The sequence below is a fragment of the Protopterus annectens genome, chromosome 9.part0 (assembly GCF_019279795.1).
Source record: "Protopterus annectens isolate FY-2018-M chromosome 9.part0, PAN1.0, whole genome shotgun sequence".
NCBI lineage: Eukaryota > Metazoa > Chordata > Ceratodontiformes > Protopteridae > Protopterus > Protopterus annectens.
Window position 1 is genome coordinate 523,660,811 of NC_056743.1, and position 72,089 is coordinate 523,732,899.

A 72,089-nucleotide genomic window follows, 5' to 3' on the forward strand; every position below is an offset into this window, starting at 1 on the left:
GATGACAGGTTCAGCGCAAACTTCTCTCCCCCTTCCCCACCAAAAGGGAAAATATCTATCCCAGCAGAGTGCTGCCCCCCCTGACATCTCAGATGCTCATGTAAGAGCCGCCCTCTCCAAAGCAAAAAGCACAGCATCAGTGGGACCAGACGGTGTCCCGGGCTGCGTCCTACATGAACTCCAAGAAGAACTAAACCCAAACATAAAACTACTGTTCAATCTCAGCCTTACTACAGGATATGTACCCAAAGAGTGGCGTACAGCAACAGTGGTCCATTTCCACAAAGGTGGTGCCTCAATGGATCCTGGAAACTATCACCCCATAAGCTTGACTAGCTTGGTCTGCAAAGCTATGGAAAGGATCATCATGGACCTCATAAATAAAGATATTGGGGACCCACAGACACTGGATCCTACCCAGTTCAGCTTTGTTAAGGGCAGATCCTGCCTCTTAAACCTGGTCAATTTCTTTGAAACAGTCACCAAGGCCATTAACGAGGGGAAGGTGGTCCACACAGCCTACCTGGACCTCGCAAAAGCCTTCGATACAATACCCCACTCGGGCATTATAGATAAGCTCACCAGCTTAAATATAAACCCCTATGTCACTAGATGGGTTGCAAACTGGCTCAAGGACAGAACCCACATGGTTAGAATTGCTAGAGCCATGTCAGATTCCAAACCAGTTACAAGTGGCATCCCACAAGACTCAGTCCTGGGACCTCTCTTGTTCGGTATATATTTCTCGGAGGTACAGGCTAACATGGAAGGACTGTGGCTGACCAAGTTCACAGATGACTGCAAACTGGGCACCATAATCGACTCTCCAGCTGACACAAGCATCCTACAAAAGGGCCTCATAGAAACAGACAACTGGTGCCAGAGCCATGGCCTCAAGCTAAACACCAAAAAGTGTATAGTCATCCCCTTTGGCAAAAACAAAGTGCCCACAAATTACCACATAGGTGGTAATCCATTAAGTACGGAAGAAGTAATTAGGGACCTGGGGACCCAAGTTGATAGCAATCTCTCATTTGACAACCACGTGGCCAAAGTGGTTAGAAAAGCATTTTATATAGCCCACCTAATCATGAAGGGATTCACATCTAGATCAGGGGAGGTCATCGTGCCTCTTTACTCATCCCTCATCAGGCCCATAATTGAGTACAATGCCCCTTTTGGGATGTACCTTACCAGACACCTGCAGCAACTGGAAAGACCCCAAAAGTACCTCACCAAGAGGATCAAAGGGCTCAAACAGATGCCATATGCTGCCCGGTTAAAGAAACTCCAGCGCTACTCAATGGCATACCACCTGCTCAGAGGCGATCTGTGCCTGACGTATAAAGCCATGTCCAACCCGGAATTAATGGACATGCTGCACCTCAGAAAATCCAAATCCCATCAAGTTACATGCTCGAGAGACTTGAACCTCAGCACTGAAATAAATAGGACATGCTGGAGGGACAGATTCATAACCCAGAGGCTCCCTTCACTCTGGAATAAAATCCCAGTCCAGGTTAGGCAGAGTCCCTCATTGACTCTCTTCAAGAGGAATCTTGATGAGTGGATGGGAGATAGTAGGTTTACCCCGGGTATCACTTCTGTGTCACTGTTAGACAGAGGCACAGTATACTAACTCCGAAAAAGGGCATAGCAAAATTCATTTAAAATGGGTGGCAAAAGCCAAACGCACTCTGGCTAGGCTTATAAATGCCCTAGGGCAGATAGCCTAGTATGAACCTATGAACCTATGTGGTGAATGGCTCTTCTAGTTGTTGTCAGGTCCAAGGCAGAATGCTCTGTCTCACTAAGAGACTTCTCAAATTAATATGTAAAATATTACTTCTGGGATAGCCTGCAGAATGACATAATTTCTTGTCATCTGACTGCTAGTTACCAGGCCAAACAACCACTGATGAAGCTGGCAGTATTTAGCATCTAGCTGTGAAAATATACAGACAAGGGCTTCTCCTCAGATCTCTGGCAGATGCTGGAAGTCGTAAAACAATTGCATTCCTTTATGCTTTCACAACTAGCAATTAATTCACCCTAAAGACAATACAGAAAGTTTTCTAGTACAAGCATTGTGTCTCTTGCTGTACTGAAAACTGAAAGATACAATTTCTTACGGCCTAGCCGTAAAGTAATTTAATTTCAATTTTTTTTCTAAAATTTACTAGACTGAAGTTAACCTCCTGTATTCCAGTTTCCACTGTTAATATATACACTTAAACAGTTACAAAAGTGCATGTACATTTCTGTTCTCTTCCAGTAGAGCTGTGGTCTCAAACCTTTTTTGAACCAAGGACCAGTATCAATGGAAGACAATTTTCCATGGACTGGCCATCTCGCTGTGCACATAATAAAGTAGATATTTATTTGACATTTGTTTAATGAGGAGGCTAGACCCAGGGAGAAAAGCTCCAAAGTACAATAAAAAGACAGTTGGCAATAATTACCAAAAAAAATGTACATTCTGCTTAACAGCATAACATTGATCATCTATGGTTGAGAGGTACGAAAACCTAATGGCAACCTTACTGATTTTATAAGAGCAATATTTAAAATCTGTCCATATTATTTGGCTCTGTCCAGCATACCTCTCAACTGTACAGATTTCACAGAATGGCCAGATTTTTGCCTCAATTTTGGTCTTTCTCATAAAATTGTTTCTGGCAGATCATTGAGGCTGAAGTCAGAAAATGACACAGTTGAGTTTCATATATCGTACCCTTAAGAAAATTCATGCTAATGCAAAACCTGTATTTCTATCAACTTTTGAAGTTTGTAAGCGCAGTACTTAAAAGGTTTTCTATTTTGGGCCTTTGTCCAGATATTTTGATCCAAGTAAGAGGCTGAGAGGTAGACTCATACCCTCTCAACTGTACAGATTTTTGCAGATTGTCCGGATTTTTCCCTCTGTGTTTTGGTCTGTTCCTCATAAACTTTGTGATTTTTTGGCAAATCACTGGAATGATGTGAGGACTGAAGGCATTTGTATTTCAGACGTAGTATCCTTCAAAAAAATGCATAAGACAAATCCTGTTGTTCTAGCAACTTTCTATGGTTATAAGAGCAATATTTCAAATCTGTCTCTATTTGTCCCCCCATTCTGTTAGGCTTTGTCCAGATTTTTTGCACTATTAAGAGGTTGAGAGGTGTGTGTGTGTGACAGAGAAGGAGAGGGTGGGACTGAAGAGTGAGAGTGATCGCTGGAGGCAGCAGCAATGAGGTTTGTGTACCTTTCGTCCATACCACAGAGTTTCTCTTTTGCATTCATGCACGCATTCACTCACATACATCGCGCTCACTCTTTTGTTTTTCTCCAATCTCTCACACAGTCACTCCCTCATTCATACCTGCATTCACTCACACATCACTCTTACTCTCTCCTGATCAAACACACAGTCGCATCCTCCTTTACACACCACTCTCACTCATACACTTCCTCATTCATACCTGCATTCATTCACACATCGCTCGCACTCATATATATATATATATATATATATATATATATATCTATATATATATATATATATATATATATATATATATATATATATACACACACACACACACACATATATATATATATATATATATATATATATATATATATATATATATACACACACAGACACAGAGATTCTTTTGCTTTCATGCACGCATTTGCTCACACATGCAGACACACACAAACACACTCATACAGGCATTCACTTACCTGACGGCCTGGTACCAAGTGCTCCATGGCCCAGTACTGGTCCATGACCCGGTGGTTGGGGACTGCTGCAGTAGAGCACACTGTGCTTATATTTTAAATACAAGCATTTTGCAAATACCCTTTTCAACACACACGTCTGCACAAGCAGTTTGATGTACACAACATACAGTTGTAGTACACTTGTAACACAAGCATATTGCACAAATCATTTCAATATTCACCAATGACATATAATTATTTACAAAATTCCAGCTAGCTGAGCTGGCAGTATCTCCTTTCTTTACAGTAACTTACAGGGTTATCAATATTTTCCATAACTGTCTTCTGGTTGCACTGTAGCAAATTGGCAATAATTTGCTTAATCTCTTAGGATATGCTGTTTAACTATATAATTTAGTTTACTTTGTTCTGTATAGCAGAGAAACCCATTTAAAGCCTATCCTTTCTTGACGGGTACAGATATCTGTGCATACTGCTACAATACTTTATTCCTTTTCAGTATAATACATGTTGCCACAAAATTATGTAATAGTTGTTGCTATATACTATTCATATTTTCTGCTTGCCTGCTTTTGGCTCAGTTTGTGTGCAAAAATGGTCCTTGAATCAGTTGTAAATAAGTCAGTCACCTTTAGATTATTTTGAAACAGTATATCCAGGTGTGTGCCTACACAGAAAGTTTGCTAGTGCTTTTTCTACAGCACTATACCTGCACAACGTACTTTTTGACAAATTACACAATGCAAGAAATTTGTACATCATAGTTTACATTATTGAAAGTATACATTTAGTGATGAATCTTAAGCAACACATTTAAATAAGAATTAAGAAAACTTGCAAAGGCATTGGCATTAGTTCTTTTAATCACCTTAAGTTAGGTTAAAAGTCTTATTCATTTATGTTTCACAAGCTATATTTATTCCCTTTCAATTACATTGAGTGCTACGCATAGGAAAGAAAAAAAGTGAAGAATCCTCATGAATCCACAAGAAAACCTCTTTACCACAAAGATTACCATTTGTCTTTCACTGGCCTGACTGAAGAAAGGGTAAGAGGATAAATTAGAGAGGGAGGGAAGGAGAGAGCAACAGTTCTTGACCCCACGACCTCCTGTGCTGGTGTCTGTAGTATGAAGTACTTAATAACGAACATATTTCTTTCTGTGATAAAGGTCAATGCAGTAGAAATAGTTTTGTCCCTATTGTCTGGTTGTTTTATTGCAACACCAGGATGACATGGTGCTGAGTTTTAACTTTTTAAACCCTAGTGACACCTCCAGGTACCTCTTAAGGATCAACCTAGTATTGCCTCTAGGCCTCTCTGCAAATGCCAGGCCATTATTTGCATTAATAACTGTGATACCATGTTACACTCAGCTAATGAAACATGCCATTTTAAACCTCATGATGAGCAAAACAACTACAATGATACCTGACCACTGGCATAATTTTAATTTCTATAAATACAACAACCAAGCAAAATAGAACAAATTTTACACCCTCCTATGAAATCACATAGCAGGATGAACAAAATCACTGTTAGTTTTGTGCAGTCTGAGCAGTTATTTCCTTACTGTAATTTGCTTACAGAACATAGAGAGGATTATGATTGGGTCACTGATCTTAACCTGCTTATAATGTCTTTGAGACATGGATGCCAACAAATTCACCTCTAGAATGAAGCTGGAGAGGTGAATCTTGGCATCCATGTCAAGAACTCATAATAATAGGTTATGATCACAGACTTGATCATAATTCTTTTTAGTTCATGCATCTTTATGTGCTCCATGTACTAGTAGTTATGGAAAAAAGAAGCACCAAGTGTTTGGCTGGCTTTCAAAGCCATAAAGCACTTTGCGAATGCTGTCACTTATGTTTCAGTGATGAAACAGCTACACTCTCCTCGTTATTCCTCTGAAGTGAGCAGGTATTCGCTGTGTGCCCAGAATTTTTGCTCATATATTTGGTCTGTTCCTCAAAAAATCTATGGTTTTCTGACAAATCACTGAGGACTGAAGTTGCTAAATAGTGGCATGCATTTAAGCTTAAGACTGCATATCCTTCAGAAAATGCAGACTAACAAATTCTGCTATTCTAGCAACTTTCTAAGTTTAATGAGTCTCTGACCTGCCTTTTTATCAGCAAAGACAGCAGGCAAAAACAAATTTGTTTTTAATTCTGCTGTTGCTGTTTGCTGGTCGGCATGGCAAATTTGACTGTTTGGCATATGAGACCCAACCTTAACAAAAATAAGCAGGGGGTGCTTAACATTTGTTAAGATTAGGTCTAGCACTATAGAAGTGCTTAAATTATTTGTATTTTTCTGGATATCTGGGCATAAATCAACATGTTCCATGTACTGCATAGCTATTTATTGTCAATAACAAAATCCATTTTAAGGCATGAAATACAATGAAAGCTACTGCTTGCAAATTTGATGCTGTACTGAACAGTTTGCTGTTTGTTCTTATTTAGTAACACTTTTGTAGTTCTAGAGATTATGAATGTATACAGTAAATTTGTAACTTAATTTTGTCAAAATGCTCAAAGTTGCAGTAAAAGTTTTCCAGAGCTACAATAAGAATATTCATAAGGTCATACTTTGAATTAAAAAATGTATTTTTATTTTTACAATATTTTATATTCAGTTAATACAGTTATGTTTACTTACATTTTCAAGAAATATTGATCATGGTGTCTGATCTGTATGCTAATATACACAAAAATGATGTTCTTTTCTTAGCTGGATATAGACAGCCATTTCTTAGATGACCTAAAAAATTGCTAATAAACATGTTAAGGGGAAGTAAGATAATTAATGTATTCAAAGAAAGAATTATGCATAAAAAGAGAATTTTAACACAGCTTTCCCAACTGGTCTTGTAGCTTTATTGCTAAGGTTCATAGGTAGGTACTAGGCTATCTGCCTGAAGGTATTTATAAGCTTAGCCAGAATGTGTTGTCTTTCGCCGCCTCCTTTGATTAGTTCCCTGTGCCTCTGTCCAGCAGAGCCACTGAAGTGATCCCTGGGGTGAACTTTGTTTTCCATCCACTCGTCAAGGTTTCTCTTGAGGAGTTTTAGTGAGGAGCTCTTCCTAATGTAGATTGGAATCTTGTTCCAAAGCATGGGAAGTCTCTGGGACGGGAATCTATCCCTCCAGCACATCCTATTTATTGTTGTGGTGAGGTTTAGATCCCTAGAGCATGTGGCTCATGGGGATATGGTTTTCTTTAGGTGGAGCATGTCCATCAATTCTGGGTTGGACATGGCCTTGTATGTCAGGCAGAGATCACCTCTGAGTAGGCAGTATGCAACAGGGTACAGCTGGAGTTTATTCTGTCAAGCTGCATAGGGCATCTGTTTGAGGCCAGTGATCCTCTTGGTGAGGTACTTCTGTGGTCTTTCCAGCTGTTGCAGGTGTCTTGTAAGGTACATCCTAAATAGGGCATTGTACTCTATAATGGGTCTGATGACTAGAGGGGCACAATGATAACTTTTGATCTGTATGAGAACCCTTTTGTGATTAGGTGGGCCACATAGAAGGATTTTCTAACCACTTTGGCAATGGGATTATCAAAGGAGAGATTACTATCTACTTGGGTCCCCAGATCCCTTATTACGTCTTCCGCATTTAGAGGAATACCACCTATGTGGTAGTTTGTGGGTACTTTGTTTTTTTTCCAAAGGGGATGACTATGCACTTATGGCATTTAGCTTGAGGCCATGATTTTGATGCTAGGTATCTGTCTCAGTGAGACCCTTTAGGAGGATGTCTGTGTCAGCCAGAGAGTCAATTATAGCCCCTAGTTTGCAGTTGTCTGCAAACTCGGTCAGCCATAGTTCTCCTGTGCTTGCCTGTACCTCTGAGAAGTATATGCAGAACAGGAGGGGTCCTAGGACTGAGCCCTGGGGAACACCACTTGTAACCCGTTTAGAGTCGGACCCAGCTTCTGCAACTCTCACCATGCGGGTTCTGTCTGTGAGCCAGTTGGCAACCCATCTTGTGATGTAGGGGTTTATGTTCAGACTGGTGAGCTTGTCTATAATACCAGAATGAGGAATGGTGTTGAAGGCCTTTGCGAGGTCTAGGTAGGCTGTGTGTATCACCTTTCCCTCATCTATAGCCTTGGTAACTGTCTCAAAGAAGTCCACCAGGTTTAGGAGGCATGATCTACCTTAAATATTAGATTTTCTAATATGGACATGTTCGGCTTTAACAGTTCGAATCGCTAATAGTCAGCCTTTAATGATTGAACTGTTAAAACATCGAATGTTCAGAAAAAAAAAAACTAAACAGTGTAGGCAGGGGGGCAAGCTCCCCTGCACCCCCCACACCCCCTGCTACTTAAAAATACCAACTCCGAGACTTCACTACATTGAAGTAAACTGAAATCTCCCATTACGGAGATTTCCGTTTACTTGTTCGATGTTCTGCAGTTTCGCTATTCTCATGTCGACAATGTCAGATTTGACATTCGCGAATATGATATAGACCCAAAGCTGAACTGGGTAGGGTCCAGTGTTTGGAGGTTCCCAATGTCTGTTAATGAGTTCCATGATGGTGCACTCCATAGTCTTGCAGACCAAGCTAGTCAGGCTTACTGGGCGATAGTTTCTGGGGTCTGTTGTGGCTCCACCTTTGTTTAGCGGAATAACCATTGCTGTGCGCTACTCTATGGGTACGTAGCCTGTGGAGAGGCTGAGTTTGAACAGTGTTTAGGTGAGCGGATAGTTCGCCTTTTGAGCTCATGTAGGATACAGCCTAGGGCACCATCCGGTTCCATTGATGCTGTGTATTTAGCTTTGGAGAGGGCTGATTTAACCAGAGTGTCTGATTTCAGGGGCTCTACATTCTTCTGGTATGGTTATGGGCCCTTTTGGTGGTGAGAGGGGGGTGACATTTGCACTGAACCTATCTGTGCCAGGATGTTGGTGATACTGTGTATTTTGTGCCATTCTGCACTAACTCCGAGCAGATCTGAGCATTGCCACTTAGATTCTTGACATAGTTAAATAATGCCTTGTGGTCATCTTTGGAGTCCTTGGCAATTTTTCTTTCAAAGCTCGACTTGGATGATTTTATGAGGGATCGTAGTTTCTTGCTGATACTGATCAGGGTAGTCTTCCCTTCTTGGGATTTTACTCTTTTATTGTACTAGTTTTCTCCTTCTATTGTATAGCTTGTTTATGGCAGGGGTCCACCAGACTGGTTTCCTTTTCTTGGAGGAGTGAGTCTTGGTTTTGCTTGGGATAGTATGATCCATGCATTCTTGTAGGTGCCAGCAGCTTTGACAATGTTATCCTTTAGCATAGGGGCTTTTAAACTTTCCACCTCTGTCTTAAGTAACGTGAAATTTGCTTTTGAAAAGTTTTTCACAGTGGTTTCCTTGTCTGGGGGTGGAATGTGGATATCCAGAGTGATTTTATTTATGGTCAGATCTAACCAGTGAGGGGCTGACCTCCGGTGTGGAACACCGGTTGCCCATGTTGATGACCAGGTCCAATATGTTGTCACCTCTGGTGGGAGTGTTGACCAGTTGATCCAAGACATTTGAGTCTATAAATTCTAGGAAATGTTGGGCAAGGGAGTTGGTACTTGAGTAGTTCTCCCAGTTAATGTTTGGGTAATTGAAATCACCCAATATTGGGGTGTTTTGTAGGACCTTTGTTTCCCAGTGTTTCCAGAAATGTGGAATGGGTGTCCTAGGACATGGTGGGTGATCTGTAGCAAGCTACAATTTGAACTGCAGTTTTGCCCATTGTTAGTTACACGTGGATGATCTCTGAAGCATCATGCTGTGCCACTAACCTGGAGGTGTGGTGTGGGTATCCTTGATGAATATGGATACGCCCCCTCCTTTTGTATTTCGGTCCGGGTTCTGTGGCCGAAATGTATGGTATGAGTTGTAGCCTGGTAGTGCTGGGCTGCTGTCTGGAGCCTTAAACCAGGTTTCTGTCACTGCACATATATCTATTTTCTCCATACTGAGGAGTGCCTCGAGTGTGTGCATTTTGAGTTTTCGACTTATGGCATTGAGTAGCATTACCCTCATTTTTTTCTTACTTGTGCTATTTACAGTGGTGGGTTTGTCTTTTGAGCCTTGCCTAAAAAAAGGCACTATGGGGGTGGCAAGAGCACTGGCCTAAGAGTGACCAGGTGCAAGCAGTCTCTAGTGAAGCAGTGTGGCTTGTCGAGCATGTCATCACAGGTGGACAGACACTGGATCTCCTTTGAATGACACCAGAAACTTAACCAATTGAAATTTTTTCTTTATATCGTGGTAGCATTCTTGGTGAGGGCAGGATGCTGCTCAGGGTCAGGGTCATACCGGACTGGGCTACATAATCAGAGAGCTCTTCCATGTCTTTTTTCTTGTAGTCCAGGGAGGTACAATTCAGGTCATTCACACCAACATGGACAATGACAAAGTCGTATTTGTACTTGTTCTGGAGTGACCTGAGTGCTTGTGTTATGTGGCAGATCCTGGCACCCGACAGGCAGCTAACAGTAACCTTCTCCTTATTCAGCCTAGTGAGTGGGACATCAGTGTGCCTGACTATATAGAGTCCTCTATGACTAGTGTGTTGGGTATGTTATTTTGCCTTAAGGGGTGTGATTGCATTGCACACTGGTTTTGTGAAGTATGTGATTCATGGTTTGTGTTGGTGGTGGAGGTTGCTTGAATGTCTGCTGTGGAGAGAGGTCTCTGTTGCTTTTGCAGATTTTTATTTAGAGCCTGTGAGTATGTTTTCATGTATTTGTGTGTTTTTTGCCGGTGCTGGTTTAATGGATCTATGTGAGACTGGTGGTGTGATGCAAGTATTTCCCTTCTCCTCTTGACTGTCTGTCTGATGCAGTCTTGGGTTGAAAGAGCTTAGCCTCCTGTTTGGCTGTATAATTGCATCTTGCATGTATTAGCGTTTGATGGTAAGAGTAGAGGGTTGTCTGTTTAAATAAGGCAGTTGTAAAACTGCCTCAAAATGCCCAGATTCACCAGTTGGACTGGAGAGTACACCTGAAACTGCCCTTTGGACATGCCTGGATAGGTACAGTGAAATGTTTTACTGACTGGCTGATAAGGTCGAATAGAGAGCCTTGTCCTTCTGTACAGTAAATGGAGATGTAGTGCTAGGGTTTATAAGTGATTGCTATGAGATTTGAGAAAGTGCTGGGCTGAGAAATGAATGGGTTGAGTGCTTAAGTTGAAAGTTTGTCTAGTTACAAGGGAAAAATTGAAGAGGAGACTTCGTGGAGCTGGGAATAGTTATAATCTAGCTAACCGGCACTGCCCGGTGTGCAAAACCAGGCAAATGCAGTTTTTATAGCAGGGAAATGAAAGAGAGAGAAATTAGCCCAAAATGACCAATAAACTAATTATGTCTGGGCTGAAACCACTCCTCCAGGGACAGATAGGCTGCTCAAATCTCCCCTCTCTCACAGGTGAATAGAGAAACTTCCTTCTATTCAAGTTAAGGTATATAGCTATCCTGAGGTAAAGCTAAAGCAGGCTGAAGAAAGAAAGAAGCAGTCATAAGGAAACAAATCAGACTATTCAGCTGCAAGTGTAATGTGTGTGTGTGTGTGTGTGTGTGTGTGTGTGTATGTGTGTGAGTGTGAGTGAGAGCTAAATGATCTAATGTCCATTTTCAGTAAAACCGAAAGGGTGTACTTTGACCCATTGAAATTATGCTTCAGTGAAATACAATTTTGCGAGTCCATTTATCTGAAAATGCACTTTTTACAAAAAAAAAAAAGTACAGTTTTGTACCTACCATAAATGTAGATGTTCGAAGATCCACATTGCTGCAGTCCTTACTTATGGGTAGTCCGCTGTCCTCGGTCGGTCAGGCGCCTAGATCTGACATCAGAGCGTCAGGGTATAAAGGCGCATGACCGACGTCATATCCTCAGTCTTTTCTTGCCCCAGATGTCAGAAGGCCAAACCAGAAAGGCCACAGCCAAAAATAGAATACCTCCCAAAAACATGCCCAACAACAACCATCACCTAAAGCATAGCACCAAGTCAAACTACAGTGGGGAAGGAGGGAGGGGACTGCAGCAATGTGGATCTTGAACATCTACATTTATGGTAGGTACAAAACTGTACTATGTTCTTCATCTCACATTGCTGCAGTCCTTACTTATGGGTAGAATCCCAAAGCAACGGGAAAGGGAGGATGGTAAAATCATAAAGCATTAGGGGCTAAAATGCCCTGTAAAATTGCAGTGGCAAATCCAGCCCTAGACTTAGAATAAAGAGGAAGGTGGTAATGTTTAGAAAAGGTATGCACTGAACTCCAAGTAGCTGCCTCCAAAATGTCTTTGTAGCTACCCCTTAGAAAGGTAGCAGTAGCCCTAGTGGAATGAGGCCTGATACCAGCAGGAGTCTCCTTACCATGATGGGAGTAACAGAAAGAAATACAAAACCCAATCCATTTAGAAATAGTTTGTTTTGAAACAGGTTTACCCTGTGAACCCAAAGCAAAAGAAACAAACAATTGCTGAGACTGTCTGAACTCCTTGGTTCTGCTCAAATAATAACGCAACTGCCTGTGAATATCCAAAGTATGCAAAATTTTCTCCCCTTTATTTTGGGGGTTTACATAAAAAGTAGGCAAATGAATAGTTTGATTTAAGGCCACACTAGAAACCACTTTAGGCATAAAGGAAGGATTAGTAAGCAAAGATACCCTATCCTTATGAAAAATCAGGAAAGGCTCCACTGCCATGAGGGCCTGTAATTCAGAAACCCTTCATGCAGAGGTAATGGCCAACAAAAAAGCAGTTTTCCATGACAAATACTTTAACTCGGCAGTAGCTGCAGGCTCAAAGGTTGTAGAGTAAGTTTTTCCAACACAAAATTGAGATCCCAAGCAGGAGTAGGAGCTCTACGTGGGGGTCTTATATTCTTTGCCCCTCTAAGAAATTGCTTAAACCAAGGATGAGAGAATAAAGGAGGGTCACAATGATAGTGAGCAGAAATGGCTGCAGCATGAACCTTTATTGAGGAGAAAGACAAACCCTTGTCCAATAGCTCAGTAAGATATTGAAGAGCAACACTTAAATCAGGTTTGGAGACATCAAGGTCCTTTCCTTTGCTCCAAATAAAAAATCTCCTCCATTTATCAGCGTAAACTTTCCTGGTACTAGGCCTCCTGGCCTCCAAAATAACATTCAAAACTTGTTGTGGAAGCTGAGACCCTCCAGAGTCTAAAACAGAATATGCCAGGCTGTTAGATGCAGAGACTGAATCTTGACATTGAGGAAGTGAGTGTCCTCTTGTGACAAAAGGTGCGGAATCAAAGGCAGAGGCCATGGAGGTTCTTGTACTAAACTCCTCAGTAGTGGGTACCAGTGTTGTTGAGGCCAATCCGGTGCTATCAAAATCATGGTTGGCTTGTCTTGTCTGGCCTTCAAAAGTACCTTGGGAAGAAGAGGCAGAGGTGGAAAGGCATATACATGCAGATTGTTCCAACTGAATGATAGAGCGTCCACCTTCCAAGCTGTGTGATGAAATATTTTTGTGCAAAACTTTGGCAACTGGTAATTTAGTGGAGAAGCGAACAGATCTATGTCTGGAGTTCCCCATAACACTGTCAACTGTTGAAATACATGAGGATCCATTCCACCGTGAGGATCCGCTATTTGTCTGCTCAATACATCTGCTAAGGTGATCTGTGCTCCTGGTAGAAACCTTGCCTGAAGATTGAGGTGTAGATTGAGCAGTTCCCACAGAATCATCGCTTGCCTGCAAAGAGGGTAAGAATGGGTTCCCCTGCTTGTTGATGTACCACATGACAGTAGTGTTGTCTGTTTGAATCAACACCTGCCCTGGGTGAAGTAAATCTTTGAAAGCCATCAATGCAAACTGGACTGCTAACATTTCCTTCAAGTTGATATGCAAATGTTGGAGTTTGACAGGCCACGTGTTTTGCACCCATTTTCCATTGAGGTGTGCTCCCCAAGCCTTGTCCGAGGCATCTGTCGTTAGAATCTGATCTGGCCGGGTCACAGAGAGTCCCTTGTTTAGGTGACATTCCTGAGCCCACCACAAAAACTCCTTCTGAATGCAAGGTATTATCTGAATGACAGTGTCTAGATCTTGGCAGTGCTGTGTCCACACATTTTTGAGATACCATTGAAGCTTCCTCATATGCAATTTGGCATTGGGAAGCACCAGAATACAAGATGCCATGAACCCCAAGGCTTGAAGGACTGTCCTTGCAGTCAGCCTGGACCGTAGAGACATTGCTGGAAATAAAGAGAAAGGCTTCTTTGTTTGTCCGGGGTCAAAAGCCCATCTGGAAGCTGTATTCAGTCTCACACCCAGAAAGCACATGTCCTGAGAGGGTACTAGACTGGACTTTGTTTCGTTCACAGAATACCCTAGGCATCTTAACACTGCCATCACATACTGTAGATGATGAAGAAGTTCGTCCTTTTCTTGTGCAATAATCAGGCAGTCGTCCAAATAAGGATAAATCTGTATTCCTCTTAGTCTGAAAAATGCACTGGAGCCAGAACCTGTGTGAACACTCTAGGCGCTGAAGAATAAGCCAAAAGGGCAATGCAGAGAACTGATAATGTAAATTTCCAGCGAAAAACGCGGGAACCTCCTGCAACTGGGCCTAGGAACATGAAGGTAAGCCTCTTTGAGATCCAGAGTAACCATCCAGTGATCTTTTCCAACAGAGGTAAAAGTTGTTGTAAACTTTGGTCAGCATCTTGAACTTTGGAATGTCCAGGTAAGTGTTGAGGATAGATAAATCCAAAATTGGTCTCCACGTGTTCCCTTTCTTTGGAACTAGAAAACAGCGAGAATAAAATCCTAGGCCCACTTCTGACAGAGGAAATGGCTGTATAGCTCCTATTTGAAGAAGTAAAGAAATTTGTCTGTGAGCCTCTATCCTTTGCCGAGGAGGACGCCTGGCATGCTTTTGAAAGGAGGCATGGTGTGGAAATAGAACTTGTAACCTCGGTTTATAATGTCCAATACCCATTTGTCCTGGGTGACTAAATGCCAATTTTGCTTGAAAAGAGCCAACTTTCCTCCCCAAAGGAGCTGTGGCAAGAAAGAATCAGGCAGCTGAAAATGCAGGTCATGGGCCTGTTTACGAAAGGACTGGCCCCTGCCCTCACCAGCAGATTGAGCAGGCGAACTCCATTGTCTCGCCTGAAGGTACTCTGAGCTCTGCCCCCTACCTAGATCTACCCCTAGACTGAGAATCAGAAGAAGGGCACGTCCACCCCTTAGTAGGCCAATTTCTACTAAACTTTGGAGGTTGTACCTGCAAAAATCTTTAACAGTCTGCATAGACTTAGCCTTGTCTTCCATTTTCTTTAAGACAGACTCCACAGGAGGACCAAACAAAACTTCAGACTGTAAGGGGCATCCAGAATTCTAGACTTAACATGCTCAGACAAATTCTGATCCTTAAGCCTCGAATAAAGTGCCTACGAATAACTGAACCAGTGGCAGCCACCCTAGAAGAAGCCTGTAAAGCATCAAAACCACATTGCAAAGAGTGCTTACCCACCTGTTCAGAAACATGCACTAAATCCTGCAATTCTTTACACTCTATGCCCTCTGCCAAAGCATCCACTTTAGATCTTAGCTGAGAAAGGAGGAAATTCTGATACTTCAACATGAATATGGCAGTTCAGTCAAGCTCTCATTTTGCTAAGTAGAAGAGGTATACCTTCTCCCCCCATCTATCCAAAGCTAGCTAGCCCTTATCCAGAGGAACCGATTCTTAACAACAGAGGCTCTAACACCCTTAGGCCCCTGACTAATAGTTTCTGGGGGTCCACCCTGACTCTTATACAGATATTTATGAGCCTCAGGCACCCTGTAATACCTGTCCGTTTAACTGGGGCAGGAGGCAGAAATCTGATTAAAGGAAGCTTCCGAGAAAACATCTGAAACATCCAAAACCGGAGTATAGCTAAGGGTCTATGCTGTGGTAAAACAAGAACTCCCTAAGCCTCTTCCGTGAATCAGAGTAATCCTGTCCCTCCCACTTAAAATGCTCCCTCATGGAATGCAGAGTTTCTGAAATGAAAAATCCTCTGGAGGAGAAGCAGAAGGAGTGGAATCCTCTGCATCAGAATCAGAATAAGGAGGGAAATCTTGAATGTCTTCAGCAGAAGACTCTGAATCATCTGAGGCCTGCTCCAAACTTTCCAACTCTGGCTCCATCCTGGGCCTCTTATCAGGAGGGGCATAGAACCTCTAATTAAAGTAATCAAATCCTCTGCCATTTTAAGCATGTGCTTTTAGGCACAGACCCTGAAGAACCAGAACTGACACCAGAGGAAGGCAAAACAGACCTGCCCTTAGAAGGAGCCTTAGAAACAGTAGCAGAAGGCCTAACCACCTTAGGCATAGAAGGGAGAATAGTAACCTGAGAGGCCCTTCAGCCTGACCTGCCTCCTGAGAGGCCACATCTTGTAAAATCAAAGTATCCCCTGGGACTCAACAGAAACTTCAGCGGATCCACCTGTTCAGCTGTAGCTTCTAAAGGTCCGGTGTCCGAAACAGGCGAATCATCCTGCCTAGGCTTTAAAGATTTGTCTTAGTAGAAGCAGGCATCGAACATCCGGCGGCATATTATAATTACACCTTTGCCAGAGACTTAACCTAGCGCAATCTAACCTCCTTTTATTTAAAGCGCTTATTAAACCTAGCAACCGGACACCCACCTACGCCAGGTGCCTCGTCCCAAACAAGGAATACAAAGCGAGTGGTAATCCCTATGCGGTATCTGTTTCCCACAAGAAATACAATTATTCACTTTTTCTGACATCCGGTAACACTGAAGCAAGAAAAAAAAAATATTCCCAACGGGTACTTAGCCCAACTTGGTATCGGTCTGAAACTCCAAAAAAAAAAATCACCAGAACGCGGCACTGGCGCTTGCTGCTTCTGCATCGACCATGCAAAAAAAGGCTGAGGATATGGCGTCGGTCATGCCTTTATACCCTGACGCTCTGATGTCAGATCTAGGCGCCCATGACCGCGCCAGCCTAATTTTGTGGTATTCGCCGACCGAGGACAGCGGACTACCCATAAGTAAGGACTGCAGCAATGTGAGATGAAGAACATCAGTCCAAACAGCAAAAGAAAAAAAAATACACTAAACACATTTATGCAGGTCTGTTCCCCCCACACCCCACTACTTAGTCTAACTCAGAGATCGCACTACAGTGGGTAAAGGGAATATTCCCTTATCCTCACTGTGCTGCAATCTACAACAAGCTCCCCTCCCATACACCAATTAAGAAACACTGTATCTGCACCACCACAGGATCCTGGAACTGCCAAACTCTCTTCAGTGAACTGTTTTTTCGTGAAAGTACACTTTTGGATTAATGCAATTTTGTGAAAATGGACTTGCGAAACTGCATTTTGCTGAAATGTAAATTCGATGGGTCAAAGTAGACCCAACCCAAACAATGGGCTTGGCAAAGAAACAATAACATTGTCATCCTCATTAACACAAACTTTTTGAATACAAAACAGTGTTTATATTGGCTAAAAAACAGAGAACTTAGACGCTCATATATAAAGACTATAGCAGTGCTAATGCAAATGGTCATTTATTGTAATCAGGTTATTCTCCTTCTTAGTTTATCTTGTTCCTGCAGGTATTCCTTTTCCTCCGATAGCCTTTTACTGTAATCCTACAAAAAAGAGTCTCAAAATGAGCATTAGAGAATTCCAGGTATTAGGAGCCACAGAAAGGAATGCCTTATTGCTGATTCTAAAAAAACAACTAAAGGTTGCTGTTTTTAGGGATAAAAGTATCTACACCTAAACCAGACCAACGGCCTGTCTGAGTCTGTTTACAACATAGTGCTACAGAAAGGCAAAACACAGACTCGCCCGTGTTAGGCAAGCTCACTGACTTTTCTAAAGGTTGACACTGTTGTCAAAAACATCAGACTTTAGTAGAGCATTTTCTGAGAAAGTGTTACAAAGCATTTTACTACACAAGTAGGCTACTTTTATATTGAAAGGTCGAAACATGCAGATAAGAGATAGGAAACTGTATTTGTAATACTTAAGTAATAAAAGAAACTTGACAACTGAGAACGTATGTTTTATGTACATTACTAGACACCAATAACAGGCTATCTGTGAATTCTAAAATGATTGGATAAAAGTCAAAAGGGGTTGGAGCTAGAGTTTTGCTCACGAGTATAGAGCAGGAGAATGTTGACTTATGATATGCAAGCTGTGATAGCCTGCCTTAATGATGAAATCCTCTTTAGAAAGTCAGTATCTTGTGTCTCAAAATAGATGTGGTTAACTAAATACAAAGACTGCAAAGATACAACTACTAAACTCTGAGGATACAAGATTATTATAAAAGGGATGTTTCAATGGGATGATGTCATATAAAACTTCAGCTAGTTAACTGAAGTTGAGGAATACAGAATGATGTCTAATCATGAGGTGAAATGCTGATCTGCTATTTGGACCCCACCAGCAGAAGGTTGCAGGCATACACGCAACTCACTTCTGAGCATGCCAACATCTCATGAGTACACCAGGCACCTGATTTAAGTTGGTAATGGTTACACAGAAAAACTGGACTTAAAATACCCGAGTTGGTAAAAATTATATGGTTGGTAATTCTCTGATAGTACAGATCAAATTCCTAGAATTTCTGATTGAGTAAAAAAACTGAGGTTGAATGCAGATGACAAGGAAGTAGGTACCTGACCAATATTGTGCAGTCATGCCAACAGGAAAGAGAGGGTAGACTCGAGGGATACTGACAGATCAGACCCAGATACTTGGTTAAAAATTAAACTAGACATCCAAATGAGCAGTATAAATTGCAATGAAAATGTGACTTAAACGGTGAGATCGTATGAATCTATTGGTTAAAACAAAGAGCTCCACATGTCATAAGAAGAAGTTATGTACCTACCATAACGTTCCATGTTAGTTGTCTTCTTCTCGCCTTCTTTCTTGCTGGTTGGGTTTGGAGCCGATCCTCAGCTCTGATTTGGCCATTTTCTAAAGCTCGAGAGCTATTTACTGGCTCGAGGCCTCCCCATATCCCACAATGCCTGGCGCTAGATCCCCAGATCTCGTTTGATAGACCTAACTACAGACAAATATAAGGACACCTGTCCTAACAGCATATGCTTAGCTACAGAGCGAAAAGGTTGAGGGAACAAACCAGATAAGACCCAGCCAGCTAAAAGGAACTCAGAGGGCAACTCTTCTCGGTCTATTAGGATAGAGGGACGGGGGGTGGGACGCAAGAAAGAAGGCGAGAAGAAGACAACTAACATGGAACGTTATGGTAGGTACATAACTTCTTAATATTAAGTTGTCTATCTCGCCTTCATTCTTGCTGGTTGGGGCAGTGTCCCTAGCACCTCAGTCCTGGGTGGCTCATTGGAACAGACTCTTCAGTACAGTGGAACCAAAATCAGCTCTGCTCCTAGAGGCCACATCCAGCTTATAATGAGAAATGAATGTATGGGGAGTGGCCCATGTAGCTGCCGCACAAATGGCTTCCATTGGTAATCTTGCCTGAAAAGCTACATAAGTAGCTAAAGCCCTAGTAGAGTGGCCTTTTGGTTTAGCAGGGAGCTGTTTGTTGATAAATCAAAGCAGTAATAGAAGTCAGCCACCTAAGCAGAGTTACTTTAGACACTGGTAGACCTTGTTTACCTTCAGCATAGGACAGGAAGAGCTGATCTGATTTTCTGATTTGTTTAGTCCTATGCAAGTAAAAACGTAATTGTCTATGAACATCCAACTGATGTAATTTATGTTCAGCTTTGTTGGAATAATTTGGGAAGAAGACCAGAAGATCAATGGACTGATTCAGATTACTCTCAGAAGGTACCTTAGGAAGGAAGGAGGGATTAGTCCTGAGCGAAACTCTGTTATTATGGAAAACTAAATAAGGAGGGCGAACACAAAGGGCCTGGAGTTCAGAAACTCTTCTAGCTGAGGTAATTGCCACAAGAAAGAAACTTCAAGGAACATGAAGCTGTGGCTTCAAAGGGGGGCAATATTAGGGAAGCTAAGATCAAATTAAGATCCCATGGAGGCGGGGAATCTCTTACTGGGGGCCTGAGCAAAGTAGTCCATTTAAGAAAAGCTTTGCAAAGCTTATGGGACTTAAATACTAGTTTCAGATAGGCCTGTATGAAAATTTGAAATTGCGGCTAACTGAACTCTAATGGTGGCAGAAGAGGACCCAGCCTGAAAAAGTTCCGCTAAGAAATCTAAAACGTGGTGGACAGGGGCTGAAAAGGGATCTATATTTTTAGACTCTGCCCAGCAAGAGAAACGTTTCCACTTACTAGCATAAGTTTTTCTGGTGGTAGATTTATGCAAAGATAAGATGATTTCACGCACCGATTGGGAAATGTTCTGAAGCCTGGCTAAGGTTGGAAGTGGAGCAACCAAGCATTGAGGTTGAGAGACTGAAGGGATTGGTGCAGCCCTCCCGACTGGTGGATCAGGAGGTCTGGTACTGGGTCCAGGGCTGCTCCAGGAGGTGATGATGCAGGAATGGAAACCAAATTTGTCGAGGCCAGTAGGGGGCAATGAGGATCATCTTGCATCCCAGTGCGGTAGCTTTCTGTATTAGTTTGGGAATCAGGGGAAATTAAGGGAATGCATAAAGAAGTCCCTGAGGCCAATCATGGATTACAGTGTCTCTGGGAGGGTATCCGGGAAGAGGGAGGAGAGAAAAGAAACTGTTGCACTTGCTGTTGAAGGGGGTGGTGAAAAGGTCGCAGCAAGGCTGACCCCATTTGCAGAAGATTTGGTCCGCCACTGTCTGATTGAGAGACCACTCGTGAGGCATGAGAATTGCTCTGCTCAGCCTGTCCGCTATAACGTTGGACTTCCCAGGGATGTGCATTGCTATCAGAAACTGCTGGGAAGAGATCGCCCATTGCCAGAGTCTGAGTGCTTCTAGACATGGGGAGGGGGGTAGGACTTGGTTCCGCCCTGCTTGTTGATGTACCACACTACCGACATATTGTCTGTCTGAACTGCAATGTTCCCGATGGGAAGAGAGTTCTGAAGAGTTTGCAATGCTAAAAGCACAGCTCTCATCTCCAAGACATTGATATTGCAGATGGTACTCATGGGGTTGCCAGGTGCCTTGGACAGTTCTGCCCTGAAAGTGCCCCCCCCCCCACCCGATCAGGGAGGCATCCGTGGTCACCGTGGCTTCTGGAGGGGGAAGAACAAATGGTCTGCCCTGGGGTACTGACGGGGAAACCATCCACCAAACAAGCTGGTCTTTGCATGTCTGTGTAATCATAGTCATGTGAGACATTGGAAGTTGTAGAAATGACCATTGGGTGAAAAGCAACCACTGAAGAATCCTCATATGGAAACGAGCCAGGGGGACTAGTATGATCACTGCTGCCATGAGGCCCAATGTCTTTAGGACGAAGCTGGCCTGAATTTTCTTGCATCCTAATAACACCTGTACATGTTGGCGAATATCTAATACTCTGTGTAACGTAAGTCTCATTGACATGTCTTTTGTACTTCAACTTGCGCCTATAAAGGTTATATAATCTGACAAGGTGACAATGCAGACTTTTCAAAATTTATTGCGATACCTAGCTTGGAGCAAGTTTGGATGGTGTAGTTCCTGGCTCGTAGCAGCTGATGTCTGGTGGTAGCAGTAAGGAGCCAGTCGTCTAGATAGGGAAACACCTGGAATCCTTGCCGTCTCAGGTGAGAGGTAACTACTGCCATACATTTGGTGAACACCCTGGGGGCTGTGGTGAGACCAAAGGGCAGAGCTCAGAACTGATAATGACTGGCTCCCAGCCGGAAGTGGAGGAATCTTCTGGAGCGCCTGTCCATTTTGATATGGTAGTATGCATCTTGAATATCTATGGAGCACATCAAATTGTCCTGACCCAAAAAGGGTAGAATGGACTGAAGCGTGACCATCCAGAACTTCATTCTTTGTACAGACCTGTTTAGTCTGCTAAGATCCAAAATGGGTCTCCAGTCCCCTGTCTTTTTTGGTACCAAAAAGAACCTTGAGTAAATTCTGGATTCTTGCTGGTCTGCTGGGACTCGTTGGATGGCTCTTTTTTGTAGCAGTTTTGAGATCTCTTGCACTGCTTGTTCCCTTAGACTGGGTGGAACATCTGGAAGGGATTTGTTTGACCTTAAGGGGGTATGAATGAAGGGAATTCTGTACCCTCTGGATATGATAGACTGTACCCATCTGTCTTGAGTTATGTCTTGCCAGGCTTTTGGGTACAGCGATAATCTTCCCCCGACTGCCTCCAAAGGCAGGCAGCCCCTCAGGGATGCGGGAAGGGCTTGTCAGAGAAGGAATCTTTGCTGCCCTGATTTTGCAGGTCCCCTCTGCCTTGAGGGTGGCGTCTATTGTTGTTCCCTCCTCTACCCCTGGAGGGAAACTCACCACGGGTGTCAGGCATGGCTCCCTGGGATTTCCGGAAACACATTTTCCCACTTTTCTGACCTTTAGGGTATGGTCTAGAAGGAGTGGAAAAATGGACTCCCACAGCAGAGTCTTGCCTTCCTGCTCACACTTGGTAAGGGTATCCTTCACCTGTGGTCCAAAAAGAGCAGAACCATCAAAAGGGGTATTGGTGAAAGATGCCTTAAAGGGGTCCACAAAGTTACATAACCGCATCCAAGAGTGCCTTCTCAAGGCTACACCTGTGCCTGTGGCTCTACTCACCATATCGGACACATAAGAAATGAGCCGCATGGAGGAGTTCACTATCAAATTAAGAGTCGCCAGCTGGGAGGTAATCTTATCCTGGGCCCCCGCAGCTGATGGATCTTGAAGGGCATCTCCTAGCTCCTTAAGGAGATCCCTTTGAAGGCGGGTAAAATGGCACAAATAGTTCAGCGACCATATGGAAAAGGTCGCTGAGGAAAACATCCACTTCCCGTATCTGTCCATCGTCCTAGTCTCCTTATTAGGGGGATGGACAGACAAAGAAGTCTCAGCCAACTCCTTTTTCGTGGCCGCTGCTACCACCATAGCATCGACAGGGACACCCTTTGTCAAGAATTGCTTGCCTTGTGGTGCCGTGATGAATTTCGTGGGACTTCAGGGAGTTGGTTCCACTGTCTGGGGCTGACCACGCCTTTCGAGCCACCACTGCCATCAGTGGATCGAAAGGTGGAGACACCCAGGAGGTGGAAGGGTGAGAACCAAACACGTCCAGATCTACTGACTCATCCTCAGAAGGGTTAAGGGTAGTCCAGTTCCCCCTCTGCCTAAGCATCTCAAGGATGTCTGAGAAGGAGACATCTTCAGAGGGGGACCTTGGGGACCGTTCCGAATCCTCTAAGTCGGTATCCGAAGTGACAGACTCAGGGGAGTCAACATGTTTCCTCTTAAATTTCCTCTTTCGAGGGGGCTCCTCTGAATGATCAGGGGAAGCCTCGGAAGAGGAAGACACACCCACTGGGGCGACCTGGAGCGCCTGTTCTCCTCACTTGGGGTCTGGAGGAGGGGCAGAGGCAGACGCAGGCACCATGGGTGGAGGAGCCAAAGAGGCTGATCATGGGGATGACTGAGGGGGCCAGCACACTCCCCATGACCTCAAAGGCACCCCTTCCCAGCAGAGAAGGCGGCTCAGGCTCTGAAGAGACCGGAACTCCCCCCGGCACCGAGAGGGACAGCTCTGAGGCAGATGTAGGAGCCGAGCTCACCTGCGCCAAAGCTCCAAGAGGGAGAACGGGGTCAGACAAGGGTCTGATGCCATTCGCCCCCTCAGAACCAACGAGGGAGTCTCAGCACCCAGATCCCTCCAAGGATGGCACCATGGAAGTGATCGGAGCCGAAGGAACCAAAAGGGTAGGTATCGGCACCGACTGTTCCACGATCCGAATCCCAACCAGCACCGGCTCCGAACTCAAGGGGTGAGTCAAAGGAGGAACTACTGTAGAGACGGGCAGAGCCGAACCCTGATGAGGGGGGGCTGGATAGCATTTTAGCCAGGGCCTGCGATTTCAGAAGTCTGCTCACCGCTCTCTACAAGTCATGGTCAGACAGTCTCGAAGACCGAGAAGAGTGAGAACGGTGACTTTGCTCCAACTGTAACAGAAGCGACCTAGGAGCTGAGCAAATCAATTCTAGGGATGGGGACCTAGAATGCTTTCGGCTCCCTGAAGGTTCCAACAACAGGATCGGAGCCGACTGAGAGGCAGATACTTCGGTTCCGGCCAGAACCAAAGTCGAAGCAGACGCCACACCCGACGACGGCTCTGAGCTGGGAGCCGACAGCTTTGATGGCTTGGAGGTTTTCCCTGGCTGAGTCTTAGCAGGTGACCCTTCAGGTTTTAGTAATCCTCTAAGGATTAACTTATTCCTATGCTCCTGCAGGACTCTTGGACTAAAGGCGTGCCACACCGAACAAGAGTCCTGCAGGTGTAGGGCACCCAAGCAGTAGACACAAGAAGTGTGACCATCTGTCAGAGACATCTTCTGACAGCATGAGTCACACTTCTTGAATCCAGATACCTTCATATCTTTGGACATCCTGCAAAAGGGCAATATCCCATGAAAAAAAGGCCAACAGTATGACAGTAGGTAACAAGTATAAAGAAACCCGTACACACACAAAAAAACAGTTACCACACCTTAACAATGCACACACACACTATAACTATAATATATATATATATATATATATATATATATATATATATATATATATATATATATACACTAGAAAATAGTAAAGTACTACAACTATTTCTACCTGAAAACACTACAAAAGGTATTTTGGAGAACAAAGGTTAGCCTCTAACTAAAAACGGCTACCTTGAAGAGAGAAAAAGAGAGGGGGGGAGGGGAAAACTCTCTAACAGTAAAAACGAGTTTTATAAGGGGATAGGACAGATCTAAAACTACACAGAGACAATAAGAACTAAAACTACTATAATAAAAATTAAACACTAACTATTTATATGAAAATTTTTATATAAAACCTATCAAAAGACGAAAAATACGACCTGGGCCAGCAAAAGCAACCTCGTAGCAGAAGCGGCAAATGAAATCTGGGGATCTAGCACCAGGCATTGTGGGATATGGGGAGGCCTTGAGCCAGTAAATAGCTCCTGAGCTTTAGAAGATGGCCGAGTCGGAGCCGAGGATCGGCTCCGAACCCAACCAGCAAGAATGAAGGCGATATACACAACTTAACATCTAATGTTTGCAAAATACATTTAAAAAATAAGAGCATTCTGAGCATCTGAATCTAACTTGGGTACTAATATATAGCTGAGTGATATGGAGAATGATTTTGCCAACACTGGGAGTTCAGGGGTGGGAGAAATGTAATAACATGTATGCTTGCTCAGTGTTGTATCAGTAGGATCTGTAGTACAAATCCATAACAAGTAAATTCCAGACCACACTAAAGACAACCATAGGTGAAACTAGCACAAAGTTTGTTTTACTATCTGATAAGGACCAGTTCCAAGGCTAAAATGGCTTACCACTAGATCCTTGGGAGTTGCACAGACCTAGTCCAATCACAGTTAAGTTGAAGGAAAGGCAGACAATCAGGAGATGCCTAATAGCAATTATTCATGCAAGCAAATTAACCAATGTGAACCTGAAGTTACAGTCCATCAGTATAAGGATCTGAAGGCCTGGATGAATAGATCAATAGACCTTGGAGCTATGTACAATCTGCCATATACCCAGTGCCTATATAGGGAAGATGGATGGATTAGGTGATCTATAGTCTTGCAGATATACCTACACTACTAGAAATACCACCACCTAGAATATAATCAACTAAAACATTGGAGATATCACCCTGATGCTCAGTATGCAATAAGGGGCATAGATTTCTGAATAACAAAGGAGCAACCCCTTGATGGTACAATTTGTACACCATAGAAGTCTAAAAACAAGCCTGATGCCTGGCATGCAGCTTCTACTATGAATGTTGGCACAAATTAAAATATATGTCAATGTTTAACCAAACTCTATATCACTGGTCAGGAAAACATTACAGATTCCACCCACCTTACAAATAAAGTGGACAGTATGCTAAAAGGGCAGTAATGCTGTACCCTTGGCATGTTACATATGGTAACAGTTGGAAATGACAGGACTCATTAGAGCAAGTCCCAAAATACAGAGATTGAATGGTAGAAGGAATAGATATACAAGTCCAAGATGCCATTTCTTGAAATATTCCCTTGTCTCTGAGATATGACACTTGGAGTTGGTAGATATAAAAGTCCCCCCCCAAAAAAAAAAGTTTTAAGGAGAAGAATGATCTTCGAGATTTGCTCTCTTCCTGTGTTTTCATTTTTTTTCGGCATGTTGGCACTCAGCATTACAAGTGCCTACATTTCAATGCCAAAGCCTTTTGGTTGTGTTAAAGTATGGCATATTTCACATGTATGGTCCTTGCAATAGCATAGAGCATAAAGGTGATGTCTGGCTGAGCCATCTTCTGGACTGAGAACTCCAGTAGGAACACTAGTCCAAGGAAAGGAAAAGAAAAGATAATCGGTACATCCAGAAGAGAAATGGACTAGGGGTAGAGGGAGGGAATGAACACTGCAACAGTGAAGAGAAGGACATCTATTATTATAATATTTTACACAACTGTACCATGTCCTTCCACTTCATGCAGTACTCATTACATTAGGGAGCGTGCCAAAGCTCAGGAAGAAACTTGCGATAGGAAAGGACCAGCAGAGCCTTCTAGGAAGCCATGAAGGAAGTTCCTAGCAAAACCAGTTCTAGCTCTGGAGATTCCATCCAACTTGTAGTGTTTGATAAATGGTATGCACAGAAGTCCAGGTAGCTGCCTCAAGAATAGTTACTATCCAAACCCCTTAAAAAGCACAGGAAGAAGCCACAGCCCTAGTAGAATGAGTCTTAATGAATAAGGAAGGCTCTTACCATGAAAGGAATAATGCAAAGAAATAGCTTATTGGATCCAGGAAAAAATGGCTTGCTTGGATACAACTAATCCCAAAGACTTTGGATGAAAAGAAACAAGCTGATCATATTTCCTAACAGCCTCTTATCCAGATAAAATCTGAGTTGTCTATGCATATCCAACATGTGTAGCACCTTCTCACTGGCAGATTGCAGAGGAGGGGAAAAAGTTGGCAAATTAATAGACTGAGGGACAACTCATTCACCACCATTAGCATAAAAGGAGGATTAGTATGCAAAGATACCCTATCATTATGAAACACAAAGGACAAGCCATAAGGGCTTGAAGCTCAGACACCCACCTGGCAGAAGTAAGGGCTAACAAAAATAACAGTCTTACAAGAGCAATTTTGCAATGAAGCTTGAAGCTGCAGGCTCAAAAGGAGCTAGAGTCAATTTTTTCTAAAACAAAATTAAGATCCCTGGAAGGAGGAGGAACAGGCTTCCTGGGAGGCCTAATAAGAAGGATGCCTTGTTAATTCTTTAGCCTCAAATCTAGAAGCTAGAAGAGGAGAGACAAGTAGATGTAGCTGATAAGTGGGCCTTAACAGAAGAATAAGCCAACCCAGCATTGAGTAATTCACACCAGATAAAAGAACCAAAGGAATATCCACAGAAAGTAGATACAGGTTAAGAGAAAGACAAACATAAAACCTCTTCCATTTGGATAAACAGGATTTCCTAGAAGTGGGCTTCCTGGCCTCTGTAAGACCTTAAGCACTTCCTCAAATAAAAGTGTCCACGTGGTTAATTCCATATAATTATAATCATAATCATATCACCCACAGTGTCAGCTGAAGAGTGGACAGGTGGGAATGGATGAAAGATCCCCTGTCTTGTGTGATTAGGTCCACCCTGTGAGGTAACATGTGGTGATTGCCCTTGGCTAAATGCAGAAGAGGAAATAAATGCTGTCTTGGCCAAAAGAGTCACCAACAAGATTTTGGGAGCACCCTGTTGAAGTCTGAACAGGACTTGTGGGCAGGGAAAGCATAAAGAAACCTACCTTTTTAAGAAAAAGGTAGAGTGTCCTCCTGTTTAGATGGAGGCAAATAGATCGATTAGAGGAGTACCCCACTTGTGGACAATGTCCAGGAACACATCCCTGTGAAGCATCAATTCATGGGATTGAGTTAAGGACCTGCTCAGTATGTCTGCCACAATGTTTTATCCTGAGGGAATGTAAACTGAAGAGCAGCTTGATACTGAACAATATCTCGGAGTGCCAACCCGCAAAGAAGATAAGTGCTTGCCCCCCCTGTTTGTTTGCATACCACATCATTGTGGTACTGTCTGTAAAAACCTTGAGAGGTCCTAGGGAGAAAGGAGGATTAAAAGCCTGATGTGCCAACAAAACAGCTCTCATCTCTTCGACACTGGTGCTCTTTCTGTTTGAAGTGACCACACCACCTGCACCTTTAGGAAGCCAAAAAGCTGCTCCCCATCCCGCATCTGAACCATCTGTGAACAGCTCCTGAGAGGGAAGAGGGGCATGAAAAGGGAGCCCTGGATTTAGAGAAGTGCTGGATCCAGCAGTGAAGTTTCTTCTTGAGACAAGGTAGAAGAGGAACCACAAATTTTTAGATGTGCATGTTGAAGGCAAATTGACTTCCGAAACCACTGAAACTTTCTCATATGGAGTTTGGCCAGAGGGAGCATATGGTGGTTGGTGGATGTCATAAATCCCAGAGCTCTCAAACTCCCTGGCTGTAATAGAGGCCAGACAAAGAGGAGTTTGAATGAAGGAAATAAGTGTGAAGACCTTGGGAGGACGCAGGAATGCCAGCAAAGGCAATGTTTGAATCCTGTACCCCAGAAAAACATGGTCCTCAGAAGGAGTTAGAAAAGACTTTTTGAAGTTGGTCAACCCCAGGCTTTGCAGAAGGGGAAATGGCAAAATGAAGATTTTGCAACAGGAGTTCGTCCAAGTAAAGAGATACTTGGATCCCCTGAACCCTGCAAAAAGCAATCACAGGAGCAAAGCATTTGGTGAATACCCTTGGGACAGTAGAAAGGCCAAAGGGCAAAGCAGATGACTGAAAATTCAAGGAAAAAGAGAACCATAAAAAACTTAAAGAAAAGGGGATGGATCAGAATGAGATCCAGAGACACTATATACGCCTGAGGAAGCAAAACAGGGAACAAGGTCTGAAGGGACAAAATTCAAAAGGGGGCACCTTCAGAAAAATGCTTACGTGAGATGGGTCTAGAACTGGTCTCTACCCTCTTCTGGGTACTAGAAACATTTTAGATTAAAACCCTGTTCCCCTTTGGGACACAGGCACCTCTTGAACAGTATCCTGAGTCAAAAGGTCCCAAAGCGCCTCTGGAAAGGAGAGTTGTTCCTGAGGGGCCTGGGGAACACCCTTAAAAGGGGGAACAGATTTACAAACCATGAAATATCCCTGGCAAATAATGGACAAAACCCAGGAATCCTGAGTAATCTGTAGCCAAATGGGAAGAGAGAGAGGTGGAGAGACAGAGGAAAGTGGCTGGAAAGAATAGGATAGTCAGACAGTACCTGGTTTATCTGGAAAAGGAGACTTCTGAGGCACTGAAGTCTGAGTAGTCTTATGAGAAAGAGCCAGCTTGCCACCTTTTTACCCCTAGGAGGAGGGTGTGATTGCCTGCAAACAAAGGCTGGCTTATTGGGATAGTTTCTCTGAAATTTAGGCACAGGAGAAACATGTTTAAGTTCCTGTAAAGCCTTGCCCTTATCCAGAAGGGACTTAAACACTTATTTGATGAAGCTGCTGCTGCTTTGCTTATCAAGGGGGCATCCATCAACTTTGTCCTAATATCAGGCAAAGGTTGAAGCCAAAGTCAGGAATACCTCCTTCATCACTGACCCAAAAGCAGCAGCCCTAGAGGAAGCATTTGCTGCATCATAACTACACTTGATGGAATGATAAGCCACCTGGGAGGAAGTCCCTAACTGGGAAAGACCAGAAGTTTTACTCTCAAGAGTTTTGAAGATCAGAAATAGCTTGACAAGCATGGGATAGGAGAGCCAACAAATACCTGGATATATGGGTCTGATAATTAACAGCCCTAAAAGCCAAGGTAGCAGAGCTGTAAACCTTCTTGCCTAGCCTTTCCATGGTCATGCTATATTTATCAGCGGGCAGTAACTTGGAAGAAGAAAGCAACTGACAGGGCTTGTAAGAAGCTACAGACACCACCAAGGGATCAGCAGGAGGACAATTGCACAAAATGTACCTTTCTCAGGCACCCTATAGAATCTATCAGGTGTCTTAGGAGTAGGGGGCTGAGAGTTTGGAGCCTTAGAAGCAATGTAAAATGCATTCAACAGGGCAGCCAAAACAGGAGGAACAGCAGAAGGATTAGGATAATCCTTCTGGAGCAGCTCATAGTATCTTGTATGTACCTCAGAGACCGGAGCACAATCCCATTTAAAGAACTCCATCTTGCTGGAGATAGTGTCCTCAAAAGAAAGCTCATCAAAGGGAGTATCAGGACTGGTAGATTCCACTTCTTCTGATCTATAGCCCAAAGGAGAGGGAATCTGAGAAGAGTAAGCAAGGGTTTCTTCATCAGATTCCAGCTCCTCAGAGGAATCCTGTTCCCTGGGTCTTTTTAGGGGAATAGAGGACCAGGGGGGGGGCTAGAACACAAACTCCCTGGGGAAGTTTCAATACCATCATAGCACTAAAACCCTGGGTGAAGACCTGCCATTCACTCTGTGGATCCTTAGGAGCAGGAGAAATGTTTAGTCTTTTGCTTTTTCTTCAATGGGCTATCTGCCTTACAAAATTTGGAAGGATCTGACCTAGGACAGCATTCAATGATGGTAGCAGGGACTTCTCTGGCTAATATTTGAGGAACACCTCTAAGCCCCACCAAGATAATCAGCCATGGTTCCCTCTGAACATCTGAAATAGACATCTGCAATGCCTCCTCGGACTTTATTAAAGTTGGATCCCCGCTGGCCTCCATCCCAGTCGCAGAAGAGGAATACAATGATCAAGCCAGATGAATCTCTAGGCATCCACTCACCTTGGGAGAGATGTCCAGTGGAGGCTGAACAGCAGAAAATTCCAGCCTAGGCTTCTTGGCCTTCTTCACTAATGGCTGTCCCTCAGAGTGGGGAGTAATCTCCACTGTGTCTTTCGCAAGAAGCTTAAGATGCTGATTTTCAAGATACAGCGCCAAAGAAGATAGTCTACTATGAAGGGTTTTAGGTGCAAAAGCCTGACAAATGGAACAGGATGTATTGTCAGGAGTCACCTAAGCAAAAAGAGACACTGGTTGTGATGGTCTTTTGAGGAATCTGTCTCCCACACTGCATTTACTCTTCTTAGATGATATGGAACCCTACAAGCAATAATAAAAAAGGATAAATAAAAAGAACCACAATGGGACACTTATTGCAAACAGCTTGGTAAACCAGCAATGGAACGGGCATTCAGACTAACAATTAAGTGATGGTGTTTGGACTGGTGGCAAAAGTTCTGAGGATGGTATGTCTGCATGTAAACTATATGCCCTATACTATGCAAGGAGCATATGTGTGACTTAGTGTACCTTAAAGCAACCTAAAAGCTTTGGTACACTGGCTGTACATTGTGCCGCCCTTAGCAGGGGGTCCCCTAATGTCCTTCCATTCACTGTTGCATTATTCATTACATCTACCATTACAGGTAAGTGGAACTTACTGGCATATGGGTAGATTCCCAAAGCTTAGCCAGTCTTTGAGGAGGAAGGATAAAGGTCCAGAAGTCCCTGGATAACAGTCCAAGCAAAGTCTTCTCTGGATCTAGAAAAAGCATCCAGTTTTTAGTACTTTGTGAAGGTATGGACATAAAATCAACTTGCTGCTTCTAGGATACTGCTAGTCCAATTCTTTTTGACAGGCCAATAAAGAAAAAAAGGCCCTGGTGGAATATGCCTTTACTGTGCATGGATTTGCCTTCCATGGTGGGTGTAACAAAACACAAAACCAGATGACAACCAACATGCACTGGTTTGCTTAGAGACTGGTTGAACTTGCTCTGCTCCATAAAAGGAAATAAAAAGCCTTTTGGATTTCCAAAAGGTCATTGTTCTATGAAGGTAGCACCTCATCTGCGTATGTGCATCCAAGGTATGAAAGTGTCCCCTCACTCTTGCTTTTAGCTTTTGAAAAGAGCACAGAGAGATTAATAGACTGAAAGTTAACTCTGAGACCTTCTGGTAAGAAAGAAGGATACATATAAATACAACCCTATCCCTGTGGAAAATCAGTTACGATTGTACCATCATGAAAGCTTGCAGCTCAAAAACTCACTTTGCAGATGTCAGAGCAATAAGCAACACAGTTTGCCATGTTATGAACTTGGATCAGTATGAGATGTTGGTTCAAAAGGTGGTAAGGTCAATTTCTCAAGAACATATTTCCCCAAGAATGAGGAATTTGCTTGCATGGGGGGTCTCGTATGCAAAACTCCACACATGAACTGTTTACCAAAAGAGAAGAAGAAAGGGGGGACCCATTCACAGACAAGTAGAGATGGCCACTAAATTCACCTTAATGAATGCATACAGTAAGCCATCCTGAAGTAGCTCAGGCAATCATTAAAAAAACAGAGGGATGATGATCTCAATGGACCCACTTTTTTTCCATTTAGGCACCACTTAATATGTCAACATATTTTCTAGTATCAGGTTTTCTGGCATCCTTTAATACTTGCTAAACATCCTTCAACCTTATAAAACTAGTGCCTAAGCAGAGTCAAAACTGAATCATCCAGGCTATTACCTGAAGTTTCTCCAAATGTGGGTGCATCAGTCATCCCTGAGACTGTGCGAGTAGGTCCAGCATGTTGAAAAGGCTATGGTAACTGCTCTTGGTCAGTACCATTAACGGGGAGAAATAAGATTGCCTGGGCCAATAGGGGGTCATCACAATTATCTTCGGCATTTCTCTCTCTTCTTTCAAAAGTACCTTGTGAATCAGAGTAAAGGGTAGAAATGCATACAGGAACATTCTTGTCCAAGGGAATGAGAATGCACCTGTCCCCCAGTCATGGCTGCAAGGATGTCTGGAACAGAATTTTTAGAACTGTCATGGGTTCATAGGCAAGTACTAGGCTAGCTGCCCTTGTGGGTTATTTTAAGCCTAGCAAATTTCCCTTTTAGTTCTCAAAATAACCCATTCTATTTGGTTATATATGGTTAATATTGTATATATAAATGTTACTCCTTATAAGAACTGGGATCATACCATAGATAATTTGCAGGGACCCATACATGGAATAAAGCATTTAAGAGCTGCATCTGTCCATTAGTAGTATAGGGGCAGTCCTGGGGTAAATTTTCTGTTTCTCATGCATAGATCTAAGTTTCACCTGAAAATGGACAGAGATGAACTCTGTTTTATGTGGATGGGGAATTTGTTCCATAGCAGTGGCATCTTCTGCAAAATATACATGTCCCTCCAAGCTATTCTGTTAATGTTGCAGAAGAGGTTTAGATCCTTAGACTGAGTATCTGATTACATTTGACTTGCTGATGTGCATTAAAATCCATCAAAATTGGGTTGGAGAACACCTTGTATGCTAGATATAGGTCACCTCTTAGCAGTCTGTAGGATATTGAGTACAGTTCATAGGTGTGTACTAGGCTAATGGACCTAGAGCCTTTACAAGCCTAGCCCCAAAAAACTGCCAAAGCACTGTCTGCATTTGCCTTAATATTGCTACACACTCAAGTGAGCTAGCTTGTACTGCATTTAAAGTTTTTTGCTACTGTTCTGCTTTCTGCAAAAAACCAAAAAAAGTTCTAAGCTTGTTTCCCACCTTTCCTGTAACTAGTCTAGTCCAGATATTGATTTGCTGTATCCAGGACTATTCTGTAAGTTTCTGAGCCCCCCAGACCTTTCTGTGTTGGAGGGAAGCTGCCTAGCTTATCAGTGGGAGTGGTAACCACTAGGTAGGCTATCTACCACAAGAAGAGTGGTTTCTGGCCCAGAAATGGTAGTTCATTGGTAGTTTGTGCATTTTTTCCATCCCTTTCAACTTTCTGGTTTAAAAGCCCATGTTTGCACACCGTGCAGCGGAGCTCAGCTGATGTAAACTATTACCAGTGCCAGAAAGTCTGCTCTTCAATTTTCCCTTTAGAATGTGCTTGTTCTTTTACGACTAGCACTTCAGTTACCTTAATCGGCTACACTTTAACAGGCTTTTATAGCATTTATTGTAGCACACTTGTGTGCTGTCAGCACTAGCTGTTCCTATGCAGTAACAGCACCAATACTTATTAGTTATAACCACCCCTCCTGGTATGATTGTAGGGCAATTTCCTGTGCTTTCTCCTGCTAACCTGGTGCACTTGGGCATTCTGAGACAGTGTGGCAAATGTCTAATGTACACAGACAATCCTTTCCTCTTACCTCCCAACACTCATACCTGTGAGAGATGCACTTATATCATCAAACTGGGAGCAGTGCACCCTCCAAAGGACTAGCTGGTCAAGAGGAGGTCAACACCTGCAACTCACTGCATATAACACACAGCCATCCAAAACACCAACCATCACAACCCACACATAGAAACACAAACCATACACCCACCTTCGCAGAGGCTCTCAAAAATGTACCCAAACAATGGAGACCCCTGAGATAGAAATGCACTCGACCATCACAACACCAACCCCAGAACATACAGTTCATCACCACAGTGTACCCCTCAACCCAAGCCCTTATGGCAAAACACTTTGTCCAATGTACTAATCATAGGAGACTTAATTGTGAGGCACACTGATGTCCCACTCACTACGTTGAACAAGAAGGTGACAGTCAGTTGTCTATCGGGTGCCAGGATCCATCACATAACACATTCACTCAGGTCACTTCACAACAAGTACAAATAACTCTGTCATTGTCCAAGTGGGTGTGAATGAACTGAGACATACTTCCCTGGACTGCATGAAAAGAGTTGTGATGGAACTCTCCTATGTTGCCCAGGCAGTTATAACCCTAACCCTGAGCAGTATTCTACTGTCACCCAGAATGATACCACAGGATGAGCAGAAAATGACTGACTTCAACAATTGGCTAAGTTTCTGGAGGACTTCTAAGGGGATTCAGTATCTGTCTGCCTGGGACGACATGATCGACAGATGTTGATGCTTTGCCAGAGATGGTCTGCATCTGTCATCCCTGGGATTCCAGATACTGCCTAAGGCTCTTGCCACCCCTATAGTGCCTTTTTAGGCACTGATCCAAAGACCAAAATTCCACTGTATCACCTACAAACAAATGCAATCTGAGGGTCATGATGCACTCGCTCGAAGCTCTCCTCAAAATGGAGAATGTTGACATCTGTAGACCTGGTTTAAAGAGGCAGAAAGTACCCCTGCACTTCCAGGTTACAATTCATTCCATACCTTTTGGCCCCAGAATACATCTGGAAGCTCCAAAGGTGGTGGTGTCTCCATATTCTTAAAGGATATGCACACCTCTAGACTGGTAGCTCAGCAGAATGCATCCCAGATACTTCAGCTACAAGTAACACTGGGTAAGACAGCGGTACAAGTCATAGCCTGCTAGAGAACCCCAAACATGTCCCTAGACTCACTCCAAGTTCCTAAACACCCTGGAATATATCAAGGTCCAACCCAATACTATCATACTGGGTGACTTCAACTACCCTTCTACCAACTGGGAAAACTATTCAAGTACCAATGTACAGGCCCAACTCTTTCTGGAATTTATTAATTCCAATGCCCTGGACCAGCTCATTCTGACCCCCACTAGAGGAAGCAACATCATCGATCTGATTATCACCAGCAAGGGAGACCATTGCTCCACACCTATAGTCAATTTGTCCCTGGTTAAATCTGGCCACAAAGTAATCACCATGGAAATCTCCATCTGAACTACACCCCCCCCCTGACTAAGGTGACCAACCCTGAAAAACTTCTCTAAAGCTGACTTTGGGCTCCTAAAAACAGAGGTGGTTAACTACTCTGCACCCATGTCAGTGGATAATTGCTGCATGACTACCGAATCATACACCAATGTACTGTACGAGCATGTACACAAATGCATGGACCTTGCCATACCAAATAGAACTAAGACACTCTCCTCCAAAAAAAGGAAGACAATCTGGTGGTCCCCAGCCATCAAACTCTGCAACAGAAGGAAGAAACTGTTGCAGAAAAAAAATTAAGTCACAAGACTGGAAAACCTCCCTGATCAGTCTCAACAAAAAACTTTTAGTTATGTACTCACCATAACTTCAGATGTTTGGGATCCATCTCGCCTACATTCTGACTGATGGGCTCAGAGCCGATCCCTCGGCTCCGACTCGGCACGCTTATGCTATAGAGCGAGGCCTCTAATTGGCTGAGCTATCTTTATCCCAGGATGCACCACCACTAATCCCCCAGATCTTGTTTGTCCGCATTCATGCACACATGCACAGCTTGATTATATAACATTGTTAGATGTTTCAGATGAAACAACAGGATTTAGAGCTTCTGATATCCTCTGATCTCCAAGGAAGGGGGAAGGAGGGTGGGTTATTAGGAATGTAGGCGAGATGGATCCCAAACATCTGAAGTTATGGTGAGTACATAACTAAAAGATGTTATGTGATCCTATCTCGCCTACATTCTGACTGATGGGACAGCGTCCCTAGCACCTAAATCCCGTGTGGCTCATTGGAAAACACTCCTGAGCACTGTGGAACCAAATGAAGCTCGTCCTCTAGATGCCACATCTAATTTGTAGTGAGAAATGAAGGTATGCGGGGAAGACCATGTAGCCGCAGCACAAATGTCACTAATAGCAAGCATAGAATGAAATGCTACCGAAGTAGCCATAGCCCTTGTAGAATGAGCCTTGACAGAGGTGGAAAGCTCTTTGTTAGAATAAATATAAGCTTGAGTAATACAGTCCCTGATCCATTTGGCAATAGTGACCTTTGTGACCGCGTTGCCCAATTTGTTTTCTGCAAAGGACACAAACAACTGATCTGTCTTCCTTGATTGTTTGGTCCTATCCAAATAAAAACGTAACTGCCTGTGGACATCTAGTGTGTGGAAAATAAATTCCGCTTTATTAGAGTATTTTGGGAAAAAACTGGGAGCTCTAATGACTGTTGCAAGCATAAAGTAGAACAGACTTTAGGAACAAAAGAAGGATTTGGTCTGAGGGAAACCCTGTCTGTATGAAAAACCAAGTACAGGGGTTTCACTGACAAAGCTTGAAGTTCTGAAACCCTTCTGGCTGAAGTAATTGCCACTAGAAAAGCTGTCTTCCATGATAGAAACTTTAAATCACAGGTAGTTGCCGGTTCAAAGGGGGAAGAAGTCAAGGCACGTAATACTATATCGAGATCCCATGGAGGTGCAGGATGAGAAACCGGAGGTCTTAATAGAGCAGCACCTTTCAAGAAGGTCTTACACAACCTGTTGCTCATTAAGGGTGGGTCTATGGATTCATGAAAATTAGAAATCGCTGCCAATTGTACTTTGATGGTAGAGACAGAAGAGCCTTGGTTGAAAAGAGAGGTCAGGAACTTGAGTACTTCTGCCACGGGAGTAGAAATGGGGTCCAGGCCCGGAGTTGAGCCCAGATAGCAAACCTTTTCCATTTGCTAGAATACAGTTTCTTATTAGTAGACTTGTGGGCTGAAGACAATATGTGCACTACATCTGGGTCTAGTGCATGTCTCCTGACTATGGTCGGAAGAGGAGGAGCCAGGCCGTCAATTTTAATGTGTGTAGGGACTGGTGTAGTAGTCCCGACTGATGAATCAGTAGGTCTGGGACCTGGTCCAGGAACCATGGACCTTCCAGAGCATGTTTCCGAAGATAGGGAAACCAGACTTGACGAGGCCAGTAAGGAGCAATTAAGATCATCTTGCTCCCTAAGAGAGACGCCTTCTGAATTACCCTGGGTAGGAGAGGAACTGGAGGGAAGGCACAAAGTAGGCCGGTGGGCCAAGGATGGACTAACGCGTCCATAGGGCTCTTCCCGGGCCGGGTTAGGGAGAAAAATCTTTGCACTTAGCATTCAGAGGAGTCGAAGAGGTCGCAGCACGGAACTCCCCATTCGCTGAAAATCTGTCTTGTAATAGTCATGTTCAGAGACCATTCGTGAGGAGAGAGGATGGTTCTGCTCAACCTGTCAGCTATGACATTGGATTTGCCCAGTATGTGAGTAGCCACTAGGAAGCGTTTGGTCGAGACTGCCCATTCCCAGACCCTCATCACTTCCCTGCAAAGAGGATAGAATCTGGTCCCTCCCTGTTTGTTCAGGTACCAGACAACTGACATGTTGTCTGAGTGAACAGCAATTACGCCCTGAGAGAGGTAATAGTGAAGGGCTTGGAGGGACAGGAGTACTGCCCTCATTTCTAGGATGTTGATGTGGAGAGAGGTCTCTTCCGGATGCCATTTGCCCTGGACTGACCTGCCCAGGGAATGCCCCCCCCCCCCCACCATCTGGGAGGCGTCCGTGGTCAAAGTGGCCGCCGGAGGAGGAAGAACAAAGGGTCGTCCCTGATCCAAATTGGAGGACACTAGCCACCAGCGAAGGTCCCGTCTGCAAGATTCTGTGATCCATGTTAGATGATTGAGAGGGAGTTCCTGAAAGGACCACTGAGTTGAAAGAAGCCACTGGAGGATTCTCATGTGTAACCTTGCCAAGGGAACTAGTAGAACTGTGGCAGACATCGATCCCAATAGCTGCATGACCATTCTGGCTGGGGCTTTGGACCTGGGGAGTAAGGCTCGAACCTGATTTTGTATGATCTGAATTCTGTCTGCAGGTAGATAGACCCGCATCTGGTTTGAATCTATCTCTGCCCCTATGAATCTTATTCTTTGAGATGGCCGTAACACAGACTTTGGCCAATTGAAGGTGATTCTGAGGGAATTGCCCAGTGATGTTGTGGCTTGCAGGCTCCGTAGAAGTAGATGCTTGGAGGTGGCAGTTAGAAGCCAGTCGTCTAGGTACGGAAACACCTGGAATCCTAGACTCCTCAAGTGAGCAGTCACTACTGCCAAGCATTTGGTGAACACCCTGGGGGCTGTGGTGAGACCAAAGGGCAGCGCACGGAACTGAAAATGACTGCCTCCTAGGCTGAAGCGCAAGTGTCTCCTGGACGTTTGATGTATTTTGATATGGTAATACGCGTCCTTGAGGTCTATGGAGCACATCCAAACACCTTTCTCCAACAATGGGAGAATGGTTTGTAAAGTGACCATTTGGAACTTGGACTTCTTGACTGAACGGTTTAGGTTGCTTAGGTCCAAATGGGCCTCAAGTCCCCGGTCTTTTTTTGCACCAAAAAAAATCTTGAGTAAGTCCCTAATCCGATCTGATCTGCGGGACCGGTTGGATGGCCCTTTTGCAGCAGTTTTGAAATTTCTATGGCTGCGGTATCCCGTTGACTGGGTGGCGGGTCCGGGATTTTTGGACTGAGGGGGACAACAGAATGGGATGGAGTAACCTCCGGCGATAATTGAAGCACCCATCGGTCCTGAGTGATCCCTTCCCAGGCCTTTAGGTGCTTGAACGACCCCGACTGGCTCCGAGCAGCACAGTCGGGCAATCCCTCAGGGACTATGAAAGCTGAAGAGCCACGAAAGGACTCGCGGTCTCCAGTGTTGTGGGGCCTCTGCCGCCTCTGGGACGGCGTCTTCCTGATGAATTTCCCCCTCCTCTGCCTCTGGAGGGGGAACCTTCCTGCTGAGAGGGGTAAGACTTCTGTGATCTCTGGAACCACATCTTCCCTCCTCTTTTAGCCTTGGGATAAGGCCGAAAGGGAGTGGAAAATCATGCCCCTACGGCAGTCAGAGTCTTACCCTCCTGTTCACAGCGGGTAAGTGTGTCTTTCACCTTGGGCCCAAACAGGGAGGACCCATCAAAGGGGGCGTCGGCGAATGAAGACTTGAAGGCCTCCGCAAAATGACACAGGTGGAGCCAGGCTTGTCTCCGTAGAGCAATGCCTGTACCCGCCGCTCTACTCGCCAAGATACGTCTGAAATGAGCCTCATGGATGAGTTCGAAATGGATGACATTGTAGCCAGCTGAGATCCAACCGTCTGGGCCAACTCCTCAGGCAGGTTACCTAAGAGGGTATCGGATAGCTCCTTAATCAGATCCCTCTGGAATCTCGTAAAGTGCGTCAGGTAGATCAAAGACCTCAGGGTGAAGGCCACTGAACTTAGGGTGCGCTTGCCGTACCGATCCATGCTCCTAGACTCCTTATTAGGAGGATGGATGGACGTAGAAGCCTCTGCTACATCCTGCTGTGTAGCAGATGCCACCACCATAGCATCCACAGCCACACCTTTCGTAAGGAACTCTCTATCTGGGTCTCCGAAAGAAATTTGTTTGGACGAGCGGGCACCGGTTCCACAGAGTCCGGGTGTTCCCACGCCCTTCGACAGATCAAATCTAAGAGCTCGTCGAAGGGCGGAGACACCCAGGAGGCGGAGGGCTGAGCCCCGAAGGCCTTCAGGAACACCGACTCATCAGCAGAGGGAGGTTTGGACTGCCAGCTGCCTCATTGTTTTAGGGCTTCCAGGATGTCTGCAAAGGAGACATCATCCGAGGACGACTTGGGGGACCCCTCTGCATCATCGAGATCGGTGTCAGATGTCAAAGACTCGTCAGGGAGTCAACGTGCTTCCTCTTGCACGTTTCTTCCTGGGAGGTTCTTCCGAAGAGGCTTCAGAAGGACCTCCAGGAGGGGGAGAAACCCCAGCGGGGGTAACATGAGGCCCAGGGGCTCCGCTGTCTGCGGACAGGGGAACTGCCAACGACCCAGTCTCCAAATGTAGGGAAGGAGCTGGGGAAACTGTGGAGATAGCCAAAGAAGATTTGGCTAGAGCACTCCTCATAGCCCTGAAGGTGGGACAACCAGAATCCTGGGAAGGTCTCCCCTCCATGGCCACGACAGTGGACGGTACTCCCGCTGCCGACGCACCAAGAGGGAGACTTGGGACCGAAGGTATCAATCCCGAAGCCCCCCCCCAGGGCCGAAGGAAGAAGTCCGTGCACTGAACTCCGACCCAGGAGTCGGAGCAAGGGTCGGGCCTGACCCTAACACCTCCACTGGTTCCACCAACACCTGCTCCAACGGTGCCGAAGCTGTTGGAGGAGGAAGTACAGTAAGGGAGTGGACCATCGGCTCCGGCGAATGGGCTGGAGCCGAAACCATCTTTTGGAACACCGGAGACTGGAAGAGTCGAAGGAGCACCCTGTCGATGTCCGAATCAGACATCCTGGAAGATCTCGAGGATACCGATCGGGCCCGAACCGATTTCTCCATCGGCTCCAAAGGGCTCGGGGACTGGCTCCGAAAGGACTCAACAATTATCGGCTCCGAGGAAACCTTCAAGGAAATTTCCCTCGGCGCCGATAAGGACTTCGGCTCCGAGGGGGAAGTGTCTGAGCCGATGACCCTTATCGGCTCCAATATCAGTGGAGCCGATGAGGGTGACCCGCCTCTCGATGCCCCAGACCTCAGCTCCGAAACCAGAGGGGTCGAGGCTGGAGGCATCGAGGCAGACCATTCCGACCTCGGCTCCAAAGTCCGTGGAGCCGATGGAGAAGTCTGCTTTGCTTTTTTAGCCGTCGGTTCCGACTGACTGGTCAGAGCCGGAGCTTTCCTCTTCTTAGCAGGAGACGGAGAGGAAGATAAAGCCTCCTCGAAAGAAGGCTTGATTAATCCTTTGAGGATTAATTTGTTTTTCCTCTCCTGGAGGACTCGGGAGGAAAACGCATGGCATACACTGCACGATTCCTGGAGATGTTTGGCGCCAAGACAATAGACGCACGAGGAGTGGTCGTCCGTTATGGACATTTTGAACCCACACCTCGTGCACTTTTTAAACCCGGAGGCTTTATGTTCCTTAGACATAGTTCTACAAGAAAACACAGACCACAACAGTAAACTTTAAGACACAGGTACAAATAAGTATGCCAGAAACTCAGAATATTTTAAACTGAAAAACCTTTTTTTTTTTTTTTTTTTTTTTTTTTACACACAGAAAGAGAAAGGGAAAAAAACAAGGAGGGTCAAGACCCTCTAACTCAAATGGATACTTGACCCACACACAACCACTAAAGTAGTTAGTACAGGGGAAGGCCCCTCTAACTTAAACGGAACCTTCTCTGACAGGAAAATTTAAGCTAAACTCAATGAAACAACAAGAAACACACTCGTACACAAAAAATAGCCGTTAAAACAGCTTTTGGGTTGAAATGAGTGAACTACTGACAGGAAAAGAGACTATAAATATAGTACTTAGCCCAGCCAATGTTGAGACCACGTCCAAGCTCTGTAAGCGGCAAACGAGATCTGGGGGATTAGTGGTGGTGCATCCTGGGATAAAGATAGCTCAGCCAATTAGAGGCCTCGCTCTATAGCATAAGCGTGCTGAGTCGGAGCCGAGGGATCAGCTCCGAGCCCATCAGTCAGAATGTAGGCGAGATAGGATCACATAACATCTGAGATCTTTTATGAAATTCTGTAAAGCCAGCTATGAAGGCAGAATTGCAGCTGAAACCAAAAACAAAGCCTTCTGTAGCTATATCAAGAACCTCCAAGGCAATACCCACATTTGCTCTGAGTTACTGCACAATGGCACTGCCTATACTGAGCTAACAGATATAGCCAACATACTGGCGGACAAATTCATTGCCAACTTTACCCCCCCCCCAAGGTCCTTATCACAATACCAGAAGAAAGCATGGTACCGACCGTTTCTGTGGCACAGGTAAAAGCTGCATTGTCCAAAGCCAAGAATACAGTGTTCATGAGACCTGATAATATCCCTGGCTGCATCCTACATGAGCTACAAAACAAACTGGCACCACATCACAGCTTTAACTCAGGCTATGTCCCTAATGAATGGTGCACTCATACAGTCATCATACTCCATAAAGTGGGAGCAACTACAGACCCTGGGAACTATCACCCCACTAGCCTGACGAGTCTGGTATGCAAAGATATGGAGCGCATCATCATGGACCTGCTTAATAAAGATATAGGCAATCTCCAAACTCTTGACCCCACACAGTTTGACTTTAAGGGGAGATCCTGTCTGCTGAATCTGGTTGACTTCAAGGCAGTCCACCAAGGCTGTGGATGAGAGGGTTTACTATCAAAATGTCGCCGTGCAATTGCACGGCTATGAAGTATTCGAAAAACATATGTTCGAACACTTCATAGTTCGGCAGGTTATGTAAGCGAACGTTATTATTGCGACTGGACTGTGCATTTGCAATTATAACGTTCGCTCATGTAAGGGGATCGCGGTACAGTGCAGTTAGGGAAATACATCCCTTTCCTCACTGTAGTGCGATCTCGGAGTTGGAATATTAAGTTGGGGGGGGTGCAGGGGGGCTTGCCCCCGTGCATAGATGTGAGTTTAGGCTAGTTAGGTAGGGAGTTAAGGGAAGGGTGGGAGTGCTGTTAATTGTTGAAAATGTTGTGAGCGACATTTTCGACAATTAACAGCTGTTTTCGACATTAGGTACATACGGAAATGCTCATTTCTGATGTTAAAATTCGAACAATAATACACTTTCTTTTTTTATTTTCGATTTTATGATAGTAAACCGGATGAGAGTAAGGCAGTGCATACAGTCTAAACCACAAAAATGGTCAGCATGATAGAGAAACGTGCGTTTAATACAATACAGACTGGTTTCGGTCTCAATTACCTTTTTATCAATGTAACTTTTTTTATATTAGAACAACAGCTAATATAGTAACACCATATTTTTAAATTTGCCAATCAAAACCAGAGCATACTAGTGACCTAGCCCAAATGTAAAGGTATATACACACGTAAAACAAAACATCATGTTTGGCCAATATAAAAAGCCTAAATCAAGGCCTTTTAAACTTAGAATTTCCAAGCATTTGAGCAATATATGCAACAAGCTTATCACAAACTCATTGTAGAAACATGTTCAAGTTCACAAAACAACTAGATTTTCATTTACAATTATTAACAGAATTGTTGGTACAAAATTTTCTAAACAAATGGCATGACGTTCTTAATAAAAAAGATCTTGGACTGTAAATCTGGGTGGTCTTTCTCCTTGGGCCTAAATCTCCATTTGTAAATATTTATCTAGATTTATTTATATGTATACATTCATAAATATATATATATATATATATATATATATATATATATATATATATATATATATATATATATATATATATATATATATATATATATAAAACATTTTATATATTTTTTGATATATTAACTTTTCTAGTGTTAAGGTACATTAATTTTTTTGTATGCATACATGTTTAATATATACTTTTTATGTATGTTTTTTATTTTTGATTATTTGTTTCACATGTGTATTGTGTATGTACCTTTACATTTGGGCTAGGTCACTAGTATGCTCTGGTTTTGATTGGTCAATTTAAAATATGGTCAACACTAACAAAAACTGATGTGCTGAAGGTGAATCACTGCTCGTACGACAAGGATGTAGTAAATATATTTATTCGTACACAATCACGACTTCAAATTCCTGGTTTAGCGCTTTCAACTGTATCACAGTCTTCATCAGAACAAATAAGAACTGTATCATCTTCCTATATATACTCATCCACTAATTAATTAATTGCATAATTGATTAAAAGAACCGCCAAAAAACTTAAAGGTACATATCATTATAATGAACACATATAGTGGTAACATTTACATAAGTATGTAAATAGCTCTAAATGTTCACATTTACTAATATAAATATAAAACATCTTGTTGAATCTCCACACTAAACTATACATATGAAATCATTCTTATAATATATACATATAACAAATATACATAAAACATATATGGTTAATATGTATAAAACAATGCATGAATGTTTTATAAAAATATTTTGTAAAAATATTTAGTAAAAAATATATTTGATAAAAGATATATATACAAACACATATAAGTAAATAGCTTCCTATAATACATTAGTATATGGTGTATTATATAACCTAATCATGAAATAAGACTACACTAAAAACATCTACTTGTACTATAAAGATATGATGTATTAACATCATCATACATCTATAATTTATAATAACTTATTGGACTACTACCATAAGGGTTCAATGGGATATTGTATCTATATCCAACCTATGCAAGGGCTAAAAAAGGTTTGATACTTATATATTCATTTAAACCCGGTGTTCTTGTGGAATCAGTTAAAATTTGCCACCTACTTTCATATTGTGCTAGCTGCATTTTCCAATTACCTCCGTGTGGTGCACAAGTCACTTGATCAATTATTGAAAACAAAAGGCTATGGTCATTACCCTTTTCTAAAATGTGTCTGTACAACGCATTTTTAGTATCACATTTACGTATTTTATATTGATGTTCATATATACGCCTTTTCAACTGTCTTTCTGTCTTTCCTATGTAATGTGCATTGCATTTATTACATAACGCAATGTAAACCACCTGTTTCGTGTTACAATTACCCGTCCTACATTTGATAGTAGTGTGACAGATATCATCCAATTTAATAACCTTAGCTTGGTTTATATATTTACACTGTTGGCATCTTCCACATTTGGATGTACCTTTACATATATCACTTATTTCCATTTTATAGCTAGCTCTTTCCAATAAATTTTTCATGTTTGGGGCTGTCTTATATACACATTTAGGTTTGACTCCTAATATTTGTTCAACATCCATTGTGGTTATTACTTTCCAATGTCTTTCTAAGATTTCTCTAATTATACATGTGTTAGGAGTGTACGTAAGTATACATACCCTTCCATTACATTCTTTCTCCAAAACTAACTGTTTATCCATTTTGTAACACCCTAACAATAGTGGGTACTTGATTCCCCACTCATTTTGCACATAATTGATGACATCATAAACCATACTTTCGGGATATGCCCTGCTTAGGAATAAATCTTTGATCACACAGCTTCCATAATACACTTAGTAGATGACATCCTCGCTGCTCGAATGCATTGCCCTTTGATCACATTTTTGAATACATAAGAGGGGTGATTACTACTATAATGGATATAATCATTCGAGAATGTAGGTTTTCTATAAATTCTAGATGTGAAACCTTGCCCATCATGACTCAATAATACATCCAAATATGAAATTTCTTTATAACTAAAATTATATGTAAATTTCAAAAAATCTACAGTATTATTCAAAAATTCCATAAATTTGTGTAATCTATCCACCGATGCATTCCATAATATAAAAATGTCATCCAAATACCTAGCATAATATGCTATATCTTGGAAATATTCGCTCTTAAACACATGTTCCGACTACCATTCCAACATCACCAAGTTCGCGAAAATGGGAGCACATGCTGGTAGGAATGGATGGTAGGAATACCTAAGGTACATAAATCTATGGAGCATCCACCCCTCCGGCCAATAGTGTCAGGATCTAGGTCTAAAACATTTAATATTGGCAAATTGATTGATAGATGGTTAAAGAAAATTTACAATAATATTCCACATATAATGAAGGACTCATGGAGATTCTTAGGTGAAATAACTGATGATAAATGGAGTCCAAATTTGATATATCTTACAGTGGATGTTATTGACTTATTTTCCAGTATTCCGAAAGAGGCGGGCTTAGAATTTTTTGAGAAGAGTTTGAGAAAGTATACAGATTATTCATGGGATAAAATTTGTCTAATATGCGATATGATGTCACTAGTACTTGATCATAATTACATTTTATTTCAAGGGGAATATTTCAGGCAGACAAAGGGAGTGGCAATGGGAGCAGCATGTGCTCCCATTTTCGTGAACTTGGTGATGTTGGAATGGGAGTCGGGACATGTGTTTAAGAGCGAATATTTCCAAGATATAGCATATTATGCTAGGTATTTGGATGACATTTTTATATTATGGAATGCATCGGTGGATAGATTACACAAATTTATGGAATTTTTGAATACTACTGTAGATTTTTTGAAATTTACATATAATTTTAGTTATAAAGAAATTTCATATTTGGATGTATTATTGAGTCATGATGGGCAAGGTTTCACATCTAGAATTTATAGAAAACCTACATTCTCGAATGATTATATCCATTATAGTAGTAATCACCCCCCTTATGTATTCAAAAATGTGATCAAAGGGCAATGCATTCGAGCAGCGAGGATGTCATCTACTAAGTGTATTATGGAAGCTGAGCTCAATGTGATCAAAGATTTATTCCTAAGCAGGGCATATCCCGAAAGTATGGTTTATGATGTCATCAATTATGTGCAAAATGAGTGGGGAATCAAGTACCCACCATTGTTAGGGTGTTACAAAATGGATAAACAGCTAGTTTTGGAGAAAGAATGTAATGGAAGGGTATGTATACTTACGTACACTCCTAACACATGTATAATTAGAGAAATCTTAGAAAGACATTGGAAAGTAATAACCACAATGGATGTTGAACAAATATTAGGAGTCAAACCTAAATGTGTATATAAGACAGCCCCAAACATGAAAAATTTATTGGAAAGAGCTAGCTATAAAATGGAAATAAGTGATATATTTAAAGGTACATCCAAATGTGGAAGACGCCAACAGTGTAAATATATAAACCAAGCTAAGGTTATTAAATTGGATGATATCTGTCACACTACTATCAAATGTAGGACGGGTAATTGTAACACGAAACAGGTGGTTTACATTGCGTTATGTAATAAATGCAATGCACATTACATAGGAAAGACAGAAAGACAGTTGAAAAGGCGTATATATGAACATCAATATAAAATACGTAAATGTGATACTAACAATGCGTTGTACAGACACATTTTAGAAAAGGGTAATGACCATAGCTTTTTGTTTTCAATAATTGATCAAGTGACTTGTGCACCACATGGAGGTAATTGGAAAATGCAGCTAGCACAATATGAGAGTAGGTGGCAAATTTTAACTGATTCCACAAGAACACCGGGTTTAAATGAATATATAAGTATCAAACCTTTTTTAGCCCTTGCATAGGTTGGATATAGATACAATATCCAATTGAACCCTTATGGTAGTAGTCCAATAAGTTATTATAAATTATAGATGTATGATGATGTTAATACATCATATCTTTATAGTACAAGTAGATGTTTTTAGTGTAGTCTTATTTCATGATTAGGTTATATAATACACCATATGCTAATGTATTATAGGAAGCTATTTATGTATTAACCTATATGTGTTTGTATATATATCTTTTATCAAATATATTTTTTACTAAATATTTTTACAAAATATTTTTATGAAACATTCATGCATTGTTTTATACATATTAACCATATATGTTTTATGTATATTTGTTATATATATATATATTATAAGAATGATTTCATATGTATAGTTTAGTGTGGAGATTCAACAAGATGTTTTATATTTATATTAGTAAATGTGAACATTTAGAGCTATTTATATACTTATGTAAATGTTACCACTATATGTGTTCATTATAATGATATGTACCTTTAAGTTTTTTGGCGGTTCTTTTAATCAATTATGCAATTAATTAATTAGTGGATGAGTATATATAGGAAGATGATACAGTTCTTATTTGTTCTGATGAAGACTGTGATACAGTTGAAAGCGTTAAACCAGGAATTTGAAGTCGTGATTGTGTACGAATAAATATATTTACTACATCCTTGTCGTACGAGCAGTGATTCACCTTCAGCACATCAGTTTTTGTTACAATTTAAAATATGGTGTTACTATATTAGCAGTTCTGCTAATATAAAAAAATGTTACATTGATAAAGGTCATTGAGACTGAAACTTGTCTGTATTGTATTAAATGCAGGTTTCTCTATCATGCTGGCCATTTTTGTGGTTTAATTAGTTTTTCAGTGCCATGCAGTTGCTGTCCATGTGAGGGGTTTTTGTTGCAGTGCATACAGCCTACCTTGACCTGGCCAAGGCCTTTGATACCATTCCTCAACTCGGGTATCATTAATAAACTCACCAAACTAAGCATCAATCCTTGCATCACTAGGTGGGTTGCAAATTGGCTCACAGACAGGACATACAGAGTGAAAGTTCCGGATTCCAAGTCAGACTGTCGACCAGTCATGAGTGGAGTTCCACAGGGCTCAGTCCTGGTCCCTCTTCTGTTTTGGCATCTACTTCTCAGAAGTCCAGGCCAACACAGAAGGACTTTGGCTTACCAAGTTTGCTGATGATTGCAAGCTGGGAGTAATTGTCAACTCCCCAAGTGATGCAGACATCTTACAAAAGGGGCTCTCTGAGACCAATGACTGGTGTTGGAACCATGGCCTGAAGCTTAACGTCAAAAAATGCGTTATCATCCCCTTTGGAAAAAAACTCAGTTCCCAGAAATTACCAGATTGATGGGAGCCCACTTAACACTGAAGGGGCTATAAAAGATCTGGGCACCCAGGTTGACAGCCACCTTACCTTCAACCACCCCATTGCCACTGTGGTGAGAAAGTCCTTCTAGGTGGCGCATCTTATAACCAAAGGTTTTGCATCCAGGAAGAAAGAGGTCATCATCCCTCTCTACTCATCCCTCATTAGACCAATCATTGAATATAATGCCCCATTTGGCATGTACCGGACCAGACACCTACGACAGCTGGAGAGGCCACAAAAGTACCTCACAAAAAATATCCTAGGCCTTAAATGGGTCTATATTAGATAACCGAATGTTATCTTTAGCGAATGCTCATATGAGTGAAAATGCTGGTAATTGAACTTGGTATTGTAGGGGGTTGCACCCCCCCGCTAACTATATATTCCAACTCCGAGATTGCACTACAGTGAGGAAAGGGAAAATATCCCACTCCTCACTGTACTACGACCTCACAAACACCTTTTTGATTCCCGGCATTTTCGCTCATGTGAGCGTTCGCTAAAGATAACATTCAGTTATCTAATATAGACTCCCCTTAAACACATGTCCTGCATAGACAGACTCAAGAAATTTCAGCTGTTCTTGGTCTCTTATCTACTTAGAGGTGATCTCTGCTTGACTTACAAAGCCATGTCTGACCCAGCCCTACTTGAAATGCTACACCTAAAGAAATCCCAATCCCCCAGTGCCACACGCTCCAAAGATCACAACCTCATTACCACAATTAACAGAACATGTTGGAGGGACAGATTAATTTCCCAAAGACTGCCCATACTCTGGAATAAGCTTCCCATTCATGTCAAACATAGCACCTCACTGGCCCTCTTCAAGAATAATATTGAGTGGATGGGTAACAAAGTTCACTCCAGCGATCATTCCAAAAAGTGGCAGGTCTTTAAGTCAGTCCACGTAAGACATGTTTAGGTCTTGCATTCATTTAGTAAGGTATCGCTGTAGACATTCCAGTTGCATGTGTCTGGATAGATATGTCAAAGGGCAATATATTCAATGATTGGCCTAATCAGGCCTGAGTGAAGGGGGCAATGACCTCCTTAAATTTAGTCACAATCCTTTTCTTTATAAGCAATATACAAGAACTTTCTTACAATAACAGACACAGTCATCAAAAGTTTGGTCACTGTCTACATAAGCTCCCAACTCTTGAAAAACTGGGTCATCTCCTAGGCGAGTATTATCAGTGTGGTAGTTTTGACTTCCCAAAGGATACAATAATGCAACTTTTTGACATTAATTTCAGACCATGATTTGATACCAGTTATTTATTTGTGACAAATAGGTTCATAGGTTTGCCGACCCCTTTGATTAGTTCCCGGTGCCTTGGTCCAGCAGAGCCATTAGTTCCCCATGCCTCTGTTCAGCAGAGCCACTGCAGTGATCCCCAGAGTAAATTTTCTGTTTCCCATCCACTTGTCAAGGTTTCTCTTGAAGAGTGTTAGTGAGAGGCTCTGCCTAATGTAGATTGGAATCCTGTTCCAAAGCATGGGGAGTCTCTGGGACAGGAATCTATCCCTCCAGCATGTCCTATTTATCGTTGTGGTGAGGTTTAGATCCCTCGAGTGTGTGGCTCTTGTGAAATTTTTTTATTTATTTTTTTTTTTTAGGTGGAGCATATCCATCAATTCTGGGTTGGACATGGCCTTGTATGTCAGGCAGAGATCACCTCTGAGTAAGCGGTATGCAACAGAGTACAGCTGGAGTTTCTTCAGCTGGGCTGCATAGGGCATATGTTTGACGCCAGTAATCCTCTTGGTGAGGTACTTCTATGGTCTTTCTAGCTGTTGCAAGTGTCTTGTAAGGTACATCCCAAATGGGGCATTGTACTCTATGATGGGTCTCATGAGTGATGAATAGAGGGGCCCAATAACCTCTTTTGTTCTAGATGTGAACCCTTTTGTGATTAGGTGGGCCACATAGAAGGATTTTCTAACCACCTTGGCAATATGATTATCAAATGAGAGTTTACTATCTACTTGAGTCCCCAGAACCCTTATTACATTTTCTGTATTTAGGGGACTACCCCATATGTGGTAGTTCACGGGTACTTTGTTTTTTCCAAAGGGGATGACTATGCACTTTTTGGCATTTAGCTTGAGGCCATGATTTTGACACCAGGTATCTGTCTCAGTGAGACCCTTCTGGAGGATGTCTGTATCAGCTGGAGAGTCAATTATGGCCCACAGTTTGCAGTTGTCTGCAAACTTGGTCAGCCATAGTCCTCCTGTGCTTGCTTGTACCTCTGAAAAATATATACTGAACAGGAGGGGTCCCAGGACTGAGCCCTGGGGGATGCCACTTGTAACTGGTTTAGAGTTGGAGCTAGAGCCTGCAACTCTCACAGTGTGGGTTCTATCCGTGAGCCAATTGGCAACCCATCTTGTGACATAGGGGTTTATGATCAGGCTGGTGAGCTTGTCTATAATACCAGAATGGGGAATGGTGTCAAAAGCCTTTGCAAGGTCAAGGTAGGCTGTGTGGACCTCCTTTCCCTCATCTAAGGCCTAGGTAACTGTCTCAAAGTCTACCAGGTTTAGGAGGCATGATCTGCCCTTAACAAAGCCAAACTGGGTAGGGTGCAATGTTTGAAGGTTCCCAATGTCTCTGTGAATGAATTCCATGATGATGCACTCCATAGCCTTGCAGACCAGGCTAGTCAGGCTTATAGGGTGATAGTTCCTGGGGTCTGTTGTGGCTCCACCTTTTGTGGAGTGGGATAACTGTTGGCTGTGCACCACTCTATGGGTACGTAGCCTGTAGAGAGGCTGAGTTTGAACAGTGTGTTTAGGTGAGGGGTTAGTTCATTTTGGAGCTCGTTTAGTAATATTCCTGCAGAATGGCAGAATCATTTGGGGATTCAGTAATAGCTTGCAGTCATCTGCATACATAGTCAGCCAGATCCCTATGGCATTAACTTTTACTTCAGAAAAGTAGATGCCAAACAGGAGTGGTCATAGCACAAGAACATGGGGGACTCCACTGGCAACTAGTCACTGTGGAGGTAACTTCCTCTATTTTAATTATATGGCATCCTATCTGTAAGCCAGTCAGCCAGCCATTGAGTGACAAATTAGTTTATTTAGCTTTTCTACTATGTCTGAGTATGGAATGTCAAAAGCTTTGGCCAGGTTGAGGTACGCAGCATCTAGACTTTTGCATTTATCCATTGCGTTGGTGACCTTTTCAAAAAATTCACCAGGTTGAGTAAGCATGACCTGCCCTTGATGAATACAAACTGAGATGGTTCTAGTGTTTAGAGGTTCTCTATGCCCTGATAAATTCCATGATACATTTTTCCATGGCTTTGCATATGATGCTGGTCAGACTTTTTGGACTGTAATTGCCTGTGTTTGTGGAAGGTCCTCTCTTATGCATGGGGAATGGCTGTAGCTGTTCTCCAGTCAGTAGGTACAAAACTTGTATGGAGGCTTGAATTTGAACAGTGTTAGGGGTGTGGCTAAATTATTCTTCATGTTATTTAAGATGCATCCAGGGATGTTGTCTGGTCCCACTGCTACAGTAGTTTTAGCGTTTAATTGCACTTTTATGAGTCTAGAGTGATAGCTGGAGGTGGGCCATTTCAGGTATATCTTGAGGAGAGGGGTAAAGTTAGAGCCACAGGTTAGCTATACCTTCAATCTCAGTGTAGGTAACATTCAGAATCTGCTTAGTGCATTGTGCTTTTTAAGATTATAAACATAACTAAAAAATGCCTTGTGATTGTCGTTGGCTTAGGTAGCTATTTCAGCCTCAAACTGGGCTTTAGTAGATTTTATTAAGCTCCTAAGTTAACAGTCTGTTTTGAAACTAAGCAAGTAGATCTATTTTAGGCATTCCCTATACCTGGACTAGATCCTTGAAAAGCACAGCATTGAGTTTCTACTCATGCACATCTGCATAGGATCTGCTCATTATGTGTACCACAATGTTCTGCACTGGTGGGATGTATGATGCCTGAAGAGTTGGAGAATACTAAGGAGTCTGCTTCCAAACTATCATTGCCAATTGCATAGAGGGTAAAGATCTCTATGAAGATATGTAAAGGCTGCCAGCCTAGCCAGATATAATTTTGTAGATAATTGTCATTTGTAAATATTAATATAAGCCACAGGCTTGTTCTCTTAAATGGAAGAAAATGGTGTTAAATGTGGAACTGCAAAAATAGAACAGTGCACTCTGCTGCAGAAAAGCTGATAAGTCAAGCATTGTATAATTTTTTGATCACAAAACTCAGAGCTGAGATGTCTGGATGAAGGCTTTCTTGCTTTTGTTTTGAGACTAGAGTTAATTGCTAGAATTTGCATGTATAATGTCTTTTATTGCTATAGCTTCCTGACCAGGTGCAAGATCAAGAGCTGTTATACTCTGAGCTTCTGTTAGCCCAGGAAACAGAAAAAAATAACGTAATCTGAAATGAGTCAGTGGTACTGTTATCAATTTCAGGACAGAGAGACTCATTTGTCTTTAACTTCCAACATCACCAGCACTCTGCCTATGCTCTACATGTCAGTTTATTTTACAACTGTGTTTTCTCTTTTATATACCTAAGGAATAGAAAGATTAGTTTTTTTTCTGTATTGATGTCAGAACTTTTCTACTGTATTATTTTAAGTATTTCTCTCAACTCCTGACTAGCACTGTGTAGTAAGAAGTATTATCTTGTGTCTTAATTTATTAAATATTTTAAATATTTCAACTGTGGCTGTTTTGTGTAGAGATAATTTAAGATCTAGAGTACATTGCACATATATAGTGATACTGTACTGCCCAAGTCACTCCAATAAGCTTTGCTGTTCAGTCACACTTACCATTTGGATAATAATATTGCACAGTAATAATTAGACACCCTTTGTTAAGGGCTTTTTAAGTAGCTGGTATTAGTGGTACTACCATATGATCTGGGTAAAAGGGGCACAGCTAGAGAACCTGTGCCAGCCTTCCCCAGGAGTGTCTGTGTGTTTGTATATAACTCATATTCCAATGTGTGTGTGTATTTCAGCTACTTGGGCAGGGACACGAAGCACTGGTTGGACAGCGAGGGTGCTGGAGGTTTTAGCTTGACCACTAGGCTGAGATCTGGACCCTATAGTTGTCCAGTGGTTAGTCTTATTGTGGATTTGGAGAGAGGGAGAAACCAGCCCCAGACTGACTGTGATCTGTGTGCTCTTAAGGGAAATTACTTTACTGTGTGTATGGATTTGTTATTCTCCCCTATGTCGACACTCCTCACTGGTGTTAGTGGTGAGGATTGAGGCTCCTTGATCGCTGAGCCAGTGCACGGGTGTCTCATTAATTGTTTGGCAGTGGTGGGATATCCACACCACATATTAATTGGTTGGCACATACTAATTGGCTTGTAGTGGTGTGGTTAATGAATTCCTGTAGCTTGTGTACAGTGATCTCTGAAGGTGTTTAGTACTCTGTCAGCCACACAGTGAATACTCAGATTTCAGATCACAATTGCTTTATTTCTTTTGTTAGCTTAGTCAGGGAGAGCAGGCAAGCATGTCAGCAGAAGAGTATGGAAAACTGACATGCAGACAGCTGGCTGAGATGTGCCAGGCTAGGGGACTGGTGCATGGAAACTTAACTAAGGCAGACACAATTGCAGGTTTTGTCACAACTGCATCAGAAAACTGCAATCAGGAGGATGATCAGACTGGCCATGGAGAGTACAACACTTAGGGGAATGGACACCTCAACCTTTGTGCAGAGGACTTAAAAATCCATCTGGAGCTAAAGAGACTTGAGTTGGATGCCAGGCATTTGGAAATGGAAGCTGTGGAAAAGGATCGGCAGAGGCAGCACGAAAAGGAGATGCTGACTCTTTGCCAGAGTCCTGGAGGTATTGGGGAAGGGAGTAACTGGATCCCAGAAGCACAACAGGTCATTAAATCTCTTCCACAGTTTACAGAAAGGGATAATTTTGATAGTTTCATTCATATGTTTGAGAGAGTATGTAATTGGTATGATGTTGACCAAAGGCACTGGGGTAAGGTTCCTGACCCTCTTACTCCATTGTAATGTTGTAACTGTGCTGTCCAAAATGTCTGATGCTCAATGTTTTGATTATACTACTGTTAAGAATTGCTTGCTAGAATTGTTTAAGCTAATGCCTGAAACTTACAGGGAAAAGTTTTGTGAGCATAGACACAGGGCAGATGAAAGTGTGTGTGGATATGTTTCTGAACTAAGCACTTATTTCTATAGGTGGGTCAGTGGATGTCAGGTCACCACTTTTGAAGGGCTGGCAGACCTTTTGGTGAGGGAACAAGCCCTTAGCACTTTGCTTGAGGACATGAGAATCTGGTTAGGTGATAGACAATGTGCTACTTCAGATGAGTTGGGGAAGAAGGGAGACCTATACCTAGAAAGCAAGTCATCCCTGCACAGGAAAGGGACCCCCAGTACTGCTTATGGGTCTAAAGAAACCCATGGTGGGCAGCTCAGACTGCCCCAACAGAATCTGACAGTAGCAGGGGAAGCCACTAGTTCAGGTAGATGTCCAGGACCTAGGGTTAAATGTTTTGAATGCAACTAGTGGGGTCATGTGGCATACAGATGTCCATGGAGGCAAGGTGGGGAACAAAAGGTGAGGGGGACCAGTAAATGGGAAAGACAAAATGCCAATAGTAGGTTGTCTTGAGACAAAAAGGGTACTGAACTACCATCCTGCAGATGTCCTGATAGGGAAAGATTTGATGAGGCAGTACCGTGTGTTAATGCAGTTACACACAGTCAGGCGTTGAGACAAGCATGTGGGTCTGGTAGCCTGGGGAGACCCAGACAGACCACATATGTGGAGTCAGGATTGCTGAGGTGGTTACTTCAGGGAGGGAGCTACTCTGTAGCAGTGAGACTGGAAGTGAGCCACAGCTGCTTGTGGGTACTGATGTTCCCATGGACCGAATGATTGCAAAGCTAGAGGTGAGTTGTAGTACCCAGGCTGACAGTGAGCAACCACTGTCAGGGGATACCAGACTTCCTGTGGAAGGGGAGATGGGAAGGGTTACAAAGAGAGTTGAGACAGGCTCAGCTCTCAGACCCTACATTGCAAGGCCTGAGGCAGGTAGGTAGTGAGGCATCTGATTCTCAAGGGGAGGGGGAATCTGTATACTGGGACAAAGGGTTACTGTATAGAGAGTGGACCCCTGAGGGAGGGCTAGAAGGTGAGTACAGCAGTTGGTAGTGCTTAGAGCTACCATCTGGCGCTTCTAGCCATAAGCCCATGATATTCCCTTTGCAGGTCATATGGGAATAAAATGTACAGACACATTATGTAGAGCTGCTACTGGCTTGGAATTTCCAGAGATGTAACAGGGTACTGCAGGACATGTGAGCAGTGCCAAAAGGTAGGCAAGGCAGACCACCAGGTGAAAGCTCCTTTGATGCCTTTGCCTATGGTTGAGAAGCCATTTCAGAGGGTAGCTATGGATACTGTGCGGTCTTTGAGTACCCCATGTTCCACAGGTAAAAAGTATATCCTAGTGGTAGTAGATTATGCTACAAGATACCCTGAGGCAGTGGCTTTGTCCTTCATTGAGGCAGAAAAGGTGGCAAATGCTTTGTTGGGAGATTTTCAGCAGGGTAGGTTTCCCAAAAGAAATGCTGACTGACAGAGGTGCCAATTTCATGTCAGACCTGTTGGCTTGTCTGTGGTAGAACTGTGGGGTGAAGCACCTGAAGACCACCCCTACCATCCGCAGACTAATGGTCTTGTTGAGAGGCTAAACCAAGTCCATGCTACGGGCATTTGCAGACTTGTTTAAGAGGTAGTGGGACAAATATTTGCCCCATCTGTTTGCTTACAGGGTTCCCCAGGAAACCACAGGTTTTCCACCCTTTGAGTTGCTGTATGGGCATAGGGTGAAAGGATCTCTAGATTTAATTTGTGATGAGTGGGAATCTCACAAAGGGGGTCTGTTGTGGCATATGTCCTAAACCTCAGGACAAGCCTCAGGGAATTCATGGGCTTGGCCCAGGAGAACCTGGCAGAAGCCCAACAACAGAAAAAAGTATGGTATGACAGGAATGCTCAAGCTAGAGAGTATGCTGTAGGGCAGCAGGTAATTGTTCTCATTCCTGTCAGAGACAAAAATCTGCAAGCAGATTGGGAGGGACCGTACAAGGTGGTAAGAAAGGTAAGTGATATTAACTACATGGTAGAATTGCTAGGCAGGAGCACACATTTCACCATGTTAACATGATGAAACCTTACCATGATAGGGAGGTCCTTGTGCTGAGTATTTACAGTGGGTTGCAGGAGGACTTTGAGGGAGATCTGGTGACTGATCTCAGTGAGGCTTGGACTGACACCTCAGTGGAAGGGGTAGCAATGTAACAGCAGCTATCTTTGAGAAATCCGAGCAGTGTTACAGGAGTTTGGGAATATGGTCACTGGGAAACCAGGGTGCACCCACCTGGTGCGGCACCAGTGGATACAGGACCCCAAAGGCCTATTAGGCAGGCCCCTTATAGGGTCCCTGAGAGAGTCAAGACTCTGAGGGAAGAGATACAGGAAATGTTGGAACTAGGGGTAATTCGAGTCCAGCAGTCCATGGGCCTCCCCAGTGGTACTTGTGCCAAAGAAGGATGGCAGCACCAGGTTCTGTGTGGACTACAGTGAATTAAATAGTCACACAGTCAGATGCTTACCCCATGCCTAGGACAGATGAGGCCCTAGAGCAGCTGGGTGGGGCTAAGTATCTTACAACCATTGATCTTACCAAGGGTTACTGGTAGGTGCCCTCGACTCCCAGTGCTAGAGAGAAGTCAGCCTTTGTGACTCCTTTTGGCTTGTATGAGTTCACAGAGATGCCCTATGAGATAAAAAAAATGCCCCAGCAACTTTCCAGAGGATGGTAGATCTTATCCTAGCAAGAGCAGGAGGGTTTACCCTTGCTTACCTAGATGATATTGCCATCTACAGCCATTCCTGGCAAGAGCACCTCCTCAGGGAAGTGCTGGGCAGACTAGAGAGGGCAGGGTTGAACATTTAAGCTGAGCAAATGTCAGGTGGGTATGGCAGAGTGGGGAGTGATGAGATCAGGCCAGAGTCGGCCAAAGTAGAAGCCATTCAGGCATGGCCTGCACCTGTTACCAAAAAGTAGGTGTGGACATTCTTGGGGACAACAGAGTACTACAGAAAGTTCGTCCAGAGTTATAGTACCATAGCTGTTCCCCTCAAAGACCTGACAAGGAAGAACAGGCCAGATAAGTTAGTGTGGACCACAGCCTGTGAACAAGCATTCCAGAAGCTTAAAGAAGCTTTGTGAGGACCCTCTGTGTTAGCCAGTCCAGATTACAGTAAAGTATTTGTTGTGCAGGTGGGTGCTTCAAACAATGGGCTGGGGAGCTGTACTTAGCCAGATTTCTTCAGAGGGAGAAGAGCACCCAGTCATTTATCTCAATCAGGCTCCAACTAGGGGAGGAATGCTATGCAACTGTAGAAAAGGAATGTCTAGCCATAGTGTGGGCACTGCAGAAACATCAGCCTTATTTGTATGGAAGAAAATTCACTGTAGTTACAGACCACAATCCCCTAACATGGCAACACAGAGCCAGCCAGCAAAATGCCAAGTTGCTAAGATGGAGCATAGGGTTGCAAGCATATGATGTCAGTACAGCATTGCAGTGGGATTCGCAATGCCAATGCAGATGGGCTGCCAAGACAGGCAATGGGGTAAGGTATACTCAGATAGACCCAACCTGGTAAGGTATACTCAGATAGACCTAACCCTCTCAAGTAATGTTTCTCAAGGGTCATTTTAAAAACTAGCTTGTGGAGGCAGAGCCTAGATGGCATTCTGAAAGCAGCACTTTTTTAGAGCTCCACAAAACTACTCTAAAAAAACAAGAAAATAATAAATTAATTCTAGAAAAAAAACTATCAAATATCAGAGATAACTATCTTTATTATCAGTATACCAATTTTGGGAAATACGCATCAAAATGTTCCTGTCAGAATCAGTTGGAGTTTAAACATCTATTGTGGAAATGAGTAGCTCAAAGAACTCTCATTTAGAAGCAACTCTGAAAAAAGAAATTCAGCTGGTGTCCTCTGCACTGCATGGACTATCCTTGAAAATGGGCAGCTTCAAAAAAATCTAGAGAATCTAAAAGAAAACTGTCTAAAACAGAAACCTTTAAAGAATGATTACAACAACATCAAACCAAAATAACTGACATCGAAACATCACTATGTGACATAGAAGAGAGGCTTAAAGGAGAGGAAATCCAAGGTGAATTTATCCTGCAACAAAACAATTGGCTCATTAATAAGGTAGATGATCTGGAAAATAGAGAAAGGAGAACCAATTTAAGAATCTTTGGGCTACCAGAAAAGACAGAAGGTGAAGATGTTTTATTTTTAAACTCCTGGTTACCTGACTTCTTAGGCTTAAAGGAAGGCTTATCCTATGGTATAGTAAGAGCGCACAGAGCTATAGGGAAACCAATACCTTCCTCATCCACCTCCACACCAAGATCTACTGTAGTAAAATTTCTCTTACCAGGACAAAGAACTTGTACTTCTGCCTGGAGGAAAAGTCCATTGAAATACAAACATTCACAAATCAGATTTGACAATGATTATTCTTCCAGAGGTCTAGAAATGAGGAAAAAACATGGCCACTGGTGAAGTTACTCAAACAAAATAAAATAAAAGCCCAACTTGCATATACTGTGAACATAAGGATTTTTTTTCTAATGAAATGAGAACTTTTAATCTTGAAGAAGCAACCACCTTTATTAAAAACAGCAATATAATAGCAATTCCAGAAGACATGGACTGGATTTCAACCACTTCTCTGAAAAGATGCTCTAAAAAAAAATACTTGGACTGATGTAAAGAACTGAATCAAAGTATTTCTTCTACTGCTTGTATGCTTTTAAGTGCAATTTCTGTAATGTGAAACATTCGAGATGCTTACATACAGGAGATTTCTCTTAAGTGATATAGCGTGCTTTTAGAACAATTCTAGACATAAGATATCTGTTTGTTAGTGTTTAAAAATAGCTAACGTTCCTGCTTTTGTGGTTACTTTCTTTGTATTTAAATGTACAATGTTCTCGGATCCAGAGAACTGTCAAATCTTCAAAGTGTTGTCTGCAAGCTCGCAAATGCACTTATCGCTTTGCATCAAGCCTGAGCTGTTCATTTAATTATATTTGTGTAAATTACATCAACTTCAGATATATCTAACTTCTCAATTAGGTCATGAAGACCTAAAGAGACAGTGAAACAAAATGGAGAGTAGATAGGGAAAATAAGATGATGAATTGGGTACCGAGTCGCACCACATTTTATTTCTCACATCAACTCAGAAGCCTCTTTTTGACAATACGTCACCCTTCATCCACTCAATTGCCTTTTTCGCTGCTTGCATTGAATAACTCCAATGAATTACCTCACATTAAAGACATCCTTACTTGTGAGACGGAAGGTTTTGTGGTGGAGTTGAAACATCGCAGAGTACATTATCTTACACACTTCTTCAGCTCTCTTAAAGTGATAGGCGCTCATTTAAAGCATTATACTTGAATAGGTGATAAAATAAGCAGGAAATGGGGAACAACTCAGGGAAAGGAGGAAGGCACAAAAGCGGAATTCCATACTTACAGAATTGTTACATTATAGACCCAAATTGACATTAGTGGAAATGGTTTATTACAATTCAAATGAACATTTTACTTAATTAGAGGCTATACTCTTGCTACGTAGGTTACTTACTTCTTCCTCAGTCTAACTCTGCAAATGAAGTGGCAGTTTCTTGTTATTTTTGTATATATCACAAAGAATCTTTTCTCGGAAATGACTTCATATTGTACTTGTATCTATACATTTTATCTAAGCCCTAAAACGACAAACATTCCCTCAAACTTGACAAGAGGAAATCAATAAAAATAGGGAAAGATGAAGGGTGAGGAAAAGAGGGGAATAAAAAGTTAGAGTTAGAAAACAACTATAAACATCGGGTCAGTCTTGTGGTCAGATCAAATGAGATGCATACAGATATTTATATTTAAAATGTTACAGATCTGTTTTTTTCCCTACACTATATGAAAGTTGATTGAAGTGAAATAATTTCATAACCAGAACAATTTAGTTGTGTGCATAAGAGAAATGTTAAGAAATTTTGTTTTTTTAAATATTATAAAATACTTGGATAAGTAGTGAGACGAAATCATAAATACATAAAACAAGATTGGCTCATCTTGAACACGACAGTACTTCAGAAAGGATTCTGTTTTCTTTAGACAGTTGATTAATAATACTCATACTGGATTATAAAAGTTGGTGCATGGGAATATATGAGCTATCTAATAGATTCCTACATTGCTATGAACTCTAAATGTGTCATATGTAACACCTGGTGTGACTTGATCTTGAAAGGCAATTCTCATGCTAAAAGGCATGAGTGATGATGAAAAGGTGTGCTATCATCTTTTCCAGTCAATAAATAGCTAACTTTTCTTCTCTATCATCATATCTGGGAATTTGTAGTAGATACTCTATCTTTATGAAAGTATTTGTCTGTGTTCTAATCTCATTTAAATAGTAAAGGGAATCTATTAATTCCAAAACTGGAAAGTTAGTGATGTCTGTGAATAGTTCTGATTACATATGTATATTCTTTGAATAAGACTCGCAGAGATGCAAAATGTGAAATGCAATATTTGAATGGAAAGCAAGGCATAAGTATTTTAACATAATTTTAAGTTTTATAATTTATAGTCTTCCTTTCTGGGGGGAGGGTGGCGGGAGAAAGAGGGAAGAAAACTAATTTAATAGAATAACATTTGAAAAAATTCCTTTACACTGTATTATTTATATAAGGGTTTTGTGGTTATTAACTTCACATATCAGAATGTCATGTTAAAATCAAACTTGTCAAAAAACAAAGAAATTCATTAATGTTATAACCACAGAAGCTTTACACCAGTTAAGAAGTGATGAAACACAAAACTGAAATGCTTAGATAAAATTGTAATTGTGTTTAGAATTGAGTTAACATCTTTATTTATTTGGTGATATAATAACCTACTGCAAACTTTAAAGAACTCCAGTAAAATTTTATAGAGCTCAAAAATAATTTGCTAAGGCATGAGGGTTAATCTGAGATCTTCTTTCATCTATCAGATTAGGAATGACTAGCATTCCATGGACAATAGAAGGTATTCAGAAATGTTGGAATTTTTTGTTATATATAGTGTTTTATATATTGTATGTGTTTTTTTATCTGGCCTGAATGTGAATATAGCTTATACTCCTTAGTAGGAAAAATCAATCTGACATTAATTTTTAAATATGACAAAAATTAATGTCAATATCTTGGGAGACTTCTGAGTTATATTTATATATTTGTCTTGTAGACCTAGTTTATGAATAGGGATCTGTCATTTTTATCTCTTAATGTTAATGGTTTGAACAATCCAAGGAAGAGATCTAATTTACTGAGGTACTTAAAATTAAACAAACCTCAGGTGATCTTTCTTCAGGAAACTCATTTCAAAACAGACTATAAACATATATAGTGTCTAAATGAATATTCAATGATATCCCATTCATCATACAAATCAAACTAGAGGAGTAATGATCTTTTGGAAGAAAGATATTATTTTTCACCAAATTATCTTTAATTATGAAGATGAAGAAGGTCTTATGGCACTAGTCACATTGAAATTTAACAATAGAATTTGGACACTGGTGAATTTATATTGGTTTCCTGGCATAGGGACAAAGACAGCTAAAATAAATCTAGATTATATTAGTAATTCATACAAAGGTAACCTAATAGTAGGAGGCAACTTCAATTGTTTATTGAATAATTCTGAGACTACAAATATGAGGAATCTTCGTCTTATCCCTATAGCAAAAATACTAAAAAAATGGAGTGAAACCTTTAGTTTAATTGACACTTTCACTTTCAAGGAAGATAACTTACTTTTATTCTCTCATCACAATTTTAGATTTAGAACCCAAACTAGAACAGATAAATTATTTGTCTCACAAGAGTTGAACACTAAAATAATTTTCAATAATTCCCTGCCCTCTATCTGATCATAGCTCACTCATTTTAAAACTCCAAACAGATTTTAAAAAACTAACTCTCATAACAAGAATACCAGCTTATATCACAAAATTAAGAGAATTTAAACCTTGGTTAGTAACAGAACTACAAATCTTTTTATATGCTAATTATTCTAAAGAGATGCTTTTAAAGCTTATATATATGGAAAAACCCTCTCATGGTTTAAAAATCAAAAGAATGGGAATTGGAACTACACAATATACAGAAACAGCTAATAAAGGTAAAAAATAATGAGCGAACACCTATGTCTAACAAAAAAAGGCAATTGATGAACTAAATAAAAAATATAATTACATTTTAACTCACAAAAGTAATTTGGCTCTAGAAAAATTAAAATTAAATGCATATTCCACATCACCTAGACATGTGCATAACTTAGCTTCATGAGTTAAACAATCTAAAGCAAACAACATTATCAACATTACTCATGAGGGAAAAAAACAGAAAAGTCTCAGACATAAGTGATATACTTGATGCCTTCAAATACCACTATATAAAACACTTTGGAACTATCAATTCTCATAGTAACATTTCAAATTTAGAATTAAATGTTCCCAATATTAAGAAAATCCCAGAAACATTAAAACTAGAACTACAGAAATAAATCTCTCACAAAGAAATCACAGAAAATATTAAGAAAAGCAAAAGTAATAAATCTCCAGGAATTGATGATATTATAAAAGAACTTTAAAAAATATTTCCAACTTCCATAATCTCACTACTTCATGAAACCTTACTCAAAATCCAAACTCACAATATAACACCACCCTCATGGAGTTACTCCTTAATCACACCCATCATAAAAGAGAATAAAAATTACACATTATGCAGCTCATATAGACCAATTCCCCTTCTCAATAACTATTATAAAATATTTATGTAAATTCTGGTCAACGTTTTATTTATGACAGATGTACTAATGATAACATTCAAAGAATTCTAACTATTATTGATTTCCTAAATGGAAGTAATCAGGAAGCATTACTAATTGCCCTAGATATAGAAAAAGTCTTTGACTCATTAAAGTGGAATATTTATTTAAAATATTAGAACTCTATGAATTCCCTCAAACTTTTATTTCACTGATATAAAATATTTATAATAATAACTTGGCATATGTAAAACTTGGTCCTTTCACTTCTGAGTCAATAGCAATTACAAAAGGTACAAAACAACGATGCCCCCTGCCTCTTTTATTCACACTAGCTATTGAACTATTTGCCTCTTCAATCCGCTTAAATCCCATAATGAAAGGTATAGATATACATGGACAATATAATAGTAAAATCATGCTTTTCGCAGATTATGTACTTCTCACACTGTCCTATTCAAAGGAGTCTTTAGAAGAATTGGATGTTCAGGTAGAAAACTTCTACTCAGTTTCAGTTTTATATTTTAATAAAGCAAAATCTAATTACCTAGTGTTGAATAAAGAATAAAATCTTAGTGGATGAAAATCATATAATTGGTAAACAAGTACGCACTCTAAATTACCTAGGTATTACCTTGTGTAATAGCATAGAAGAAATATTAGCTAATATCATAAACACCTTAAATTTTCATATCACAAAATGGAACAAAATCAATCTGCACTTTGAAGACAGATTACAATTAATAAAAATGGTATTATTACCAAAAATTCTTTACATAGCGCAAGCTATTCCCAGGATTCCAGACAAACTTATACTAAAACAAATACACTCACTTTTATTAAAATTCCTTTGGCATCCTAACAGAATAGCTATCACACATCACATCAGACCTTGGGACCAAGGGGAGTTGACTTTCCAGATGTAGAAACTTACATTAGAGCTTCCATCTTTAGAATGGTTATCAATTGGATAGACCCTAGCTACTCTTCCAACTGGAAAGAATTACTTACTATTATTCATATGAATGAAAATTCCTTGATAAAAAACGTTATGTTAGATAGTTATACTAATATACCTTGGCGTATTTTATGTATATGTATTCAATATAACATAACAAAACCTACTAATCTAACTTTTATAAACTATATCTTTAACATATTTAAAAATGTATTATGATCAATTCAGACATAATGATTTGGATGAATATTCTAACTTCCTTTAGCTCTACAAAGGGTTTTTTTAATAAGTTATTTAAAAATGTTTTCCTTTCATGGGAAACTAAAAATGTTATTTGTTGGCAACACTGCATCAAAGATTTAAAACCAATTGATAGTCAACAAATAGCTAATACTTATGATTTATCTCCATCAGACTGGTTATTACTTCAAAATATAATACTATATATGTCTGATTTGTGCAGAACAATTAGTAGTTCTCCTTTTAAAGATAAGTCAAACTTTATAACATTTTTAAATGACATCATATATGATGACCATAATTGGAGAAATACAATTTCAAACCTATACAAATTACTAATAAATTATAAAGTTAAACTCAGGCAAAATTATTGGAATTTTATTACTTAAGGTCACTCAATTAACCTAACTTTAGAAAACAAAACCAATTTATTGTACTCTGTTAAATTAGCATCTAATACTCAATTCTGGAGAATATATACTTGGAAATTTCTGCACAGATCATTCTATACACCAAATAGACTTAGCAAATGTGATTCTTCTAATAGTGTAATTTGCTGGAGATGTCTACAAACTTGTAAAGCAGATTGGATACACATTTCATGATTGCATTAAACATAAAAAATATTGGGAAGACATTAGAATTTTTTTGCAAGCTTTATTTTCAGACACCTTTGTATTAACAAAATTGTTAATCTTTCTGAATATTAATGAAAAAAACAGAAATGAATAGAAAAGACATATTTATTATGGACTATTCTAGCAGTGGCTAGGAAATGTATTTCTAGGAAATGGAATTTCAATTCTGAACCAACTTTTGAAGAATTTTTGAACCTCGCGAAATAAACTGCATTAATGGAAGTCAAAGTTAGAGTCAAGTCAAGGATTACTCCTAAGAAATGGAGCAACAATCCATGGAAGAAGGTAACTCATCTTATCGAAATATTGATAATGGATTCAGTCTCTTCCTGAACGGTATTAAGACGATAAAAGGAAAAAAAAACTTTTGTCTAAACAACATGTATAACTGTCTTGGATTGGTTTATTGCATAATTTATACTCAGGCCAATGTACATAATGTATATATTTAGTTATTTTTGTTAATATTTACAATTTATTTATTTTGGATAATTTATAAGTAATTGTTAAATTTTCAAGAAAAACAATAAAAACTCATGAGTAAAAAAGAAAAACTAGCTTGTGTTCTCAGAGGGGAAAGATATGTGAAGGCTGCCAGCCTAGCCAGATATAATTCTGTCATTTGTAAATAGTAATATAAGCCACAGGCTTGTTCTGTTAAATGGAAGAAAATGGTGTTAAATGTGGAACTGCAAAAATGTAACAGTCCACTGTGCTGTAGGAAACCTGATAAGCCAAGTATTGTATAATTGTTTGATCACAAAACCTGGAGCAGAGATGTCTGGATGAAGGAGTTTTGAGACTAGAGTTAATTGCTAGAATTTGCATGTATAATGTCTTCTCTTGCTGTAACTTCCTGACCAGGTGCAAGATCAAAAGGGCTGTTACACTCTGAGCTTCTGTTAGCCCGAGAAGCAGAAAATAATTATGTAATCTGAAATGAGTCAGTGGTACTGTTTTATCAATTTTAAGGGCAGAAAGAGTCCAAGCATTTTGCAATTGTCTTGAACATCCAACATCACCAGCACTCTGCTTATGCTCTATATGTAAACGTTTATTTTAGAACTGTGTTTTTTCTTGGCTATAGCTAGGAAATAGGAAGATTAGAGTTTTTTCTGTTTTGATGTCAACTTTTCTACTGTATTTAAGTATTTCTCTGTGATCTCTGAACTCTTGACTAGCACTGTGTAGTAAGAAGTATTGTCTTGTGTTTTTATTTATTATTAAATATTTTTAAACCTTTCAACTGTGGCTGTTTTGTGTAGAGATAATTTAAGGTCTAGAGTACATTGCATGTATATAGTGATACTGTCCAAGTCACTCCAATAAGCTTTGTTGTTCAGTCACACCATTTGGATAATATTGCACAGTAATAATTGGACAGTCTTTGTTAAGGGCCTTTTTATTAGCTGATATTAGTGGTTCGTGGTAGTCTGGGTAAAAGGGACACAGCCAGAGATCCTATGCCAGCCTTCCCCAGGAATATCTGTTTGTATATAACTCATGTTCCAAAGTGTGTGTCTCAGCTACTTGGGTAGGGACATGAAGCACTGATTGGGCAGAGAGGGTGCTGGAGGTTTTAGCTTTACCACTAGGCTGAGATGTGGACCCTATAGCTGTGCCAGTGGGGAGTCTTATTGGGGATCTGGAGAGAAAGGGAGAAACCAGCCCCAGACTGTGATCTCTGTGTGCTTTTAAGGGAAATTGTACTTTACTCTGTGTGTTTGTTATCCTCCCTTATGTGGACACCCTTCACTGGTGTTAGTGGTGAGGATTGAGGCTCCTTGATTGCTGGGCCAGTGCATGGGCATTATGCTCTTATCCCCTTGTTTGCTGATGAACTACATCACTGGGGTGTTGTCAGTAACCACTAGAACACGACCTAGACATCGAAGGTGGTGAAAGGCTTTCAAGGTGTGTGAATCACTGCCAACATCTCCTTTTATATTGATATACTTCATTGGGCCCTCAAGCTTCTTGCACTTTCATCCCCACTGACATAGCCGCCTAGATGAAATGATACAAATCTGACTGGACAGACTGTACTGGCACTGCAGGGGTGAAAGGAAGACCTGGAATAATACTCAACTTTTCTCTCCAGAACCAACTCTTGTCTGAATGGTTTCAACAACTGAGATTTCAGGGAATGAAGATGCTGCAGCCAACGATTTTGGATATGACATTGAATTTTTCTCATGTGTAGATAGGCTATTGGTATCATGAGAATCATGGATGCCATCAGTCTAAGACTTTTTCAGGAATTCCCTCATTAATTTGACATTCTTCTAGGAGAATTCTATGAAGACCACCTGGTATGAAAGAACCTCATCTATGGCCAAACACGACATGATCAAGCACACCAGAATGATGAGTCTTTGTGAGGAAGTCCGACACAACTTTAGGAGGTTCATCTTGAACTCTAGATGGGATAAATAGGGCCATGAACTTCTCTAGTGATTCCAAACATCTTGATGTAGATTCTTCACAAATTAGTAAGTTGTCCAAGTAAGGAAAGATGTGAATGTCCAAACTCCGTGGTCCACTACCAGAACAAGGCATTTGGTGAACACTCACACTGCAGTAGATAGAACAAAAAGCAATACAGAAAACTGAGATTGAACCAGACACAAGTCTCGGATATCTTCTGAAGTGATGCGCTATTGGGATATAATGACAGGGTATCCTTCAAGTCAAGGGTCACCATGTAGCAGTTGCCTGGCAACAGAGAAAGCACTGTCTGCAGGATAAGCATCTTGAACTTGGGAACTTTGACAAAGATATTCAGAAAGGAAAGGTTCAACATCGGTCTTTACAACTTATCTTTGTTGGAAACCAATAAAATCCTGGAGTAGAAACCTCTCATTATTCTAAAGGATGGACTGGCTTCAAGTTTGCTATTTGAAGAATAGTAGATAAACTATGGTCTGGTGGTTGAGGAGGAATCTCCTGAACTGAGTTGAGCAGTCTTTCCACTGTCATGTGTAATCCCTGCCAACAATGTTTTGCACAAATTAGTTGGAAATCAATAACAGCCAGGCCTCCTTGTTGAGGGTTAACTTGAGAGTTGAGGCACCCACCAATGCACTTACAAAAAAGAGAGCGTAAATTGGAAGTGAGGGGATCCTTTTTTGAATTGACCCCTTATAGTTCAGCATGGTGAAGCTGTCATCCTGACAATTCATTTTATTGCCTTTTTTGTTTTGCTGCCGAAAAGTATCTTGCTTACAGATGGAGAACTTGGGAATATGAAGCACTTTTGAAACTCCTTGCAACTTTATCATCCCAGTATTTAAAGAGTTGATTAAGCTGCTGTAACAAATACATAATCAGACTTGAGGAGCATTGAAGATTGCATGCTGCAACTTATCAGAAAACCTCTTTCTTGGGATGCAGCTGAGCATACCTCCTAGTCACCTGACAATGTTGCAGTTCCAGAAAGTGTCAGCTCCCTACAAGCCACTTTATAACATGTTTTAACAACTTGAGAAACACTGGAAATAAGATCTTTAACAGACTGATCTGTGGGGAATGATGTAGCAAATTTGTCTAAACTGTGCATTCATCTCAAAACTAACTGCCACATAAAACACTGGTAGTTAAACAATTTAAAGGCTATTGTGCTAGACTATGCCAGCTTTTCCCTGAAGTTTCTAGCCCCTTACCTAGTTTATCTTGAGGGACTGGGTTAGTAGTAGTTATGGTCATCTTATTAGCAACAGTAACTGGGACACAGAAGCTGGATCCACAGACAAATGAGTTTGAAGGCTAGGCAAGGCTGAGCAGACCCTTAATTTCTTTAGCACTTTCTCAGGCAAAGCCTAATGAGTACAGGGGAACTATAAGCTCTCTTGAAGATGTTCTCCAACACTGGGATTAATAGTGGAAGGGTCTCAACATCTGCAGTCTCATCCTTCAAGAGATCATTAATCCTATTAATGTATGGGCCAGCTGAAGAAACCTCCAAGCTGAATATGTCCAAATCTAGCCAGCATCTGAAAAAAGAATGTCCGTTTAGGTACCTGTTCACTATCCAAGGAATAGGACTAATCCATATAAGATGAATCAGAGCCCTTGGACCCAGAATTCCCTTCAAAAAGAGTATCCTTAGATGACTGACCAGTGATGGAAGTCCCTGCTTTACTTGTAACCTAGATATGCATCTCCTAATCAACTGCTAGCACAATGGCTTTTTTTTACCAGAAATGGTCACTGTGGTTAAATCCAAAGACTGCTGTTAAACTACCTGATGAGACCTCTCTCTCTTTTTGGTAAGCATTACACTAGTGGGAAAATCCCAGGGGGGTAAAATATCGGTACGGGCCACAGATTCTGCATCCATGACTTCCTCTGCACTTAAAGAGTTAGGTTCTCCCATACCAGTAGCAGGCAATGGTACAGTCCTGCTGGATGTGTCTGACCCTCATGTCACTCAATTGTGGTATGTGCAGATCAGGGGGAATGAGGATAATAGGAGGTGAGAGGTGTGATAGCCTGCCTGAAGCTAAGGCTACTATAGAGTCACAAACAAGTTGTAGGCTGAGGTATCCATTTTGATTTATTTTTGTATTTTGTAGGTGCAGATAGAGAAGATGGTGGTGGAGGGACTATAATTGGTTCCATCAAGACACGGTACAAAATGCAGGGTCAGCCCAGTACCAAGTAGACACGTCCCACCTAGTTACTTCAGAATATCAAAACTGAAGTCTATTTCTATAAGGAAACCCTACTGAATTGAGAAAATATAGCAATTTCAGTAACTCAGCACCAAACAGAATGAACACATCACTTAGACCTCAATAAAGGGTATTTTTGGCATAACGTGAATAGAAAAGGTGCTAAAATAGGCTTACATTAGGAATTATGTATTATATTAAATACAATTTAAGTAAAAAATGCCACATAAACAAAATGGCACCAAAATCATGATTTAAATGAGAAATCTGTTTAAAAAGTTGTACATCTACTCAGTAACCAACAAATTATAAATCCAAACCCTATAGGGAAAATTACATCAACTTAAAATCCTATCAGAAATGTTTAAGAAAAAAAGGCACCAAAGTTACAATTTAAATTTAAAAAATCATTTAAAATGCTGTAAATGCATTAAATTACCTTAAATAATTCTAGCCCCACAGACAAAACAGTCAAAACAGGGAGTTTTCTTGTCAAACTGTTCAAAATAAGCTTTTAATCAACAGAAATAAGCACAATTTATTCACTGTTCTGGCATTGTGAGGCAATGGGAGGAACTGCACTACAATGCCAGTAGTGCAGGAACTCCCTTCATTCAGAAAAATCCACAGAACATTATAAAAGGTTTAAAACCCAAACTAAAACTCAGAACTTAAGACTGTACAAAACATGTACTGGAATATAAATCACACTAAAGATATTCATTTTTGTTTTAAACAAGAAGCAATAACCAAATCATCAGAATAGTCTGTTCAAACACTGATAGAAAAGGCAGAGGGAGGGGGAATACCCAAATGGATTTGCTTCTGTGGTGCAGCTGAAGAAATCTTTCTCTTATTGTGGCACAAAAAAAATTGATAGGGTCCTGTCTGTGTGAGTGAAGGGCTGTTGTGGTCCTTCCAGGTGACTGGCCCCTCAGTCATATACAGGCAGTGGAAGGAGTTCTAATCTTTGATAGACTACCAATGGGAGGGTAGCAGGGCACCACTACCCATCTGCCAGTAAGGCAATGTGTTTATTGAATATCTGTAGACTGGGCTAGGATGAAGAACTTGGAAACTACATAGTTGCATGGTTGAATGAGAGGCCAGTTTGTGACGAGAGGGACAATTTCAAGAATAAATACAGTAACTTGTAGAATGTTGCAGGGGCTTACTTTGGCCCCAGTATTATGTAACATGTTTATTTCAGAAAAATCCAAGGGAAAATACAACAAGATCAATCACTTTCCTGATGACTTAAAAGTTGGATGCAGCAGTAGAGAGTAGTTGAAGTGTTTATGGAAGGAAATTGGAAAAGCTGGATAATTCTGCAGAAAGACATACAGTTCAAATTCACTGTAGATAGCTGCAATGTATTGAAGTTGGGTTACAACAATGTTGATGTGATGTATTAGCCAGGTGATTGAAACTAATGAAGAGAGACAGGAAAGTAATCTAGAGGTACTGATTAAACCTGATCTGGACCACCAAAAACAGTGATAGGGCAGTGATTGT